Raw genomic sequence first — 70,888 nt, forward strand, 5'->3', positions numbered from 1 at the left:
TTCTGCTCCCTGCCTGGAGCCCAAGAGGATCTCAGACGTGACTCCTCTGATTCAGCAGTCTCAGGGCCTGGAACAGCCTGGAGGTGGGAGCTGCATTTGCACCCAGCACACTCTGGCTCCATCAGGGCCCAGGCTCTTCTACAACCCCATGACAGATGTCTTATCCCCCCTACAGGAAAAACTGGGGCCGGGGCAGGAGGAATCTGAGATGGCCTAGTAAAAACACCGTGAGCTGGAGCCCAGCCAAACCAAACATCCTGGAATTAAAAAAAATAAACATGGGAGAAAGAGAGAGGGAGGGAGTCGGGGAGGGAGGGAGGGAGGGAGGGAGGGAGGGAGGGAGGGAGAGGGTGATTGTCTGAACCTGTAATTCTGACTTGAGTGGTGGAGGGGACCTTAGTTCTCTGCTAGGGGTGCCAGGCTTACAGATCTCAAAGAGACCCCAGGCCAGGGAGACGGAGGCCAGCAGGGGCCACCTTCACAAGTTCCAGAAGGAACCTGCACCTAGCTCATGCCCATCCCTGAAATCTCAGCACCAACTGGAAAAGCAGTACCAGCAGGCTGTGGGACTCCAGGTGCCTAGCACCTTCCTGGTGTACCCAAGCAGGGCATCCCCACAGGCAGCTCTCCTGGATGCCTCTCTGCACAGAACACCTCCTAAGTGTTGTATGCAGAGGCTCCACAGCACAAAGGAGGACATTTGGACACATAAATACATATACTTTATATTCTTCTAAAAGTTGTTTTGGGGGCTAGAGGAATGTCTTACCGGTTAAGAGAACTTGTGGAAGACCTCATGGCAGCTCACAGCCCTCTGTAATTTCGGGGGGGTGGGTCTGACTCCCTTTTCTGGCCTCTGTAGGCACCAGGCACACACATGGCGCACACACGTACTTGCAGGCAAAACAACCCACATATACAAAAATAAAATAAATAAATCTAAAAATAACTTTTTCTTTTTTATTAAAATGAAAGTTATTTTGGGGGCTGGGGCATGGCTCAATTGCCGCCAAGCCCGAGGAACCTATCTGAATTCAATTCCTGGGGAATGAGAAAACCAGCTCCCCAAAGTTGTCCTCTGACCTCCACATGCATGCTGTAAAATGAGTGTTCCTATGAGCATGCCCATGCAAAAACTCACACTAAATAAATTAGTTAAATTTTAATGTGTTCCTTGGGCTGGAGAGATGGCTCGGTAGTTAAGAGCACTGGCTGTTCTTCCAAAGGACCTGGGTTCAATTCCCAGCACACATAGGGAGGCTCCCAACCCTCTGTAGCTCCAGTTCCTGGGGATCCAACGCTCTCTTCTGACCCCTACAGGCACCAGGCAAAAAAAAGGTGCACAGCTATGTGTGCATGTAAAACACCCAAACACACAAAGTAAAAATAAGCTTTAAAAAAGAATCCTTTGGCTTTCAAAGGAAACTGAATCCTTTCCAACCCTCCAAGAGCAGTGGGCTCTGAGGCTCCTGGATGGATGAGTCAGCTTAGCACAGAGGGAAACTGAGGCACCAGGAGGAAGCTGAGGCTCCTATGGATCAAGCCGTTTAGGGACACAGGAGCTGAAGTCCTCAAGGCTCAGTGTGTGACTGATATGGTGTGAGTCCTCAGAAAAGCCTGGAACAGCCTGGCAGGGCAAAGGGCCCCATGTTGGCCTGGGGCTGCCTACAGCTGGTATCTGTGGGGTCCCCAGATTCTACAGATCAGTCCCCAAGAAGCCAGACCCAGGGGTCCAGACATCTGCTGTTAACCCTTTGCAGTGTCCTGCCCCAGCTCTCCTCTTCTAAAGGGCCCTGAAACACCTCATGGGGCGTGTGTGTGTGTGTGTGTGTGTGTGTGTGTGTGTGTGTGTGTGGTCCCTTCCATCACACCTACTCCGGGGCTCCTGCAGGCGGGATGCTGGCCTTTCCCAGCACTTGCTCCCTTCTGAGGCAGGAGAGGCGGAGGTGTGCGGAGGTGTGCGTACTGGTACTCCACCTGGAGGCCTCACCTCTGCCACCCAGCTGTAGAACCGGGGAGTCTCAGGGTGCCCCTGGCAACTGTCTTTAATGTTGCTCTGAGGCTGGCTGACCCCTTCTGAGACACCTGTGGCAGGGAGGGGGTTAAAGAGTTCATTCCTGAACAACATGTGCGTGCATGCTTGAGTGCAGGGCAGGGGTCGGCATCAGACATCCCCGGTGGCTCCCCACCTTGTCTTTTGAGGCGGGGTCTCACTGAGTCTGGAGCTCCTGAATTCAGGCAGATTGGTTAACAGTGAGCTGTAGGGAGCCTCCCACCCCCATCTCCCTAGTGATGGTATTCCAGTGTGCACAATGGCGCAGCCTCCACGTGAGTGCTGGGAGTCTGAACTAGTTCCCTATGCTTTGGGGGCAGGCTCTTTCCCCAGCCCCTGCCTCAATTTCTCTCATTCCTTTCTGCTCACAGCTGTCAATACTGGCTTCCCATTGAAAGGCTGTGCCCCAAAGTGTCTCAACATAGGTAGTTGCTCATTCACTTTTTTCTCCCCCAATCGGGAGAAAGTGTCCCATCCCACGAGGCATAGGAACAGAAGCCGGGGGATTGGGATTGGGAAAATCCACCCTTGGAGTGGGCCATCCCTGAAGTGCCTTTTTTAACTTGAACTCTCCAGCATGTCTGTAGGCCTGGTGACCACATCTCCAGCAATAACATGGGCAGGGCTGGGTGCCACAGGGGGCCTCCCCGACCACCACTGTGGTTTCCTCTCTTGCCTTGGCCTGGCTATGCCGTCCTTTCTCGTGGATCATCATTTTGCATGCTGTCCCAGTTATCTGTGCCACAAACTCTCCCAGAACTTGGTAGCTTAAAACAGTAACATCCAGGAAACTACTGTTTGAACAGGACCCCGAGGTACGGCTCCCCCTGGTTGGGCAGTCGGCTGGGGCTTGACCAACAAGTGGCCTCAGGTTGGAGACCAGGAGGTTAAGTGTGAGTTTTCCCCCGGAATAAAGTAGAAACACAGGACATTGTGAAGGTGAGCCTTTTTGTTGCTCCTGGTTAGTTAGGGCATCGTAAAGACCCGCCCAGGCTCAGAGGTGAGGACAAGGCTCGGATTCTTCATCATGGTGGAGAGGAGAACATGGGCTCAACCTCTGAAGTTCACCTGTTTGCTTATAATTATTTGTCTCATGAGTGCAATGGCCTCATCACACCCCCAACTTCAGCACCCGTGCCTGGCAAACACTAGGTGCTTAATACGCGCTGTCCGAGAATAAAAATGGCCAAGTCAGCTGGGCGGTGGTGGCGCACGCCTTTAATCCCAGCACTCGGGAGGCAGAGCCAGACGGATCTCTGTGAGTTCGAGGCCAGCCTGGTCTACCAAGTGAGTTCCAGGAAAGGCGCAAAGCTACACAGAGAAACCCTGTCTCGAAAAAAAAAAAGAAAAAAAAAATGGCCAAGTGAATGGAAAAGAGGCAGAGGTAGAATTCAAGGCACCAAAGTCCAGGGAAGGGAGGGATTTTGACAGAGACTGGAAGAGGGGGCATGGCTGAGCAATCCGGTTAGGGCCTGGCAGAGGAGCAGCTGATGTTCAGCCAGCCAAGGGCCGAGAGCCCGGGCGGGGGGGCTTGTGAGGAGCCTGCACCGCCCACTTCAGAGTTTGTGGCCTGTGCCCGGGGCTCAAGGTCAAGGCCATTGAAGGCTTTGTCCAGCAGAGGCCCAGCCAGCGGCTAGAGCCATAGCCTGTCCTGCTGTGGTGGCAGTGGGGACAGGCTGCCTTCCCGAGCAGCAATTTCCTCAGGGTCATAGCAGCTGCAAGCGAGAATAATGAGAAAAAGGAATGTGGGTGACATTTTTCTAAAGAGGAAAAATGTGGAGTTTTGAGTCAAACTGAAAGACTTATTGAGTTCAGGGCAGGATGAGCACTCACTTTGGAGAACAAACTGCTGGATACCGAGGGCAGTGAGGTAGTCGCTCGGGCCTTATCGCATCTGTCTGTCTGTCAGCCAGTTCTCCTTGAGAACCTCTGCTCCTCCACAAGCAGAGACCCCCACATCCATCCTACATCGGAGTGGGATGGGGCTGCCCACCAGCAGGGCACCTCTGTCCTCGGGGAGGGAGGACAGACAAAATTCACAGCTCGGCCCACTCTGTTCACCCAGCACTTTCCGTTTTCTCTTGAGAAAGTCGGCTCGCTCCTCTGTGCATTCGCCACACGATCTTATTTCTGACCCCTTTCTCAAGCTCTCAGGGCTCAGGGAGTGCAAAGGGACCTTGGCGGTGACGCCATAAGCAGTGGCTGCCCCGGCCACTAGGTCTCGTGGTCCTCAGCCAGCTTCTCCTCTGTGGCTGGCTCACATGTAGGGTTTCACAGTCAGCAGGCAGCGGAGACCTCTGCCTTCAGACCCCTCTTCTGTTTCCTCTTCAGATCCGTACCCACCACCATCCTGATGGAAGTTTCTCTATTTCTGAGTCGTTAGAAAATCTTCTGCGTGAGAGGCCGAGGGAGGAGTCTCTGGTTCCCATCTCAAAGCGACCCCATGCCTCCCTGCCTCTCCTGTGCAGCTGGACCCCCCTTAAGCCTTCCTGCAGACCCCAAGCTCCTCTCCCAACCCTTCTCCATAGCCGTCTGTGGGGCCTCTGGAGTCTCTAATCAAATCTTGACCCTGCCTGCCTCTTCCCAAGCCCTGCCACCCACTCCCAACAGAGGCCACCATCCACTCTCCTCTTGTGGTCTCCGGGGCCTTCTGGACCCCTCTGTCACCCACACAGCCCACTACCCCCACACACTGAGGGGCAACTGGAGATTGTGTGATGGTTGACACAGGGTCCAGGCTCCACCCACCGCCAACCCCACCATCCTCTCCAAGCCTCCATCTAGCTCACTGCTGACTCTGTCCATCACCTAACCCTACCCACAGTTAGTCCCATCCATCCTCCATTTCCAATCACTGCCCATCTGGCCCGTGGCCAGACTGCTCTCACCCCACCCTCAAGACCCAACTTTACCTTCAATTTACAGACTGTCTGAACCCTCTCGCTCTTGATCCCTGCCTGCCCACTGCATTGAACTCTCTCCCTCTTGTCAACATCCCAGCATCACCACATATTTCTGCAGATCTGGAGGCTGAGTGTGTGTTCACTCCTCCTGGACAGGAAGCCAAGCCCTACACTGGGGTACTACAGTCCCAGCTGTCTGGGCCTGGGGTCATAGCATGGATTGCTATCTAGGAATGGAGGCATTTGAACTACGGGGATAATCTTCCTTGTGAAGTATAAAGTATTAAGGGTTGGAAATTAAATTACTTCAGGGCAGGGGTCGGGGCCCAAGACAGACTGTTGTTGGTATTTTACTTTCTTGAGGGGCCCTCCACCCAGTTCCCAAATAAATCACACACAGAGGCTTATTCTTACTTATGAATGCCCGGCCTTAGCTTGGCTTAGTTTTTAGCCAGCTTTACTTAACTTATTCTGTCTACCTTTTGCTTCTGGGCTTTTCCCGTTCTCTTACTTCCGTAAATCTTACTCTTATTCTGCGGCTTGCTGGTTGGGTAGCTGGGTGGCTGGCCCCTGGAGTTTTTTCTCCCTCTATACATCCTCTCTGCCTGCCAGCCCCACCTATCCTCTCTCCTGCCTTGCTGTTGGCCGTTGACTTCTTTATTAGACCACCAGGTGTTTTAGACAGGCACAGTAACACAGCTTCACAGAGTTAAACAAATGCAACATAAACAAAAGTAACACACCTTAAAATAATATTCCCCAACAACAGACAGCGAGTCTTGTCTGGTGCTTCAGCGGGCACAGTATCCTAAAGTCAGACAGGCTGAAAGGAAACAAGCTATATCACATCTAACCCTGTATCTGTGGGTGGGGAAGCAGTGGGTGGGGCTGGGACTGAGCTTTCTTGACTGGGGTATTCCTGGGCACCGAGGAAGGGAACGTCAGTGGCTGGCTTCTATGAGACCCTATTTCTCAGGGGAGATTGAAGGTTTCAAAGCCCCAAAGCACACAACTCAGTCCAAAGGCCCCGAGGGCTGGACGTCTCTGCTTGTGGACTTGTCTCAGTCATGTGGTCCAGGGATGCTGACGAGACCCAGTGTCCCACCCAGAGTTTCTGTTTCACAGGAAAGCCAAGCTCCCCAGCACATGCTCCTCAGAGAACATCCCTGGGAGGCCTTCCTGGAACTCACTCCCTGTACCATGACAGAGTGCTTCAGCCGTCAGCATAGCCACTTTGGCTTTTCGGGGCACACGCCTCATGGGGACCCCTCTCAGCGGGTGGGACTCCCGAGGACAGCTTGACCTCTAACAGGAAGTTCTGTAACCCGGGGCCCCCCTTAATGATGGTTTACTATCAAACACACACGGACAGATGCACAGACGTCATCAGGGCAGCGGGAGCACCCAGTCAGCCAGGACAGGCAGTATGCAGCACACGCTACAGAATGCTTCAGAGGGATCACTACTCACATGCTCTGTAAAGGGGCCACATCTGTGACAGGAAGCTGTCCTAAACCACGGTTACTGCTTTGGTAAACAGTCTTTCATACTTCTTAGGCTACAAGGAGGGATGTCAAGCGCTCAGCCTCAGACGGCACCACGCACATCCCAGCTTAAGTGACTGTAGCTGTTCAGTGCACAGTCTGGGCAATTACACAGCAATCTTGGCTTTGTGTTTTCTCCTGCTGCTCATTCTTCACAGCCTGCTTGTGCTATTTGAACATTGCCATTCTCACACACACATGAAAAAGAGTCAGTGTGTGTGTGTGTGTGTGTTAACGAGTACCTCATTTTCAAATGCTTTAAAACATTTTCAATTATCAGGTTGTTTTCAACTTCATTCCATGTAAAATAATACCTGGGAGAACAATCCTAGAAATTAAGCAAGAAGTGATTTGCTCCTCACATTTCTGGTAGGAACTGTACTGTCTAGGGATACTCACTGTACCCGTGTATGGTCCCCAGAGATGGAGGCAACAAGGACAAGTGTGGGACTTGCAGCCAACCCTTGGGTCTTTTCTCTTTCTCGGAAGTCTCAAAAGGAACCACCTGCCAATCAGGCTCAAGTCCCTGTTCACAGCATCTGAACTCCTCCTTGAGTCTACACCCTGACCTGGGAGCAAGCCATTTCTCTGTCGACAGTCTACTCTCTTCCTGTAAACTACCAGTATTGGATTATATCAGGAATGCTAAATAATTCACTTGGTGACTGATAGGTAATGTCTGCCTAGAGGGCTGTGGAGATTACCTATGTTGGCAGGAAGTTCTGTGATTGATTAATAATGTCTGCCATGGAAGTGGGAAGTGGGTTAGTGGTACTTAAGCTGTTTTAGGACCGGGCACTCTTAAGGATGACTGAAGCTTGGAAGTGGCAGGGCATTTCCCCTGATCCTTTTCTCCTCAGGGATGTCTAGATTTGGGAGGAAGCTTCACTGAATGTGCCAAGGCCTCCTACCCTGGTCTGTCTCATTTTGAACACATTAAGAGGCAGATGTCATCCGCTTTTCACTACATTGCCTTCAGCCTTCAGGGAGGGACTGGGGATTTCCTGTGACTTCAGCATTCTATTCAGTCTTTATCTTTCCAGGTTCACGCGTTTCTAATTGTTATGAGTACCATGGCGAAATTAATAGTTCTGTGGTTGGTTTATTACATTTAGTGAAATTATGTGCATGTGGTGTTTGCCAGGGGAGATGCAGCGGACTCCTTAATCATGTAAAGATGATAATTTAGTTGTTACACTTGTTGAAATGATGGGATTATTTTTTTTTTTTAAAGTTTGCAAACTGGAGGAGGATGTGAAACATTAATTCAGTTAGACAAGCAAGCCTAGAACTGACAGATCCTTTCAGCCAAACCTGGTGTTGGAGACACTGCAGGTCAGGGGAAAGAGCCTGTCCAGGAAGCGCAGACCATCTGTGAGCTGAGAGCAGGGTGGTGCAGTGAGCTGTGTGACTTCAGACAGGTTCCTTTCTGTCTCTGGTCTTCCCTTGTCAAACAGAAGCAGATGAGTGTTTCTCAGAGCATGTCCTGCTCTAGGCTTCAGAGTGTCATGAGGATGAAGCAGGAGGTGGGCAGGTGAGGGCTCGGGGAGGGTGGCAGTGTTAGTTTGGGGGAGTGTATCTGGATTCTCTTTTGGGGACCAGTTACCTTGAGCAGTCTCTCTTCATTCCTTGTGAGGTTACCCCCAATTCCAGAACACATCACCTGATGTGGGATTGGATAATGAAATCAGCAGATGGCTCTGGCTCTAGGGACTGGTTAGCTATAATCACATGACCCAGGTCTGGCCAATCAGAGCTGATTAACAGTTTCCTGGCATCTTGCCCAGAACTTTCTAGAATGAGGTCTTCCGTTTCCTCTGCGATGGCCAGGCAGGAGAGTGGACACTAAAGACGTGGGGTCATCTGGGCCCTGACTCGGGAAGAACCAGTCAGCAGAAGATGCAAAGTGGGCCACAGCGAATGCCCCTGGTGGCCTCCCAGGCTGAGGCCAGCTCTCACCGCAATTCCTGGTTTAGTTTCTCAGTGTGCAGCCACAAAATGTGCTGTGATCTAACGGTGTCCCTGTGTGGGGCTGGTGAGGTGCTCCGTGGGCGGAGTGCTTGTCAGGCACAGAGGACCCGTGTTAGATCCTCAGCACCCAAGTGCACAAGCAGAGTGAGGCAGTGTGAGCCTGTAACAACCCCAGCGCCTGCAACAACCCCAGCGCCTGCAACAACCCCAGCGCCCGTAACAACCCCAGTGCCTGCAACTACCCCAGTGCCTGCAACTACCCCAGTGCCTGCAACTACTCCAGCACCTGTAACAATAACCCCAGCACTGTAACAACCCCAGCACCTGTAACAACCTCACAGCGCCTGTAACAACCTCAGCGCCTGCAACAACCCCAGCACCTGTAACAACCCCAGCGCCTGTAACAATAACCCCAGCGCCTGTTACAATAACCCCAGCACCTGCAACAACCCCAGCACTGTAACAACCTCAGCACCGGGGAAGCAGAGCAAGGACTCTCCTGAGACTCCTGGCCAGTTCTCCTGGATCCCTAAGTTCCAGATTCAGGAAGAGACCTGTTTCCCCAAGATAAGATGGGGTGGGAGAGATGGCCCAACAGGTAAAGACACTTGCTTCCAAGCCTGATCACCAGAGGTTGATTACTACATGATGGGAGGAGAGAACTCACAGGCCCTCCTCTGACCTCCACACACAAGTACATCCAATCCATGCGTAGAGGAGGGCTGAAGGGATGGCTTGGCAGTCAGGAGCACAGGCTGTCCTTCCCAAGGACCTTCCCAGCACCCATAGCAGGCGACTCAAAACCACCCATAAATCCACTCCACAGCATTCAATGACCTCTCCTCTCACCTCCACGCAGATGCCCACACAGAGACACCAGTAAATAAAATAAATCTTACAAATGAATTAACTAAATATAAGGTAGAGAGTAACTGGGAAGACGCTGCTGCCAGCTGCTGGCCTCTCTGAACTTGCATACACTTACATCACACACGCACACTTACACACTTACATGCACACGCACACAATATAAGAAAAAAAAAAGTTCACATGCTGAACTTCTGTGAGGTGGCCCAAGGGAGGCCATCAGTGTGAGGCCCCTGATGTGGCAGTGGCGGGCTTTTGAAAAGAGGAAGAGAGACCCAAGCTGGCAGGCATGCTCTCTCTCCTCAGGACCCTCCACCATGTCAGCACACAGCTTAGGGTCCTCAGCGATGCCTCTGGATGTAGATTTCAACTCCGAATAAAATTACCCCTGTTATGAATAATTTATTCACACACAGCCTCTGTGAACACATCCAGGCTCCTAGCTCTCTCCACCTGGAGCTGACTTACACTTGCCTATTTTACAGAGTTCTACTCTAAAATTTTGTTTGAGCCCAGAATTACTGAGAAGCAGGAGGAGGTGGTTTCCAGGGACCCTTTTGGCTATGGCATTTCAGATGATGAAGGACATGTGCATGCCTGTGTGGTGCTGACATACTCAGAGGGGCCATTCCAAGTGGCCCTTGAAGGATTCATAGGAGTTTTACAGAGAGACAGAGCAAGCAGATGAAATTCTAGACAGAAGGAACAGTGTGCCGAGACGTGGGTGCTGTGAAAGGATGGGAGATGATATGGGCAAGCAGGGAGGCCTATGGGGAGCAGCCTCCAACATCATCACTAAGGGGTGGACTATAAAGGACATGGTTCTGGGCAATTGTGCTGAGTCCTTGATCAGGGGAGGAACAGGCCTCATGGAGGACTGTTTGCCTGAGTCAGATGGGTAGATGGACTCCATTCTGGGTGGCTACGCTGAAAATGCCTGGTTCTTTGCCAGGAAGAATAGACACTCATCATCTGGGGCCCCCAGCCCTCGGAACCTGCATTCCAGGGTTGGCTGTCCACCATTCCCAGCTCTGGAATCTGAGCTCCGAGTTGAGGAGGTGCCTGGGAAGAGGCTACAGGGTAGAAACTGAGAGAGGACAGGAAAGGACTTCCGCAGGCTAGCCGCATGTAATTGGATTTGATTTATAGCTGTCGCTCTAGTTCCCAGGGGAAACCAAGCCTTTCCCACCACACTGGGGACTTAGAATCAAAAAATAGGACAGACAGAGACTTCTCACAAGTTCTGAGCTGCCCTTTCTTGCTCCCTGAGTCCCTTGCACACTTGAGGCTGGTGTGAGTTCTTCCCTTCCTTGTGCATCCTGATTATAAGGATGGTGGGGGCAGTGGTCATGGCTGGAGAGCACAGCAGCGTGAACTGCACACCTACTGTGAGCAGGCATAGGTTGGCTGTTTCACAGGTGTGTCCACATCCAATTCCCCTGAAAAACCTGTGAGATAGAGACTTCAGTTGACAGGGAAGGAGGTCCACAGAGGTGGGGTCACCTGCCTAAGACCTCAGCTGGGAAGGTGGGGCAGCCTGCCTGCCAAGGCCAGGCTTTAGATGTGGGGAGGCTGGGCTGCAGGCTATAGCCCTCAAAGTTGCACAAAAAAGATGAAGAGGGAGGAGAGGATGAGACGGTGAAGGGAAGAGGAGGAGAGAGAAGCAGAATTCGCCTTCTTCCAGAGGGTTGGGAGCATGGACAAGCACCCCAAAATTGTCCTCTAGGGAGGATGAAGGCTGCAGAGGGATGAGGAATGTCAGGATGAAGGTGAGCAGTAGGTGATGGGTGACTACATGTGTCAGAGACTGGGGGCATGATGTTGCCTTCAAAGGTACACCTGCAACGACCTAACTGTCCCCTGCATGGCCCACCTCCTAAGGGTTCCACTGCCCACAACAGCACCCCAGCCTTCAATACATGGCCTTTGGGGACATTTAGATTTGGATTCGCCATGACCACAGAGTCCTGCTACAATTTGGAGGAATGTAGGGCTGGGTATGTGCTGGGTACCAGGCTGTGGGGTGGCTGAGTCCTCAGAACTGAAGTATTCCCTCCTGGAGGGAAGATGGATGCTCAAGACTCAGGAGGTTTGGGAGCTCACAGGGCTCACAGACAGCTGCCGAGGGTGGGAGACCCTTCACTAGCATATTTATTTTTGAATTTTCAGGAGCACACACTTGAGAGGCCTTTGAACTTTTAAAGAGATTTTAGCATTTTATAGAGACTTGGGGATTTGAAAAATACTTTGGAGATTTTTTTTTTAGAACTGTAGGACTTCTGATGTTATTTATGTTTTATTGCAATATTAATGTGAGATCTGGGGGATGAACGAGAAAGAAAAGGTTATAGTTTAACAGTGAAGTGCTTGTGTGTCAAGCTGACAGGGGGTCAGTTATGTTGGCTACTTTTATGCCAACTTGACACAAGCTGGAGTCATTTTGGAAGAGGGAGTCTCAACCGAGAAAATGTCTCCGTAAGATCGGCCTGTGGACAAGCCTGTGGGGCATTGGGTTGATGTGGGAGGGCTCAGCAACTTATGGGTGGTGTCACTTCTAGGCTTGTGTTCCTGGATTCTATAAGAAGCAAGTTGAGTGAGAAAGGGGGGCCAGTTTGTGGTTTCTGTCTAGGGCCCAAGGCCAGAGCCGCTCCAGGGGAACAAACGCCTACCTCTCCGGCAGTAAGTGTGTACATTGTGCCCATTCAGATTTACACTAGCAGCAGGGAGGCAGCAACTCCCTCACCGCAGGGCACAGCTTGTGTGACCTAACGTGCAAGCACCCATTGTAGGGCCCCCACATGGGTACACACTCAGGGTTAGCATCCTAGACACAGAGTGCTCACCAGTGCATGTCCACCTGCAGGCAGCTCTCACATAGACCCAGGCAAGCACGCAATGGCCCAAGACAGGCACATGTGTGCACATGCACATACACTCTTACACATACATGCACACATGTTGGTACAGACAGACACACACACACACACACACACACGAACACACACACACACACACACACACACACACCATGATGTACTGTTGCTCAGGCACAGTACCTGCTTCTGCCTCCAGGCCCCATGTGCAGCCATGCTCCCTAACACCTGGGGCTTCTTACAGTTTCCTGAATCCTTTTTTCACATGGTTTGGGTTTTCAGCAAGCCCATCCCACTGCCTGGAATGCCTTTCTCATGCATCTTTCCAGAAAACTCCTCATCAGTCTACAAAACCCAGTCTGGGCATGCCATCCTAAGAGGGCTTTCCAGTATCACCCTTCACTCCTCAGGCTCTTCAGCAGGCCCTGTTACTGCATCTGCAGGCTTGTTTATCTCTTGGTCAATCTCTGGCAGCTACTCACCTAGCTACATTCCATAGGTTAGCAAATGAACCTTGCAGGTTGTGCCTTGGGGGACAATGCCTTTCACGTGACTCAATAGGACCAATGAGGACTGCAATGGCTGACACCTGCTGCTTCCTATGGGTACTGCGCTGAGTGCAGCACCAACCCTCCACACTTAGGAACCCTCACTGGATAGAATAGATAAGGAGGTGTGGCACCAGAACACTCCTGGGGTGTGGCCATGGGGGGCTGTCCTCAATCCAGTTGAGTACAGAGACCAGGACTTATGGCAGAATTTGTCGGAAGTGAGTCCCACTCTCAGGCTGCAAGTTCCTCCTACCGGAGGCTCTGGACACCAGTGACAGATCAGAAATGCCCAGGCATTGCTGAGGGCCTGGGCACGAGCTCACTGGACCAGAGAGGACTGCGTTCTCAGGAGGGTTGAGGAAGGGTCTGATTCAGGGGGACCGTGGGGCTGGAAGGGGCTTTAGTGGCTTTGCTGAGCCTGTGATGGAACGTGATCTTTGTGAGGAATAAGGGCTCTGGCATCTTTGGAAGATGCTGAATCACTCAGGAGGGGTTGGGGGTGGGCACGGCAGGCCGATGGTCCGTCTGCGTCACTAGAAGGTGAATGTACCAAGAAGCGTGCTGAGCGGCCGTTCATAGGGGAACAGCAGCAGAAATAAAAATGCAGCGCCGGTGACTTCACCGAGGCTTTAAGGTCTGTGCAACCTGAGCAACAGCTCGTGGGAGACATGCAAGGTAGGACGGTGCAGGCGAGAAGAGAAGGCTGACATGGGCGGCTGTCCTGCCAGCATGTGCTGTGTGCATTTCTTCCCTGTAGGAAAGGGCACTGCTTGCCCCACCTCTGAAGACCTGACTGTGAACTGCTGGCAAATTTGGTGGGCTCACAGGTTCTTCCTCTCCCCTACAGGCTTGCCGCCTCTTCCCTGACTGGTCCTAGTTTTCATCTTATTTGAATACCCACCTTCAGTCACTCAGGGTCCACCTAGCACCCCATGCATTCAAACACTCCAAGACTACAGAACAGGACCAACAATAGGAGTGACTGGGGGAGGGAGAGAAGGAAGCCGCCCCAAGACTACAAGGGATTCACTCTCAGAGACCTCCTGAGCCTGAGGTGTTCCTGCCTTGGCCCCCAAGATTCACACTCAGCTGGGCCACGGAAGGGAATTTGTCCTTGAGGGTGCTTCCTGCTTCTAAGACTCTCTTCTTCTGAGACTGAAAGCTCATCCAGACCTGCTGCTGTGGAGCAGCAGCTTTGAGAGGCCACAGTGCACACGGTGATCTGTTTAAGATGACTAGTATCAAATGAAATGACAATAAAGTACTTTTCACTTGATTGCCCTCTCTGTTCTTGGAAGAGAGTGGGACAAGGACCCAGTTGGAAACAAGATCCACTGGAAGCTTCCCTCACACCACTGCTGCTGCATCTAGAACTAGATGGGAAGCTCTCCTGCCCAAGAGTCCCATCTTTGATTGTAGGGCATGGAGACGTCAGGTTGGACTGAGCTGCTGCACTTCCTCCCTGCTGGCTAGCTTTCATGGAGCCGGGAGACACCATGCAGGCTGCTGGGGGGATTGTCACAACAGTCCAGCTCAACCATGGTCTGTGTGAAACAATATTAACATGCCAGGCAAGATGAACCCACTGATGTGGTAGTGGTATAACCATTATGGTGCAACCAACAACTTTCCAATTCAGGTAACCCTTCCATTTCCATCCTTCATAGTTGCTGAGTAGGGTTTGATGGTGGCCACCATGTTGAGGGTTTGGGCTTCTCTGACCTTCCATCTTCAATGTTCATGTACTACTGTAGTGATTCCAGGGATTGTACTGCCCCTCGAGAGGCTGAGAGTAAGAAAAGATGAGCTTAGATGGAGGGGTAGAAACCTTGAAAGAAGATGGAGGTTCCATAGCATGTCCCCTTTCCTGGGAGATGTGCGAAGAACTTGACATTGTGTCAGGGTCAACCTGGTCTTTGGGGTGGTGTGGATGGTGATGGTGGTGTGGATGGTGATGGTGGTGACGGAGAGGCAGATGGTGGTGATGGTGCTGGTGGTGCTGATAACAGTGGTATTGATGATAATGGTGTGATGTGGCAGTGATAGTGATAGTAGTGATATGTTGGTGATGGTGATGGTGGTGATGATGGTGATGGTGATGGTGATATTGATAGTGGTGTTGGTGATGGTTGGTAATGATGGTGATGGTGGTATTGGTGATGGTAGTAGTGATGATGTGATAGGGATAGTGATAGTAGTGGTGTACGGATGATGGTGATGATGGTGATGGGTGATGGTGATAGTAGTGGTGTACGGATGATGGTGATGATGGTGATGGGTGATGGTGATAGTGATAGTAGTGGTGTACGGATGATGGTGATGGTGGTGATGGGTGATGGTGATAGTGATAGTAGTGGTGTACGGATGATGGTGATGGTGGTGATGGGTGATGGTGATAGTGATAGTAGTGGTGTACGGATGATGGTGATGGTGGTGATGATGGTGGTGGTGATGGTGATGAGGATGGTGGTGAGTTTTCTTCAGTGTTAGGAAAAAGGAACCTGAGGCTTTATGCCTGTTAGGCAAGTGGTCTACCACAGACACACACCCAGCCAATGATGACACCATTTGAGATTGAGGTAGCATCTCCAGTATGATTGTAGAACACCGAGTTTTGGTTAAACTGCTGTGTGACTTCAGGCCAGGATGCCAATAGACATGGCACCCATCTTACTGAGGTTCTAAACAATGAGCCTTGTTGAGGCAAGCTCTGTTCTCCAAGCTCTGGGGAATGTACAGCATACATCGCAGCCCAGCCCGCATCAGAAAATATCTTAGGAAACCTGGAGGGGCCTGGCCACTGCCTCCAGAGATGAGCCAGGCACATGGTGCTTCTGCCGACCTTGGTGATTTATGCCCCTGCCCCGAGGACTGTGATGTTTGTTCTTGCTCAGTAGGGAGGCCAGGGAGGGCATCATGAAGAAGGTGTTTAATGAAGTGAGTAAATGTGAGGTGCACAGCAGGATGGCCAGGGGCTGGGAGGTGGGCCAAGGGTGTGTCCCCAGCTGGGATGCCCGACTGCCCGGTGCCCTGTGGCTGTGGCTTCGGTTGCCCATGGGAGAAGCAGCTGAACCTGCAGGCATGAGCAGCCAAGTTCTCCTTCATGAACAGCGACCTGGGATGGTGAGGGGGAGGCGAGGCTGATCTGCCTGGGCCTCAAACCTCGCACTTTGACCTGTGTTATTCCACCAGAGCCTCCATTTCTTCCCCTGTAACCTGGAAGGTGGAAGGAATTTCAGGAGGGAGGCAGATCTGAAGGGTGGGAGCCTTGTCACAGACGGCCTGTTGCGGAGTGGAGAAGAATCCCCCATCGCCAGGGCAGCGAGTTGGCTTTTGAAGCTCTTGTGCCTGGTCCTAGGCCACAGGACCACCCGTCAGTCATCCTGGGTATCCCGTCAGTGGTCACTGGGCCACAGGGCACACAGCCCCACACTCCAGCATCGAGAGAGCGGCATGTGTGAAGGCCTGGAGGTGGGTGGGGCCCTGGACCGGGTTAGGAGATGATGACACCTTGTGGGTGGCAGGAAGGAGGATCTGGGTACAGGCGGAGGTGGGAAAACCAGAGGCAAGTGCAGAGCGGGTCCGCTTTATTTCTTAGTTCTGTCAGTTCTTGACCTGTGACAAATGTGAGCCTACACACACACACACACACACACACACACCACACAAATACCACAATACACACACATACCACACACACACACATATATATACATACACATACCACACACACACACACAGACACATATACACACACACACACCACACATACACATACACACACACATCACACACACCACACACACACCACACACAAACACCACACATACACAAACACAACACACACACACATACACACTCATACCACACACACACATATACATACACACACACACCACACACCACACACACACACATACACCACATACACACCACACACAACACACACACATATACACACACACACCACACACATACACACATACAACGCACACCACACACACACCACACACACACCACACACATACACACATACAACGCACACCACACACACACCACACACACAACACATACATACGCACACATACATACACACAACACATACACAACACACACACAACACACATACACACACAACACACACATACAACACATACACCGCACACACACCACCCACACAACACACATACACACATACACACACAGCACACACATACACACATATACACATACACACCACACACACACACACACACCACACACACACACACACACCACACACACATACACACAACACACACACACAACACACACTGCACCACCACACGCTGCTTCTGTGGTCTGTGCCCTCCTTCCTGGAGGACACAGCAGGACTTGGAGGGTCTGTCTTACCTCAGGGCTGTTGTGTCCAGTGTGGCTTCAGAGCAAGCGGGCGGGAGGGTAGTGTGCACTGATTTGATTGACATGTGCGTTCCCCTCAGTGTGTCTGCACACGGCCTGGCAAAGCAGGTGCTTCTCATGCATGGCGTCCTGTCCTGGCCCCGTGGGGGCATCTGCTCTTACCACGAGCATTTTGCAGGTAGGGAAGAAGGGGCGGACAGAGGTTCACTCACTCACCGGAGGCTCCAACGTAAGGAAATGAGAACATGACTGAACTGTAGCCACCGCTGTGACCTGTTGAGATCTACCACCCCAGCGAGAGGGAGATGGGCTCCTCCCTCCCGTATCTAGACCTCGGCCTAGACCTGCCTCATCAGCTGCCCCAGGGGCTCTTCCCCCAAGTTCAGAGTCTTCCTGCCTTGTAGGTCTCCGTGGGGTATGGGGAAGAGGAAGAAGGGTACGGAGGAGGGACCGGAGTTCTGGTTTTGCCATGCTGCTACCTGGGTCATCCTCAGCTGCAGCCTGGTTGTCTGTCTGCCCTGATCTCCAGGGTCTGCTTGGTCACCTTGCACGGCTGTGTGTCTGGCTTTGTGAAACCTGCTGCATTTTCTGCCTTGTCTTACTTTGGACCGGTCTTCAGCGACCTTGGACTGAGACACCAAGGAGACATGTGTGCTCACCTCAGCTATCCTCTCACCCAGTGGACATCTGTGCCAGGCAGGCCGGAGGCTGGGGACCAGGAAGGGGCAGTGAGAACACACAAATGACTTTCGGGAAACTTTTCTTTTTTTCCCAAAGCCAGCGCAAGTCAAGGAATTGAATGGTGGCAACTGGTTCTTTTCAGCCTGGGACCCAGGAGTCGAGGAAATACCATGCTCTGGAGAGAGCTTACTTTGCACCTAAAATGAAGAGTGGGCTCCCTGTCGCTGAAAGCGCGTTGGAAGCATGCAAACAGATTCTAGATCGCTCCTTACCGACTGTTCGGGCTCCTCCCAGAGCTAGGTGTTGGTGACTGGGCTGGGAGCTGGCCAGGGTCCCCTCCCTCAGCCTGCCCTGAGCTCAATGGCTCCGAGCCCATTTGTCTCAGGTGTCCTCACTCCCGGCCGACGTCACTCTGGTTTCTGGCTTCTCAAACCTGTTGGATTTGGCCAGGTACCCCAATCCCAGGGACAAGAGAGGACTCCTCCCGCCTCCCCTCCCTGAGGGGCCAACTGCTGTTTAGGAGGTTGTTGTCCAGGGTTGCCAGGGTGATGCTGGGCCACGCCCCATACCGAATCCACTCACTTCCCACCTTTAAGTCAGATGGGGCTTTTGTTTAGTTTTGTTTTAGCAGCTGCTCTGCCTCTCCCTCTGGGGCGGCTCCCCTGTGTGGGAAACTCATCAAGGTGTCTCCAACTTCCCTGGTCCTCTCTGGCTCCAACTGGCTGTGTAGGATTTATGAAAACCCTGGCTCACTCTGGGCTGAGTCTTAATCCTGCCTTGTGGCAGCACTCATCCAGGGCCAGTTTGTCTCAAGAGTCACCCTGTTGACGGTGCTGTCCTGTGCCTGCTAACTCCCACATCCCTGTAGCTGCTTCCAGACCTTGTTGTGCTTGACACAAGGGTCATAGAGCTGGGATCCTGGGGGAACTTCGCCTCTTTCTGGGACCCATGGGACCCAGAGTCCCCTCTCACTCCTCAGTGGGCCAGAGCGAATCACAAAGAGACCTGCTTAGGCAGGCGTGGTGCACATCCTACCAACCTATCACAAGCTTTAGGTGGATCGCATTCCTGTCCCGGGGCTTCAATTTCCCAACCAAAGTTGGCCTTAGGCCAGTCCTGTGATTCTAGACCATTCCTTGTTTCTTGGTGTCTTGTGATTCCTTGGAGTGACCTTACAGGTGGAACAGCGACCATAGGAACCAGACACCCAGCTGGGCAGCTGACAATCAGCCGGGAGGTGGAGGCAGAGCTGGAGGAAGGCAGAGAAGGGGATGAGCAGCAACCTCAGGAGTCCCTGTCCCTGCCCCATCCAGAGCAGCGGGGCCTTGTACAGAGGCACACGCTTGTGTTTCACAGGCTCCTCCTTCCCGAGGGAGCGAGGAGAGAACAGAGGAAGGGGTTGAGGCTCCAGGAGCTTGGGCGACAGTCAGACAGAGACAGGAGCAGCCTCTTTGTTTACACCAGGAGGATTCTGACTTCACAGCCAAGGGTATTTTGGGAGAAACTGTCTTCCCCACATCTGGACCGGGGTAGGGCCCAGCTGTTGCCTCAGTCTCTACATTCACACTGTCGTCACACGTGGGGGAGGTGCTGCCAAGTGCTGTGAGGCTGTCTGATTTCTTCCCTTCTGCTGTCCCGTGTCTCCAAGCCCAGGCAGCGGAGCCACAGCACTGAGGTCCAAGGACTTTCGATCAGACCCCAGGTCCCCCTGTGAGCGTCCTGTCTCCAGTGCCGGAGTCTCCTCTGTCTGTGGCAGGTAGAGAGGGTGCATAGAAGTCCCACACTCAGACATCAGCCAGTCAGTGAGGGTGGGAACCTTTCCCTCTCCACACACTGGCGTCTGCAAACAGGCAGAACTAGAAACCTGCCCAGGGCCCTTCCTGGACTTTATGCTGTGATTACTTCTGGGGTATTTTCCTGGTGTACATGCTTGCGGTTCAGACACATACCCATGGCAAGGTGGGCACAGACATACCCATAGCCACTGTCCTGCAAAGCATGGCTTCCCCAAGCAGTGGTGATAGCCATGCTATTGGACTTAACACTGGAGCTCCCTGGGGTCTCTCTGCATGCAGTTGCTTGTCTGAGGGCACCCCAAGCCTTGTTCGAATATGTTCTCCCCATGACAGTTGAGGGGCTAATCATGTGCATTTCCCCTGAGTAGGCATGGGCCTTCCTCAGCTTGCTCCTAATGTCAACCCTTGGGTCAGGAGAGGTCCAATGCCAATTTTAAAATGTAAAGTGGTACAAGCTCACTAATAAAATAAAAGACCCCAGCCTCAGAGGCAAGACCCCGACACCCAGCCTCAGCCTCAGAGGCAAGACCCCGACACCCAGCCTCAGTGGCAGGACCTCAACACCTAGCCTCAGAGTCAGGACCCCGATACCCAGCCTTAGCCTCAGAGGCAGGCCTGGACACCCAGCCTCAGAGGCAGGACCCCGACACCCAGCCTCAGAGGCAGGCTTTGACACCCAGTTTAGAAGTGACAGTGGTGTCTGAAAGGTGGAAACCACATTTGAGAATTTTCAGAACACGTTTTGTTGTACCGCTGTTGTGTGCCGTGTTTCCAGGCTTCTCAGACCTCAGGATTAAAAGTCCTTGCTGTAACTGAATGTGGCCCCCAAAGTTCACAGGTTGGTGTCCTAACATCCAGTTCATATGCTGATAGTGTCTGCAGTGGGGCCTTTGGGAGGTGGGGTGAGGTCCAGAGGATCCATGATGGTTAGGGGCATATAAGACCAGGAAGAGAGGCTTGAGGTTGTCACTTGCCCTGCCTCTCTTGGAATGGGACAGCCGCCGCTATGCTGGGACACAGCACAGAGCCTCCACAGACACAGGACCCAGTGTGATGTTTGGGACCTCCCAGCCTCCAGAACCATGAGTCAAGCAAACCTCTATTCTTTATAAATAAACCAGTCTTGGGTATTTTGTTGTAGCAACAGGCAACAGACTAGCACACTGCTGCTTGTAATTGGTCAACCTTGACGGTCAGCCTAATGGGGTGAGAAGTCTGGTCCAGACACTTGGCTAAGTGTCCTCAGTGAGGGTGTGTCCTGACGGGTCCAGTGAGGGAAGGAAGACCTGCCTGAGTGTGGGCGGCACCATCCATAGGCTACCGGCCTAAGCTGGAATAAAGAAACATACGAGAGAGCTTGCACAGCATGTCCTCCCTCCCTCCCTGTCTCCCTCCTCCCTCTTCCTCTCTCTTTCTTTCTCCAACCCCCTCTCTCTCCTTCCTCTTCTCCCCCCTCTCTCCCCCTCTTCCTCTCTCTTTCTCTGTCTCTCTCTCCCTCTCCCTCCCTCTCTCTTCCCCCCACTTCATAGCTGCATGCTTTGAACTGAAACCTGAGCCAAAAGAATCTTTAGGTTGTTCACATAAGAGACTTTGTCCCAGCGACAAAAGGACAAGAGTTGAGCCATCTTATGCCACCGTAGGGTCCAGAGATGTTTGACGGTTTGTCTGAAGCCTCAGAGGGCACACAACTCCTGCCAGGGGGTGGGGTGGGGTGGGGTGGGGTGGGGTGGGGTGGGGTGGGGGTGGGTGGGGGGTTGGGGGGAGGGGCCAAAGCAGAGCAGCTCTGAGAAGGCTGAGCAGTCTGGGAGCTTCACTCTGGGGCCTGGGGGTCGCCCCTGTCATCCCTGCCTCTCCAGCACGTTTGGCCCTCCCTGCCTGGTTGTGGACGGAGACCTGGATAAGTTCACGGACACTGTCCTGTGTGTCCCCAGAGGCAGCTCTTTAGTGGCGCTGTCTAATTCGTCTGTTAAAGTGGAGAGGGTTGAGGCTCAGAGAGATAAGGCCAAGAGGCTCTGGAGGACACCCAGGAAATACAGGACAGGGCTGGAGTCTGAACCTAAGTAGTGGACCTGCCAGGAGGGACCCAGCTCCCTGGGCCGTGGTGCAGAGGACACAGTCCCGTCGAGGGCCTTACCTCCCTCCCCCACCCAGCACCTACTGCCCATTCTTCTGGTTTCTGAGGCAGAGGTGCCTGCAGGGCCCTTGCCAAAATGCATCAGGTTTAACTCTAAGGGAAATGTCCTGGCCCCTCTGCAGCCCCGGCTGCACCTCCCCGGGCTGGGACAGGAGTTTGCGTTTGCTTCCTGCCTCCAGCAGCCAGCCATTCACTTCTCCTCGTCGACAGCCCTGTCTTCTCAACGCAAGGCGGCTAAAGGTCTTGGGAATTTTTGTAAAACTCTTAAGTCTGGCTGCAAGCCAGAGGGAAAAGGGCCCTGAATGGCTGATGCTGTCTGGGAGAAGACAGAATCCCACATTCCTGCAGCAGCCTGTCCCAGGACGGGTGGGTGTGCAGACAGGCCTCTACCAGGGTCTGTGAGGCACCAGAGATGCCGGGCGCGGGAAGACCGGCTGTTCAGCTTTGGCGGGCTGGTGTGCCCAGACTGTCTCAGCAGAGCCATAGCAAGAAACAGGTCAGAGAGTCGTGTGACCTGGCCCAGGGTCATGTGGTCAGGGAGCAGCTCCGTCACCGGTCACTGTTCATTCAGTTCTGCACAGATAGATGAAGACAGGCAGGCACCCATGCAGACAGGACACACCTGCACATACACCACACATGCATACACGCCCCTTCTCCAACAACACAACACACACATGCGTACACACACACACACACACACACACACACACACACACACACACACACACCATGCACACCTGCATGCACGAACACATACTTTTAGGACCCGAAGCTACGGCTCTCACCTGGCCATCTGGAGCAGGTCCAGGGTCCTGTCCATCAGACTCCGGGAGCCCCAGGTTCCTCCCTCCCTCCCTCCCTTCTTCCCTCCCTCCTCCCATCCCTCCCACCTCTTCCCAGATGTTGGCTACAGCTCTGGCCAACTAGCCAGATGTGCTCAGCACCACGGGCTTCTCAGGAACTGGAAGGCTGAGGGGGTTGGGGCAACCCTCAGATGTTTGTGTGACACCATCCAGTCCCAGGCAGAGAGGATGATCACCAGGGAGGTGACAGGGTCACCAAGGCTGTTCCTACAGCAGCCTGCGGGCGAGCAAGGACTTCACACACGGACTGGCAGCCGGAGGCTGGAGCCGCCGTGAGACCGGAGACTGGCTTCTGCCTCTTGGACCCCCGACAAGTGGTCCTTGGACAAGTTTCCTGGTCTGTGCAGCTGGCCGCAGGACCGGCTCAGCCTCACCAGGTGGTCACGGCACCATTGTGCTTAGAATCAGAGGAAGCCGAATGACCGCTCCTCGTGTGTCCGTGTCCACGGAGCACGGACCCCCGAGGTCACGGTGATCACCTAGGCTAGAGCTGGGGCGGCTCTGCTCTTAGCGGAGGAAGCAGCTCCGTCTACGGCAGCACAGACACACAGGGGAAAAGAGAGACATCTGTCATCTTGTTCGCTGCCCCGGACTGACATTTTCCTCTGCTTGGGGTATTTCTCAGGAGCTGTGGACTGGGGTGGGACTCCCCTGCAGAACTCTAGCTGATCCCGACTCTCATGTTCCCTATGTGATCCTTGCTCCTCTTTAGCCCCGGGTGAGACTGTCTCACCCCCTTAGGACTTCCAATGCTACAGGTCAAAGGGCACAGACACCGGGGCCTCAGGACTCCCACAACCAGGTGTAGCGTCCACCCGTCCTGTCCCCATAGTGTTAGGAACCCAGCCTCCCACACTCCCAGTCAGGCTCCTCACAATCGGGGTGACCTTGGGCTCAGTGCTTGACCTCTCTGATTCCATTTCCTCACTTGTGAAAGGGAGATGGCCCACGTCCTGAGGCTTCAACGAGGAGCCACATGGGATGATGCTCAGCAGGGCTGGTCCAGGCAGCACTGAGTCATTGAGCCCTTTCCCCAGAAGACAAGAGGAAGGGACACAGCTGAGACAGGCCTCCCTGCAAATGCCGAACCGTGCCCAGCTCCCCTGTGGACACTACGTGCCCGCTGGCCTATCCAGATTTTTCTGCAGGCAGAAATCCCTACAGTTTGTCCCATCAGACAAAGACCTATAAAAAGCCAAGCCACACTGTTATTTTAAGGGATGCCATCACTGTGTCTCTGTCTGGGGGTCTCTGTTGGAACAGAGTGGTTCCCACAGCCCGTGGCTTCCGAGGATAAGAAGGAGACAGAGAGCTACAAAGCTGTACAGGGGTGGGGGCTGCGTCTTCCATATCTGAGGGGTGGCCCCAACCGCAGCCCTGCCTCTCCCTCTCCACCATGTGAGGGGTGGCCCCACCTCAGCCCTGGCTCTCCCTCTCCACCATGTGAGGGGTGGCCCCACGGCAGCCCTCTCCTCTCTTGCTCCCAGGACCTCATGGGAGAATCTCTATGGATAAGGCATCCAGTGGGACCGTGTTTTCCCAAAGGCCATGCAGTAGGTGGCCGTTCCCCAGGTGCCCAGCTCTGAAGCCTCAGGCCGCCCCTTGAATCCACCTTCCAGGCACCCTCTCCTCTCACCAAGCTTCTCCTCCTCTTTCCTCTCCTGATGCCATCCTTCACCTCCTTCCGGCATCCCCCTCTCTGTCCCTTTCTCCCGAAGTCTTCTTGCCTCACCTGTGTGTCCCGTGACCGCCACTTTGATCCTCGCGGTCTCCGTCAAGGCCCCTTAGAGGAAGCCCGATCTCTCGCAGTGTCCTTAAGCTGCTATAACCCGTCTAGGCAGAGCACCCTCAACCCTGGAGGAAGGGCACTGCCCCATGCAGAGTCCAGGGCCGTGCAGGGGTGTGGGCACCGTGATGCTGAGGCTTCTAACAGAGGCTTCCCCTGTGCAGTTACCCACATGCTCACACACGCACACACTTTAAACAGTTGTGTGTATACGTATGTATCTGTGTATGAGTTCATGCATGCGCCTGTGTGCTGGGCCATGTGTGTGGAGGTCAGTGGACAACCTCAGCTGTCCGTCCTCACTTTCCACCTTATTTGAGTAGGGGTCTCTTGTGTGTTGTGTGTGTTCCAAGCAAGCTGGTCAGAGAACTTCCAGGGACCCTCCTGTCTCTGTCCCCACCCCCCCAGCAAGAGCCATGGGCTGGCAAACCCTTGCTCTACTGCGTTGGGCCCTGTGTGGGTTCTGGGGACCCAACCTGGCTTTTTCATGAAAAGCTCTGCGACCACTGAGCTACCCCTCCAGCCCCATCCAATTGACAAACAGCAGCCTGTGACTTGGAAGGTGTCAATCACACAGAGGCTCTGGGCAATGGAACCCAGGGCCTTATGAGTGGCAGGCAGTGCCCTGCCACCAGGCTAGCCCAGCACAGTGCGTTCTCACACAGGCAGTCCAGGCTAGCCCAGCACAGTGTGTTCTCCTCACACAGGCCAGCCTCCTCACACTCTGTCCGTCTGAGAAGAGCATCATTTTAGTCTCTAACTTCTCCCTCTTCGGCCTCCCTGTTGCCTGGAGAGAGCCTAGTCTGAGCCTGCCAGTGGCCTGGGCCACACACAGCTGTGGCCTAAGAACCAGACCAGGAGGAGGCCATTCTGCCACCCGTGCCTCAGTTTCCTGATCTGACAGTGGAGCTCCCATCCACTCCTTGTGGGTCAGCTGCCGAGTAACCCCACAGGCTCAGGCGCGAAGGTGCCTCCAACATCAGGCCGCAAAGTTCCTGTGGACCCGGGCTGTGTGGTGCGAGCCGCAGGCTAGGCCCGAGCCCCCCAGCCCTGGAGACCCCGGAGCCAGGCTGCATCTCGGGGAAATGAGGCCCAGTGGCCCCTGACCCCAGCCTGCAAGAGGCTAACCCCCTCCCTGGCCCCTCGGCTGCGAGGCTGCCCGCCCGACCATTCATGGGTTTGTATTATAAGATGACTGCCGTCGTCATGGCAACATGAAAGGAGCCGATCTCATTACTGAGGCCCGGACACATTATTTTCTCCAAGGAATTTCTTCTTTTCATTATTTCCCTCCAAAGGTCAGCTGTCCTCTCAGGCGGGGCGGGGGCGGCGGGGGTGTCCACGAAAGGTGAGCCGATTCGGGGCCCAATTCCCCGGGTGGAATTTACAAGCATTTTGCCTTCTCTCGTGCTCTAACACCAGCTTAGAGAATTTCTTCAAGCCAGCCTTTCCCTTTAACCCCTGCATCTCCGGCAGACAGCAGCCCAGCTGTCCCTGCTAGGTTCCCGAGTTCCCTCCAGGGTTCTGGGCTTTTCTCCTGTACGTGGTTCCTTGCTGCCTTCCAGGAAGTCCGGGATGCGACTTACCCTGGAGGAGGGCGGACACACAGACATTTGGGTCTTCCCCACTGGGGAAAACATAGTGTTACCATTAGGCGGTAACACTAATGACAGGGGGGGAAAAAATCCATATCCATGCCTGGAATGCAGGGTGTGCAGGAATTCAGAGCCTGACAGAACTGCCTAAGTTGCTTTCAGGCTGTGTGCCCTTGGGCAAGTAGCTCCCTGTCTCTGAGCTCCCACTGCTCATCTGTTCAAGCAGCTTTGTGTTGGTGTGTGCCCAGGGGATGAATGGGAGCCATGAGCAGAGTCTGGCTGGCACCCAGGAGCAGTAAACACCAGGGAGTGATTATCGTATTTCGGTGTGTTTCTCTCCAGGCCTCTCTGTGTGTCAGTTGTCTGTAACTGGAAACAAACAGCCCCGAGACTTGCAACTTATTACCATGAAGCAGCAGCCGCAGCCAGGGATTAGCTTGAGCAGTTTCTGTGGATGGAGGCCTCTCTCTGTGTCCCGGGAAGGTTGACCTCAGACCCCCACGGAGAGGAAGGCAGAGGCTGCCACAGTTCTGATATCTGACCTCACCAGTCAGGTGCACCTTGTGTCTGCCTCACTCTGTGTCCAACAGGCAGAGGTCAGGTCCCTCATCAGGGGCTCCAGGAAGCTACAGTGGCACCTGAGGAGGGCTCCTGGATAAGGCTCCAAGGCATCAAGTTACATGGACCTCATTTTGTAAGACAGGATCAGAGTGGGCTCCCATTCTACAGAGGTGGAAACTGAGGCTCTGGGTGGAACTTTGACCCTCCCCACCGGCTTCCCACAAGACTCCAGATTCTTCCTTCTGCTCCAGCTTCTCACGGACTCAGTCGTTCAGCTCACCAGATTCTCCACTCTGGGATACTGGAGAACTGCCTGGAAGAAGAGGCGTGGGATGTCTGCCCCTGTGTGGTGCGCAGATGGAACCAGGGAGCTCCCAGCCTCTCAATGGGAAGGCCAGCACGTTCAGCAAAGATGAAGATGTGTAGCTGTGAAGCTGATGACCTTGTGCTGACAGCTGGATGATTGTCTCTGTCACATGGCAACAGGTGGAATCGAGAGGCAGAAACCAAGTCAGTCAAAAAGATTTCTCTCTCTCTCTCTCTCTTTAAAAAAAAAGAATGCTCATCCATCTCCCACGAATGATGCTTGGACTGAGTTTATGGGTTTCTGTCCATGACTCCTCAGCAGCCCATGAAGAACAGGGTCACCATGACTCAGCAGAGCTGTAAGGATGGGGTCAGCCCAAGTTCTTTGGAACTGTGCAGGGGGAGAGAGAGAGAGAGAGAGAGAGAGAGAGAGAGAGAGAGAGAGAGAGAGAGAGAGAGGGGAGAGAGATCTTTTGGGCCTAGGAGGAAGGGCTGGGCTGGGCTAGGCTGACCCACGCCCCAAGGACCGTGGGCAAGCTTGTGCTGAGGGCTGAGGTGTGGGCAGCTTGTTGGTGGCTTGCTCTCTGGCTCGGTCGGACTCCTGGGTCCTGAGTAACCAAAAAAGACAATGTTTTGGGTTCAGAGTTTGCTAGAATAGCAGGTGAGAATGCAGAAAGATGTTCTGAAGGCCCTTAAACATTCCGTCTCAGAGAGTTGGAGCCTGGGGATCGGCATTTATTTTATTATTTTTAAAAAAGATTTATTTATTTTTACTTTATGTATATGGGCATTTTGCCCATACATTTGTCTACATACTGCACCAATGCCTGGTGCCCCTGAAGGCCAGTAGAGGGCATGAGATCTCCTAGGATCGGGGTGAGACTGTTGTGAGCCACCAGGTAGGTGCTGAAAACCAGACCCTGGTCCTTTGGAAGAACAGCTAGTGTTTTTAACCATTGAACCATGTCTCTAGCTCTTGCTATCTTCATTTTAAATGTCCACCTTCCCATCACAGAGGTATTGCTACAAGGGCTACTCCTGGTAAAATACCCCTCATGGAAGAGCCCATCCTGTGGATACTGTTCCCTCAGCCCAGTTGACTCCTAGTCACATTCAGGTTCAACAGGGATTCATCTCTGGGAAGTCATCCCAAACTCACTCCGTCATAGAGCAGACAATAATCGTCACGACCCTGTACTTCCTACCTCATGCTACCAGACTCCATTTCTCATAACCACACAAAGAAAGTTGTATGTTCAAGTCCTCTGCCTAAAGGTGGTTTCTGATTGCAGTAGTTATTCATCCATCCATCCATCCATCCACACATCCATCCACCCATCCATCCATCCATCCATCCATCCATCCATCCATCCATCCACCCATCCATCCATCCACCCATCCATCCACCCATTCACTTACCCATCCATCAACCCACCCACCCATCTATTCATCCACCCATCCACCCACCCACCCACCCACCCACCCATCTATCTACCCATCTATTCACCCACCCACCCATCCACCCATCTATCTACCCATCCAGGTCTATACTGTGTTCCTGGAACTTAACCTTTCCCCTACGGCACCCACAATATTGAGGGAAAGATGGATCAAACAAGCCAAGAAACAGATGTATGCACAGGTAAAAATTTTATCTTCCTCCTAGGAAATCCGAAGAACTGGGAGGTGACTATTTTGCACCAGAGGGATGAGCAGGGAAGGTTTTTGGTTTGAAGATTTTTGGTTTGAAATCCAAAGATGAGAGGAAGCTGGTTATATGAAAGGTGAGGAAGGGAGAACAGCATGTGTAAGGGTCCTGGGGCAGCCAGATCCAAGAGCGTTCTGAATGCGGGAAGAAGGCCAGTGAGGCTGGTGAGAGGCAGAGCACTGTGCTTTGGGTAGTTTGGCCAGCAATTGAAGATCTTAGAAAACATTGTTTTGGGGTCAGCTCACCCATTTCCTGGGAACCTTCTGGTAAACACAACCATTATTACTGTTGGCTTGGGCCTTCCATGGTGACGACTCCAGGAAGCCTTGCATGCATCTCTAGCCTCAGCCCCTGTTCTTCCCCTTCCTGTGAACGTCTGATCAACCGCAAGACAGCGACCTACTCACAGAACCGTACCCAGTGCCGGCTTTTCTGGGTGGTGGCCCTTCAGAGGGGGAGGCTCTGCTTGTACCCATGGCCTCACCTCGTGAACTACATGTGTGCAGCATGGTGGGCAAAGGGAAGTGCCCGGGTTCAAATCCTGGGTCTGCCTTTGGCAGTTTGAAAGGCTCCTTAACTCTGTGTCTTAGTTTCTCGTGAGGAGAAGTCTCTGGTCAGGTGGACTGCTGTGACACCCTGGTAAACCCTGACAGGTTTCTCACCCCGGTGCCAATGCCCAGTGAGGTCCTCCTTGGTTCTGACAGTGTCTGCCTGATAAGAGCTGCCACAGCCCGGCTCTTTCCCCGCCAGCCTGGCCCGCCCATGCCGTCCTGTGGGACCTGCTTCCTTCTGCCTCCTCCAGCAGTTCGGGGTGGGGCCCCTTTGATCCTCACAGTTTCTCAGCTCTTCTGATGGTGGACACCTAGGCCTAGCTCCTCCCACATTGGAGATCACGGGGATTGGGAGACACACAGTGATTTGTATGAAAGGAGCTGGGCAGCTTCAGGCTGAGAACCTGGCTGGAACTGCAGGAAACTTGTTCCCCTGGGAAGGGATGAGCTGTATCGATCTGGTCTGTCTGTCCATCCATCCATCCATGAGGCGATTATGCCCCAGGCACTGGGGACTCACCAGTGAACCCCCTGCTGCCTCTGACCTGTAAGCATCTTTCTAGGATGAGGACAGGCCCTGCTCTGTGAGCTACTGACAGGTGTGGGAAACCCATGGCTCATTGAGTTCCTAACCACCCAAGGCCATTCTTGTCACCTGTCTTCCAGGTCCTGACCTGTGAGGATTGGAGATGGGAGGCCATGTGCTCAAGGATGCTGGCGGAGTTTGTCTCCAGCCTCATCTCGGAGACAGAGGTGGCTGTTCCTGAGTTCCTTTGGGGAGGACCATTTCCCGATTCCTGACCTGCCTCTTCTATAGAGCAGGTCCCCACATTCTCCCCACCTGAGTGGTCCTACTGTGCTTCCCACCTGGCAGGAAGGAGCAGCCAAGAGGAGCCCAGCAGAACCAAGCCCATGGCTCCTGCTCCTCAGGCTGGCTAGCCTGCCTGCAGGAAGCCTGACTGGGCCCCCTTCCCAGGACTTCACCTTCTTCTCTCTGTCCCCAAAGTACCCAATATGCTTGGGCCTTCTTCAGGATCCCACTCTTTCTCCATCTTCCTCCTCTTCCTCCCTCCTGCTCCCATTTCTCCTCCTCTGTCTCCTTCTCCTGTCTCCTGTCAGACTCTGCTTAAGTGCCTGCTGATTAGACTGAGTGGACCAGAGCAGACTGTCTGGGTTTGGAAGCTTGACCTCCAGCTGTGCCACACATAGCTTTGGGAAGTTCCTCCAGTTCCCCAGGCTTTCGTTTTTTCCATCATCTCAGATGAAGGTTGTTCTGGGGGATGAAATGAAATAGGCTTTGGTCATTGCTTCTCTCATAACTGTGAGCCAGGTAAACCCCGGAGACTTGGGAATGGAAGCAGAAGAAAACTGCCACCCCCTTGAGCTCCAGCAGGCAGGACCCTTTCCGAGTCACTACCAGCCAAGCTGGCAGGAAAGTCTGGAAGGTGTGTTCTAGATGGCAGGGAGGTCCTATGAGGGATGTCTGCAAGTCCAAGCTCTGCCCCTGGACCTCGGGTGCGAAGTGTGGCTTCTCAGAGCTTCCCCTGCTGTGCCCAGCCCCCTGTGGAGCCCACCATCAGCTGGATCCAGAAGGACTCATCTTCAGAGGGAGCATGAGGCTCTGTTCTCATGAAGGCCCCAGACAAACACAGGCTTTGGTGCTAGGACCCCCAACCTCTGCCAAGCACGGTGAGCACGAGAATTCACTTCGTTCTGATTTTGCCTCTTGCCAGCTGAAGGACTGGATTTTATACCAGGTCAATTTCAGACCATTTGATATTGATATATGAAGATCCCAGGGGATTACTGAATGCATTTCTCATCCTGCCGAGATACTATCATGGAAAGAAAGTGGGATTGACTGTTAAGGACAAATTGAGAAAGACATGGCCATTTAAGATAACTCCTTATCTGTGTACAAGCAAATGGTGTCGGGGAAATAGACCACCAGTTGACAGTCGGAGATTCTCCTCTGGGCTCTTCACCCACTTTCCCTACTGCTGTTCACACTTAGGGATTATCCCGTTATCCTGAGAGCGGTACCCTGGGGCCCCTGCTGGAGGACACTAGAGAAGGGTTTTCTGTGGCATTCCTCTGGAAGGGTTGGGTGGAGGGGCTGGGGAATTTGGGATGGAATGGCTTTGAGTACGACAAGTCTCTCCAGCAGAGCATCTGGTGCTTGGAGAATGGTTCTCTCAGGTGATCCTGTGACCTGATGGGTGGAGGGCTGAACTTTTCACACGGTGAATGGTTTTCCCCTTCTCATCAGTCACGGATGCTGGAAGCTGGCTACTGCCATGGCAGGCTCACTCCTATGCCGTCACTTTCCTGAGTCCTGTAGTTGTGGACACTCTCTAGAACCCCAAGTGTTCCCCCTGCTGGTGGGTACAGTGGCTGGAGGAGCAGATTTTCTGCTCCAGGTCCTGCTTCCACAATCTGGCTTTCTCCAGTCTTGGGGGCTGATGGTGCAGAAGGGCTGCTTGCTTTTATTTTTTGTCCTGGATCCTACAGATCCTGTGAGGGGTTCCATTGCAGGGCAATGTGTGCTGTGGGTTCTTCAAGGGGGCAGGGGTTGATGTGGGGTCTTCCACAGCTCTCCATGAACATGCTCCTACCTGCTTACTGTACTTCCCAGCAGAGGGGATTTCACAGGGAAAGGGATTCTGGAGACCAAGAGGAGCCACGAGATCTGGGGACTCAAAGCCAAAGTTCTGGAGGCCCCTGACAGCAGATTCATTACTAGTTCACTGTCTCAGTTTATTCCCCCCATTGCTGTGATAAAATACCCTGATGAGAAGCCCTTTAAGGGAGGAAGAGTTTATCTCCGCTCACATGTGAGTGTGCAGCCTCTCGTGGTGAGAAAGGCTGAGAAGCTACTGTTCACATCTCAGCGGGTGAGGAAGCAGATAGAGGGGCGTTCGGCTCACCCTCTTCTCTTTCAGTGTGGAGCCTCTACCAACGGGATGTCACGACCCACTCAGGGTAGGTGTCTTCCCTTGCTGTTCTCTGGAAACATTCTTACAGATATACTGGGGGTTTGCTTTCCTCATGCTCTAAAAATTGTTAATTCAATTAATTTAATAATGGAATTGAGCAGTACACCTATTATACATTCATCCACCAAGTTTTCCATCCATCCAATCATCCATCCATCCAATCATCCATCCATCCATCCATCCATCCATCCATCCATCCATCCATCCATGCATCCATCCATGCAGGCACCCATGCATCCATGCATCCACCCATTCATGCATCTATGTAACTAAACACCCAATTATGTGTTCATTCATCCTAACCATCAGCTCATGCATCCATCCAACCAAGCCTCTATCCACACACTCACCATCCACCTATTTATGCATCTATGCATGTACATGCCGATCCAAACATCTACCTGTCCATCCATGCACCTATCCAGTGCATGCATTGTCTATCTGCCCATCTATATATGCATCTACACATTTACCCAACCATCCATGTATCCATGTATCCATTCATGCATGCATCCATCCACCCACCCATGTAGGCATCCAATGTCAATTAAGCCATGCCTGGTAAGAGTCACCCTTAGCCATGTTAAGCGGAATGAGAAAGGGTCCCAGGATTTTCCCCAAGGCTACCATATCTAGAATTTGGCCCTTGCTGTGATTGCCTCCCTCCAGGCTACATTCTTCTTGGGTACTTCTGGGACACCTTGAGCCCAGGTTGAAGGTGTCACGATCATGGCTCAACAAATTATCAGATGGGCCCGTGAGTGGAGAACAAGACCCACCATGCCAGCACCCCCAGTCCCAGGCATCCTGTGCACTGGAGGCCCTGCTTAAGAGGACACTTTGATAAGGTTATGACACAGGAAAAGCCCAGGGCAAGCTCTGGATAGAGAGTGTGATCCTTCTTATTTCAAAGTGGGGAAACTGAGGCTTGGGGCAGTAAGGGAAGCCATGTCGGCAGGATTCCAAAGCAAGGATAGGGCAGAGCCAAAACCAGACCATCTGACTCCAGAGCCTTCTGGGATGAGGATGCGCTCTGCATGTCTGCCACCAAGTGTTCACGCTTCTGGGAAAATAATCATCCTAGATGTGGGGATGTGAGGCTCTGATGTTCTGGGAAATCAAAGCTGGTGATGAGCAGTGTATACTGCAGACCCACGGACCCTCACCCACAGGTCACGAAATCACAGGGGTGGCATGTCTTAAAAGTAGAAGTAGTGGGCGACCAAGAGGTCCCGGAGCCCTGTCTGCAGGCACCAATTTACATGCCAGGGACGGTCCTGTATGTGGTCACTCGTAAACGAGCTCCCATCTGAATCCCGGGGGGACACACAGCACCTAGAAAGGACATGGAGTTCTCATGCAGGCCCGACTGAGTTTGTAGTGATGGTCCCTGGAAGGTACTAGAGACTAACCCTGGTGGGTGAGAGCCAGCACTGTCAGGGCACAAGACATCTGCGTTGGCACAGGGTGCCTGTGTTCCCTTGTATACCCACTTGCCCGCCCAAGCCCCTGCAGCCTCGGATCGGCCCTGCTCAGGTCATTTTCCACTTTAGCAAAGGCAGATGGACAGAAGTGGTCTCTCTAACCTTCCGGAGTTTGAGCCTTTTTGACTCAGTGTAATTCTCTGGAATCTCCAGGTTGGTCGTGTTCATCAGTAGCTGTCCCTTATCCTGGCTGAGTAGTATTCCCTGGCATGCCTGTGCCTCCATTTGTCTCTCTGCTTACCTGCTGAAAGGCATGTGGGTTGGCTCCAGGTTTGGGCTTCTGTGAATAAAACTGCTATAAACACTTTGTACAGGTTTTTATGGGAACATAAGTCTTTGTTTCTTTGGGATGAATGCCCAGGCATGAAATGGCTGAGCTGGTTAGCAGCTTTCCTGCCTGATGTTTCTGCTGGCAACTTACAAATGGCCCATTCCACCTAGTCCTCACTCTCTAGTCCTCACTCTCTAGTCCTCACTCTCTAGTCCTCACTCTCTAGTCCTCACTCTCTAGTCCTCACTCTCTAGTCCTCACTCTCTAGTCCTCACTCTCTCTAGTCCTCACTCTCTAGTCCTCACTCTCTAGTCCTCACTCTCTAGTCCTCACTCTCTCTAGTCCTCACTCTCTAGTCCTCACTCTCTCTAGTCCTCACTCTCTCTAGTCCTCACTCTCTAGTCCTCACTCCCCCTAGTCCTCACTCTCTAGTCCTCACTCTCTAGTCCTCACTCTCTAGTCCTCACTCTCTAGTCCTCACTCTCTCTAGTCCTCACTCTCTAGTCCTCACTCTCTAGTCCTCACTCTCTCTAGTCCTCACTGTCTAGTCCTCACTCTCTCTAGTCCTCACTCTCTAGTCCTCACTCTCTAGTCCTCACTTTCTAGTCCTCACTCTCTCTAGTCCTCACTCTCTAGTCCTCACTCTCTAGTCCTCACTCTCTCTAGTCCTCACTCTCTCTAGTCCTCACTCTCTAGTCCTCACTCTCTAGTCCTCACTCTCTCTAGTCCTCACTCCCTAGTCCTCACTCTCTAGTCCTCACTCTCTCTAGTCCTCACTCTCTAGTCCTCACTCTCTCTAGTCCTCACTCTCTAGTCCTCACTCTCTAGTCGTCACTCTCTAGTCGTCACTCTCTAGTCCTCACTCTCTCTAGTCCTCACTCTCTCTAGTCGTCACTCTCTCTAGTCCTCACTCTCTCTAGTCCTCACTCTCTCTAGTCCTCACTGTCTAGTCCTCACTTTCTCTAGTCCTAACTCTCTAGTCCTCACTCTCTCTAGTCCTCACTCCCTAGTCCTCACTCTCTAGTCCTCACTCTCTAGTCCTCACTCTCTCTAGTCCTCACTCTCTAGTCCTCACTCTCTCTAGTCCTCACTCTCTAGTCCTCACTCTCTCTAGTCCTCACTCTCTCTAGTCCTCACTCTCTCTAGTCCTCACTCTCTAGTCCTCACTCTCTAGTCCTCACTCTCTAGTCCTCACTCCCCCTAGTCCTCACTCTCTAGTCCTCACTCTCTAGTCCTCACTCTCTAGTCCTCACTCTCTAGTCCTCACTCTCTCTAGTCCTCACTCTCTAGTCCTCACTCTCTAGTCCTCTCTCTCTAGTCCTCACTCCCTAGTCCTCACTCTCTAGTCCTCACTCTCTCTAGTCCTCACTCTCTAGTCCTCACTCTCTCTAGTCCTCACTCTCTAGTCCTCACTCTCTAGTCCTCACTCTCTAGTCCTCACTGTCTCTAGTCCTCACTCTCTAGTCCTCACTCTCTAGTCCTCACTCTCTCTAGTCCTCACTCTCTAGTCCTCACTCCCCCTAGTCCTCACTCTCTAGTCCTCACTCTCTAGTCCTCACTCTCTAGTCCTCACTCTCTCTAGTCCTCACTCTCTAGTCCTCACTCTCTAGTCCTCACTCTCTCTAGTCCTCACTCTCTAGTCCTCACTCTCTAGTCCTCACTCTCTAGTCCTCACTCTCTCTAGTTCTCACTCTCTCTAGTCCTCACTCTCTAGTCCTCACTCTCTAGTCCTCACTCCCCCTAGTCCTCACTCTCTAGTCCTCACTCTCTCTAGTCCTCTCTCTCTAGTCCTCACTCTCTCTAGTCCTCACCCTCTCTAGTCCTCACTCTCTAGTCCTCACTCTCTAGTCCTCACTCTCTAGTCCTCACTCTCTAGTCCTCACTCTCTCTAGTCCTCACTCTCTAGTCCTCTCTCTCTAGTCCTCACTCTCTAGTCCTCACTCTCTCTAGTCCTCTCTCTCTAGTCCTCTCTCTCTAGTCCTCACTCTCTAGTCCTCACTCTCTAGTCCTCACTCTCTAGTCCTCACTCTCTAGTTCTCACTCTCTAGTCCTCACTCTCTAGTCCTCACTCTCTAGTCCTCACTGGTGTGTGGTGGGATCCTGACTCTGCTCCAGCTGCCCTGCCATGTGAATGGTGGCAGTTTCCCTGCCTTCCATCCATGTTCCTCTCCACAATGAGCTCCTGCTTTGTAGCTGAGAATGATGTTTTGAATGAGTAGGAGGCCCTAGTGGCCCATTTCACAGGTGAGAGAAACTGAGCACTTTTGGAGAGTGGAAGCTGACTTGCTCGTAGCAGCAAGACCCCGCCCCCAGGTTTCCCTGTCGGGGGGGCATCCCTCACCCCCATGTTTCCCCAGAGTACTCTTGAGTAGGAGCAGCAGGAAATGTTAGAAGGATAGAAGAGAGAGAAAGAGATAGAAGATACAGGATAGCCTCTGTATCCAGCCTCGAGAGGGCCTGGATCCTAATCCATCGGGCCCTGACTGACTCAGCCAAAGGGTTTAAAGGAACGCCAAGGGATGGAGCAAAGTGGACTTCCCCCGCCCCGGCACAGCCCAGTGCAGACCATCTCAGACACCTGGTACTTGGGCCTGTGGTCCAATCATCCTCTTTATGCAGACCTGCTGGGTAAAGCCGCTAGGAACCTGAAAACGGGCTCCAATGTTTCTCCCAGTTCGACTCCTGGCTTCTTGTCCTTCTGAGGGTTTCTTTCTTTCAAGTCTCGTTGACTTACTTGAAGGCATGGAAGTGTTCTTCTGATATTTTGTCTCACACATGTCTTCTTCCAAAGGCTTGTCTTGTTGGGCTGTGTTCTTGGCAATGTGGAGAGCTGGCTTCATGTTCTCAAGGGACAAGTTCTCACAGCAGAATTCTGGGTGACCATTGGGCCACTGTGTATGCCTAGTCCCTCTTTGTCTATCCAGAGCCCTCATAGCTCCCTGAGTAGGAGGGTATGGCCAGGCTAGAGGGGATATGTGTCGTACCAACTGGTCCTTGACTAAGAGGCCAGAGTGGACTCCCAACTCTGTGCCCCCCTTTCTCCTCCTGGTCCCTCTCTGCCACTGCCCAGTCTTCCAATGACACATCCTTTCCCAGCATCCACTTGTGCGGTGGCTCCCTTTATCTTTTATTTTCTGTTAGACCAGGAACAGACAAACGCAGTGTCTGTGAATGAAGGGTGTCACAGGCTGATGCACATACACGTGTGTGTGCCCACAGGAGTGTGTACACATTAGAGAAAACACGTAGACACATACACAAAGACATGTATATACACACACAGAGTGAGCATACAGCAGAGAGAACACACACACACACACATGTGCACACAAACACATGCACACTCAAAGAAGTGAGCACCCAGGAGAGAGAACACACACACGTCCACACAGATGTACACACACACACACACACACACACACACACACACACACACACACACACTTGGGTGTGAGTATGCAGCAGAGAGAACACAAGCCTTTCGAGAGTATGGTAATAAATGCTATTAAAAAACAAAAAACAAAAACAAGAAAGGATAAAGAAAGGAAAAAGAAAAACCCCCACCCACAACCTCTGGAAAATGCAGCTGTGGAGACACGGGCCAGCATCACTTGCTGAGCGTGAGGCCGGTCCCTTTGTGGAGCGAATCCTCCTGTTGACAGTTACCTTTCAATCCTCCGTTTGTGGCCCGGCTGATTTTAATTCAGTGTTCTATTCACCCTGTGTATTAATGAGCAGGGGTGGGGAGGGCTGAGGCAGCGTCTAATGGGCTGAGCGACAGGCTGTCTGCAGCGGCCCCTTATCTGCGGCTCCCAGCGCTCTCTCCCATCCTGGCTCAGCCCAGCCGGGCTGTGGACACCTCCGTGGATGTGCTGAGTTTTAAATTATGTATACAGGAGAAAGGTTTGACAGCCTCCTCCTTCTCAGGGAGGAAGGGGCAGGCCGTCTCTCATGTGTCCTGTGATCCACGTGCCTGGTTTTGTTTACTCAGCATCTACTGTGTGTCAGGAAGCTGTGCTGGGTGCTGGGTGCTGGGTGCTGGGCGCTGGGTGCTGGTATAGATATTAACCTTTCAACCCTAAAGTAGGTCCTGGTTGTTCAGGGGTCAGGGAGGCAAGCCTAGACCGACTGACTCTTGGGAAACTGTGGCTCCCAAATCATTTCGCTACGTTCGCTCAAAGCAGAACTCAGTCTATCTCCTCTCCCCTCCAACCGTCTCTATGGTTAGCCACCAGTTCTGCACTGGCCACCCCACCCAGGCTGGTCTCTCTTAGCCTCTGGCACTCAGCTCCCCCTTTACCCAGCGCTAACGAAGTCAGGCCGTCCTTCCCTTTGGCACACCCAGAGGCCACTAGTCCCTACCATCATGGCAGCCGCTTGCCCCCCCCCCCCTTTCTGACAGGGTACTCCCAGTGAGCCCCAACTGTCACCAGGCTTTTTCCCTGATTCACAGAGCAGAGGGACACCTTGTTTCTTGGGTGCCTCCCTGCTCTCCCTGCTGCCCTCAACTGACTAATGGCGTCCATCCCAGGACCCTCACAGTCTGTTCAGGCCTCACTTGTCTCTCTCATCCTGTGGTCTCCAGTCCCACAACTGAGTCCACTGTTTCTTGAAGATGCTGGTCACGCCCCCTGGTCCCTCCAAGGCAGTCACCCTCCTCTCAGTACTCCATTTTAACAATGTCTCCTAGAGACCGTCCTCTAGCCTCTCCCTGCATGCACCACCTCTCACGCTGCACCCCATTCTGGCCTCCTGCGATCGCAGGCTCCTCAGAATAGCAATTGCATCTCCCCAACGCACTGGGTTCTCAGTTGCATGAGTGAATCCTACTGGCCAGGCCTGTTGTAGTCTGTCAAGGCATGTTGTGGGTCATGCCTGGGGCTGGGTCCACTGATCTCCAGCAAAGCCCCAGGGCCATGACACTGGTGTCCCTTAAAACCAGGATGGGTTGGGGAGGTAGGTTGCTGTGCTCCTGACCCCTCATTCGGTCATTCAGTTGGGCAGCTTGAAAAATCTATTTTCTAAACTCAGTTTTGCGGTCAGTCAACGCTCACCCTGCATAGCGCAGACCGTGGAAGCCGGTCCCTCTCTGCCATCACTGACCTCCGACCTTTCTGAGTCCCTGTCAGGGACACACTCCATCCTATTTTGTCTGGATCCTATTGGGTCAAAATAGCAGCTGCCTGCAGCCTTTTGCAAACATCATACCTTACCCGCTCTGGCTGCATCCTCCCGTGACTCTGGGATCGTCTCTATTGCGTGTAAAGCACTTGTCCTTTTACATGTTCGCCCAGTATTCCACTGTGTGGCTCAGCATCATCCATCCATCGGGCCCTGTTTCCCCACCACCACCCCACTGCTGAATACTTAGATTATTGCCGGTCTTTTGATTTAAAACCCATCACTGACTAATGCCTTGTGCATCTACGGACAGACAGCTTCAATTTCTTCTTTAGGAACATCTATTTATCCCGTGGGTGGTGGGTTTTGTTTCATTGTCCCTCACAGATGACACCAGTGTTTGAGTCGTCCAGCTAATCATTCAGCATGTTTTAGGTCTGTTAGCCTTCTTGGGCTCCCACACTGGCCCAGGGACCTCTTCTGGGTCCCCACCTACCTCCCAGCCTGTGGCAGTCTACACTGTCATCATTATTGTCGCATGGGGTCGGTCTCAAGTCACCCATACCTGACTCCAAATGTCCTTGGGTCAGCAGCCTGTGCTTCCTCTGATCTGGCTGGCATCCCTTCTGCTGCCCTAGGGAGGCCCCCTCTCTGCACCTGATCCTAGGCTCCTTCTCAGTGAAGAGGCCCAGGCCTCTGCCAGCTGTTCCCAGGGGCTCAGGGTAGAGCCCCTTCTCCCTGGCTCCAGAGTCTCTGTCCTCCCCCTTGAACAAATAATAATTGTTAGAAAAGGCCTGTGGATAAATTATAATCCTGACCCTCATTTGAGTGCACAAAACTTTAGCTTGCTGCCAAGGAAAAGTCAGAATTTGCATTTAAATAGAAAATGTTAGAGGCTACCCAGGGAGGCCCAGGCCCCACAGGCCAGCGGCAGGGGACCCTCACAGCCCAGGGTGAGCCTGGTACTTCAGGGGTTCCTGACTACCTGGAAACCACAGACAAGGCCAGTGGTGTGGCCAGGCGACCTCACACGTGCCCTTCATTCTAAAGCAGTGAACTGGAGCCTCCTTCCCCACCCACAGAGAACTTACAGCCACCCAGACTCAGGGCGAGCGAGCGAGCAGGGACCCACACCTGCGTGATGCAGGATGCTCCGAGTGTTGCTTACACTTACACAGACAGATGGCTCCAAGTGTGGCCACCTGCCTTCCTTGGTCTCAGCAAGCCTCAGTTTCCTTCTTTGTAAGTGTCGGAGACACTCACAAACTTCCTCACATCGGTGTCGCCGTATCGCAAACACAATTCACGGTGGCTAAGGAATGGAATCCTTGTCAGTTTACGCCAAGGCGGTGACGCAGTTCTGCTGCACCCCAGCATCTTTGATATACGCTGGGATGCTCCTGTGGTAGGGTGTACAGTGCAAGGTTGAATGGATCCCAGGGTATCCAGACCTCAGCTCAGCAGAGTACTTGGTGTGGGCTGAAAGCCTGGCTGGCTTGTGGCCTGTTTGAGTCTCCTGGGCACAGGATAGACATGGAACCTTCTATCAGCTCACTCATTGTACCTTGAGATCAGGTTTAGCACTCGGTCATCTTTCTCAGACAAGACTGACTTGGGGGACAGGTGCCAGGGGCTCTGGACAGGACAGGAGCATGGTCCGGCAGGCTGCCTTTCTCCTTAGCTGATATACCGGGTGTCTTCATGTTATGTGCTTGTCTGCTGGAGGCAGAAGGCGAGAGGGACTTCCAGGACCTCCATACTTGAGGACTCTGCATGTGGGAGGGAGAAGCTGCATCCCACAAGGGGTCAAGGGGTCACGGTCTAGCCGGACCATCGATGATGCCAGGGAAGCAGGAGCTGTGGAAGTCTTGGGTATCTTTCTGGAGGAAGTGCTTCTGAGCCCCTCAGGGCAAGTATAAAGCAGGTCAAAGACAGATCCTGGCCCAATGCCTCAAGGTCTAGGGATGAGGCCTAAACTCTGGGGCAATATGGAGTAGAGAGGGGACAAGAAGGGGAGGTGGGGACATCAGGGGTGGGGACATATAGACAGGTCTCCCATGGGCAAGCAGCTGTGGGCTGTGCGGATTCCACCTCACAGCGGAATCCCTCTGAAGACTCCTCATACACTGCCGGCCTTGCCATGCCTCTCTGGTTTCAGCACATCTGTCAAGGTCACTGTCATCACCAGAATTTCCCAACACCAGACACCCAGCAACTCAGCCTTCACCAAGAGGCCAGGACTAATGGTCTCCTTCCCTCCTTCTCCCTCTCCTCTCTCGCCTGCCCTCTCCCTTCTCCTTCTCCTCTCTTCTCTCTCTCCCTTCCCCCTCCTCCTCTTCTCTCCCCTCCTCTCCCCCTCTCCCTTCTTATCTTTCTCTCTCTCCCCCTTCTCCCTGCTAGCCCCCAATCCCCCTCCTCTGCCTGTGTCTCAGACCCGAGCTGTGCATGCAAGCTAACATCTCAGTGTATCACGCATTCCTCGAGCCATAGGTCAAAAGCCAGCAACTGAACCAGACAGACATCCTGTGCCCTCTTTATAGCACAGGAGACCAGTGCTCAGAGGGGTTAAGAAACAGCCTTGGATCACACAACCAGAAAGCCCTGCAGTGGTCACCAGCACGAACCCGTGCAGGGTAGAGTGTATTTACGAAGAAGGAAGTATTTGCAGTCTTTAGTGTGGTTGAAATTGAACCCAGAGGACCACGCAGGTCATTAAGAGTAGCTGTCAGTGGGGGAGGCTGCCTCTGAGCCTCCAGGATGGTGGGCAGGGCTGGGTGGGCTCCCTCCCTGGGACTAAAAGCTTTAGGCTAAGAAAACAAGTAAACACCACCTACAACAAAGAAAAAAAAAACCCCAACAACCCAGCACTGTTCCTGGATTCCTTTTACTGAAAATAAATATCGAGCAAAATCGATAACTGATAACTGCCTGCAGTGAGCAGCTCAGCCCTGCCTCAGAGCCCCCGGGAAGACAGCATGCCCAGCCACCAGTACCCAGGGGCTGCAGATCCACTCAGGGGAGCTGATGATGGACAGGCCAGGGAACCCACACATGCTGCAGGCCAGGATGGGCCCTTGGCCACATGAGCTGCTACCTGTGACCCCATCCATGTCAACGGTGACTGGGTGGGGGTGGGGTCCTGTAGGCAGCGCCTGGATCCCCATCATCTCCTCCCAGTACCCAGATCTCTCCTGGCCCAGAGACCTTACTCTCAGCCAGACGGACCAGCCAACTAGTGCCTGCTCTCCACAAACAAATTCAGGGAGCCAGACTCGGATGTGAAGGCATGCTGGGAGAGGTAGCTCGTGCTCAGAAGGGATTCTCTTGGGAATTGATATTTGAATTGATCTCTGAGGGGACATTGAACAGGCAGAAATGCAGAGGGCAGAGCTCTGTGCTGAGGGAACATGGTGAGGTATGAAAGTCCAAGGAACAAGCTGCAGGTGGTGGTGGTGGTGGTGGTGGTGTGTGTGTGTGTGTGTGTGTGTGTGTGTGTGTGTGTGTGTGTGTTGGTGGTGGTGTGTGTGTGTGTATGTGTGTGTGTGTGTGTGTGTGTGTTGGTGGTGTGTGTGTGTGTGTGTGTGTGTGTGTGTGTGTTGGTGGTGTGTGTGTGTGTGTATGTGTGTGTGTGTATGTGTGTGTGTATGTGTGTGTATGTGTGTATGTGTGTGTGTATGTGTGTGTGTGTGTGTGTGTGTGTGTGTGTGTGTGTGTGTGTGTGTTGGTGGTGGTGTCTGGTACCATTTTTGGTTTCCAGTGGAGGGAGGAGCAGGGAGGCCTTTGCTTCCTGTCCTGTAGTGGACAAGGCAGCCTTGTTCCCACACTACTGTGAATGGGTAATCGTTCTCTGAGATGTAACAGATACAGAAACTGAAGCCCACACTGGCCCGTGGGGTGTGTCTGAGGTCATATTGGGATATATGGTGAGCCTCCCGAACAGGACTGATGAGTGCCAACCCCAGTGACCAGGCTGCTCAATGACTTTGGGGGCTGTCACCTGACCAGGATCTTCTAGAAGTCAACTCATCTGCCCTGTAGGGCCCTCACACGGACCCTCATCCTTCATCCAGCTGGACTTCAAAAGACAGATCCAGAGAAAGAGCCAGAAGGATCCTCATATTAGTGTCCACGCTGCAAATGGGGGCATGGGGCAGGCTCTCTCCTACACATCTGGCCTTGAATTCTGGGGACTGTCCCTTTTGTCATTGGTCATTCATGTGAGGCAATCGGAGCTGTGTGTAGGGCTGGTGACCTTGATAACTGTACGCTCCCAGAAGCCATGTTGAGGACGGACGGTGGCAGGCATCTGGGGCTGGGCCAGGACTGATTTGTTCAATCGCCAGCACCTGCTAGCTTTTATTGCCACTGTAAACGTGGCCCCAGATGATGGAAACTGTAAGGCTGAGGCTTTTTAACATTGGCTGCTGCGCGTGCAGGGGTTGGGATCAGGCACGGGGATGCTTGGGTTTCAGCAGATAGGGGGGCTTAGAGTTTGGACCAAGCCTCGGTGGGGAATCCTGCTTCAGGAGGTCTCTGTGTTCCTGTGAAGCCAGCTGACCTCAGAGCCTCGCCCTGCAATGGCATCACCATGGTCCTTGGGAGCTGCAAGACTTGAACAGCTTCCTCCAGGGATGCAGCCGGAAGCTGGATAGGGTCGGTCCCCAGCTCCGTGGCCTCTGCAGCCCCTACACCTTCTAGCTGCGGGGGGGCGGGTGGTGGTGGTGGGGGTTTGCTGGAGCCCTGTGGTTGCCATGGTGATTATCTAACCGCTCCATCACAGCCATCCGCCAGCCACTGCATGTGGCTCCGGGAAGGAAGACAGAAGTTTTGGTCTCATCACCAGTTTTCTGCGTGACGGCAAATGTGTGCTCCCTCTTGCCGTGCCTCAGTTTCTGAATCTATAAAGTGGGCCTCTAGGTGCTCTTTTGATCCTCAGGACAAAGGTTGGTACGCGGGACCGACTGGATTCCTCCCACGGTGTCCCTGCCCAGGGAGTCACAAAAGCTGTGGGTGAATCTGGGACTTTGAGCTGTGTTCTTACAGTTGGTCAAGCAGACAGAGGGACCAGGGAAATCTGCCCCAGCAATGCAGGGGAGAATCAGTGAAATGGCTGGGAAGGTCGGAGGTAAAGGCAGGGCTGCCGTGGGAAGGGACAGCTGCCATTCCACAGCTCTCCTGGCTTTCAACATGCACCTCACCTGGGGACGGCGTTGGTGCTTTGTTGGGACTGTTTGTCTGGCCCCCATTCTCAGCAGAAGGAGCTTGCATTGAAATTCCCGTCACAGCCCTTAGAAAGGTGGATGGGGGCGGGGCTGCACTCCCCTCCAAGAGAAAAGGCCACATGAGCCCTAGAGCGCCGGGGAGGAGGCGAGTGTCCATTTGTTTCTAGGTTCATTCATTTATTTTTCAGTCTGTCCCTCCACCTCCTAGCTTCTGCGTGTGCCGAGCAAGCCGTACGTCTTTCCTATCTTTCATCACTCTGGCTTTTCCTGGGTGCTTGGCGGCATCCTAACCTAAGTTTCTGCCCCTGGGAATGAGAATGGCAAGTGTATAGGCCAGATCAGGATAAACCCCTTAGTTTAACCCTTCTTCTCGAGCAAGGTCCCTGCTCAAGTCTCAGGCCTGGCGGAGGGCCGGCCCTGATCCTTCCCTTCCAACTGCCTTCTTCTGAACTTCTTCTGAACCTCTGACTTGTGGGCTGGGTTGGCTCCCCGACCCTGGCAAATGCCCCTGAGCTGAATTGGCCAAGTGGGGACCCAGAGGCAAAGTCTCCCGTCCCTCCCGAACTTCCTCAGAGTGGGCCATCATCTCTGGGGTCCCCCAGAAAGCACCATTGGTAAAATCCCTCAAGGACAGGACCCCCTTTTGCTCAGCCCTGGGTGAGTATCCTTTTCTCGGCCACGGCTTCCCCTTCACATCATGGGCTGTCAAATGGCCACCCACCGCCTCTGAGACTCTATGACTGTTTCAGTAGAGAAAACTAACGTCCCTCTAACGCAGGGGCCCCCTTTGGGGGAGTTTTGATTGCATGTTTGGCACCAACCAGTGCTCACCCCAAACCCTGCTTTGAAAACTCTATCCCCTCCACAGAGCCCTGGGTCCTTAAGGACACATTCACCCCGCGGAGGGCATCTCTAGTCTTTCCTTAACCTACTGGAACAGGTCGCCGGAAGACACCCCAGTTGCCTCTTTCGGGAGTCACCACGGCTGACAAAGCACCTCCATCTCTTCTGCCCCACATCCATTTCCTTGGTCTAGAGGCCTTCACAGGCAGGATCATTTCTCCTTCGCTTCAGACACCACAGCTGGCTGGGGTGGGGGACCATGGGTCACGGCCGGGTTGAGATGTCACGCCAGAGGGTGAAGCCTGGTGGAACACAGCTTGTCTGAAGGGCAGAGACTGCACTCGCCTGAGCAGAGTGAGGCCCTGGGCTTTGCAGGGGCCTCCACATTGGCTGGGAGCAAGCCGGGGAAGGCAGGGTTCACAGGCAGGGCGGTCTTGACAACGGTAACCCCAAGGCCAAAGGCAGAGGAAAGAAAAGAACATTCCATGGTGTATATTTAGGAGGCTGGGAGACGGGAAAGGAAATCAAGTTAGAGCCTGAGAGTTCGCAGCCTGAGCAGGTCTCCAGGCCCCGGGAGAGGTTGTGGAATCCAGATGTGGTTGGGAAGGCAGAGGGGGGAGGGGAGGCGGGGAGGGGGCAGGCCTGTTCACAATTAGCCTTGATTTTGTGTGATGACATTCAAATTGTGGGCAAGCATGAAAGCGGAGTTGTGAGGACGCGGCTGTCCGACGGCCCCGGGACTAATCCAACGTGAAGGACTCGGGCGCGGGCCTGGCACCACATGGAAGCGTTTTGGGAAGGTTTGATGTCCCGCCAGCTGAAGGGGGATCCGAGGCTCTGGCTGAGTGGGCCTCCTCCTCCCCCACCCCGCCCCCTCAGGACGGGCTGACTCTGGCTAGAGGGGTTAAACCCCGAACACACCAGAAGGTTCTGGCCCTGTGGATGCCCTGGCCAGCCCAGACCTGAAGACAGCCTGGTGGCTGTGTGGGGTTCAGGGAGCCAGGCCTGGAGCGCCGCGGGGCAGCTGTAGCGGCTGATGTGGTGTGGGATGGTGCGTCTGCGAGCTATTTTCAATATTTCTAATATTACAAAGATGAGGTGGCCCACATGCCGGGCCTTTGGCAGGCAACGGCTTTTGTAATAGAGCCCATCCGATGGGCCTTGGCTGCAAATTTCGGGATTTTTATAGGAAACTGGGGGCCAGGAGGCCATTTGGGGCCTCGGGTCACCTCGCAAGGGTTCCATCCAGCTCATGGGAAGCCACGTTGAGAAATGAATGCAGTGTGAATTGTCACTCTGCCCTCTCCACAAACCATCGTCGGTCACTGGACTGGAGGGGAGGTTGGTAACTCAGGCCCACGGGCCGCTGTCCCCACAGCAGTGGCCCAGGCCACTTCCTGGGAGCCTGGGTTTCCTCCACAGTAAGTGAGGAGACTCTCTGGCCTCCTGAGAGAGAGGACTGGATTCTCCAATGTGTGTTAAAGGCCGGGGACAGCAGGGGCCGTCACTGGAGATGGACTCCTTGACACAGTACCGTGACCCACCGGCCTCGCTGTTATCCACACAGCTGTTTGTCTCACCCACGAGAGTTCTGTGTGCATCGAGAGGTGTGTGCGGCTGGAGATGAGGGTGAGGATGCCTTCCCATCCGTGTGGGCCACCTGCCGTGGGCTGATGGCCAGGCCCCGTCCCTCAGTCCCGTGACCCTGGAGGTCCCGCCCAGGGGAGACAGGGAGGGAGGGACGGGGTATGGGAGTTGATGGAATTTCAGGGTGTAGAGGTTAAGGAACAGCGATGGACGCCCCAAGCATGCTACCTAGTGAGGTACAGCCCGAGCTCTGCCCTTTCCCACCAGGAGGAATTCTAGATCCTGAATGTGAACAGCTGGAGTCACATGATTGTGTGTGTTTGTGTATGTGCATGTGGTATATGTATGTGTAGCCTGGCTTGTATATGTGCATGTGTATGTGTGTGCATGTGTATAAATGTGTGTATGTGTGAATGTGTGTGGTGTGTGTATACATGTAGATGTGTATGATGTGTGTATATGTGACTATGTGTATAGGCTGGTATATGTGTGTGTGTATATACATGGGTATATGTGTGAAAGTATGTGGTGTGTGTGTGTGTGTACATGTGAATACATATAGAGTCTGGTGTGTGTATATGTGAGTGTGTACATGTGTGCATGTGTATACATGTATATATATGTGAAAGCGTGTAGCTAGAGTTTTCCTGCCTGGCCCATGGTCAGGACAAACTCTCTCACCTGCCAGTCCCACAGACGCTCAGACCCGACCAAGTAAACACAGAGACTTATATTGCTTACAAACTGTATGGCCGTGGCAGGCTTCTTGCTAACTGTTCTTACAGCTTAAATTAATCCATTTCCATTAATCTATACCTTGCCACATGGCTCGTGGCTTACCGGCATCTTCACATGCTGTTTGTCATCGTGGCGGCTGGCAGTGTCTCTGACTCAGCCTTCCACTTTCCAGCTTTATTCTCCTCCTTGTCCCGCCTACACTTCCTGCCTAGCCAATGGCCAATCAGTGTTTTATTTATTGACCAATCAGCAACACATTTGCCATACAGAACATCCCACAGCAAATGTGTGTATAGTCTGGCATGTGTATACGCACTTGTGTGTGTGCATGTGTATATGCACGTGTGTGTGTGCATATGTATAGGTGTATTGTATGGCCTATGTATGTGCACATGTGTGTACATGTGTATATGTGTAGATGTGTGTGCATGTGTATAAATGTGTGTACATGTGAATATGTGCATTGTCTGGCCTGTATATGTGCTCATGTGTGTATGTGTAGGCATGTGTATGTGTGTGAATGTGTTTAGAGCTGGAAGCAGGAGGGTGAAAAAAACCGAGGTTTGCTCTGGATGGGGACGACAGGTGACAGAGATGACCGTGGTCTGGTTTGCCTTACCAGGTGTTGGGGCTTTAAACAAACAGGCCTGAGGGGGGCAGTAAGAGGGCTGGGGCTGAAGGAGAGCCGTGCGTTGCTGTGGATGAGGGTTGCGATTGTTGTTGGACATCCCAGAGGAGAGAGAAGCCAGCAAGGTGTGCACTGGAGGTCACCGAGGCCGAGGCGGCCCGGCTGTGCCTTGTGTGGGGGTGAGACCCACCCACCTCTCCTCTGGCTGTTTCTGTCTCATGTCTAACCATCTTTGGGTGATTCAATTCTTTTTCACACACCAGTGCTGGAGACGGCGTGCACACACTGCTGGAGACGGTGTGCACACACCAGTGCTGGAGACGGTGTGCACACACTGCTGGAGATGGTGTGCGCACACTGCCTGCCACCTACATGGAGCTCCACACGCCTCAGAGTCGCACGATGGAGGAACTGGTAGGTCCCTCCAAAGACCATGACACCCGGCAAAGAGGTCACCATAGGCTTTGCCGGGAGTCCCCACGGAAATGCAGCCTGGAGATCTGTTCTGCTGGGAGTCCCTGGGCGCAGCGCCCTCAGCAGCTGCCCCCGGCTGAACCACCGACTGCTGATGGTGAAGCCAGCAGCATTCCCTGTACCTTTCTGCCTCCAAAGACCAAACTACTTCAGAAAAAAGTTATCTTTCCCCAAAAGATATTTTACAAAAAGAAAATAAGATGCACGAGGCAGGTGTCGGGGTACGGCATCGGGAGAGAAGCGGCACACAGGAAGCCTGGCGTCTGCCGCAACAGCCTCGGAGCAGCCGGGGAGCCTGCTCCGGGTCTGGCTAGCTCTTCCTTCCTCATTCCCCAGTTGTGACTCAACCCAGAGAGACACTGAACTTTCCACCCTCCTCACTGTTCTCTTATCTAGTTCATGGTTTGTTTAGGCATCGGCTTTCTGTGTAGACCAGGCTGGCCTCGAATTCCACTCTACGTGCCTCGGTCCTCTGACCTCAGCCCCGAGGTGCTGGGATCCCTGGTTAAACAAGAGTTGTACTGTAATTAATTGAACACTTCGGGGAGTGTAGGGCTCCAAGGGGCTGGGCATGGTCACACAGGGCACCTTCCCCAGCTCTCCCAGACTCACAGGGCGTGGAGAAGGGATCAAAACCAGGACACTGACACGGGTGTAATTCTGTCCCCGCAGGGGCAGGGCTGCCTCCCCTTAGCACCGGTGCAGACTGGACAAGCCATCGGCAGAGGCAGGAAGAAGGCCTGTTCTGTCACCATGAAAACTGCCCCTGGTGTCCCCTCTGGATAGTGTGACCAGCTTGTTTTTAACGCTACACTGTTTTATCCTTTGAAGACCACCCCCCAATTGATTTTCGTGGTCTGCTATCATGGGCACTCCACTGCTTTTGGCTCAGAGCCGTGAGCACACTGCCGTGTGTGTCTATACATGTTTCTTGGGTGCAGTGGCCAGGTTCTTCTCCCGGGAATTTTCAAGAGTGAAATGGCTGGCAGGTTGGGGCAGGGGCATCTCTTCCACCGATACCACATTGCCAACCTGTTTTCCAGGTGGCTGGGATCACTCACACCCTCTCCAGCTATCTGCAGATCAGTGACCATGGCACTATATTAAGGACTTGATAATATCCCCCCTGTGATACAGCCAAATAAAAGCAGAGCCAAGGTGACCTGCCCAGGTACACACAGTTCCAGCTGTGCATGGTAGCCCTCGTGATCATTTCAAAGGCTATACTGGCTAAGCATTTGATTTGCTCTACAATGGGCAGGGTGCCTGTGTATGTGTGAGCCCAGTTTGATCCATTAATCTAGGAAGCTGGAACTCTCTCCCACACCTGTGATCATTTGGATCTGGAGTATCCCTTCAAAGGCCAGTGTAGTAAGGGCTTGGTCCTCAGGGCAGAGCTGTTGCAAGGTGGGACCTGGTGGGGATCTACAGAGAACTGGGGTGTGGCTTGAAGGGCCTAGGACCCTTTCCTTGCTCACTTTTGCTTCTATAAGGTAGCAGGCTTGCTCTGCTATACACTCTTGCCATGATGTGCTACCATGGCCCAATCCACAATCCAGAGGGCATAACCTGGAACCTCCAAACTGTGGGCCAGGCAGATCTTTTCACAAGTTGTCCACTCTTGGCATTTGTTATAGTAACGACAGCTAAACACAATCCACATTTGCCCAAGCAACTCACCCAAGGCCACATGTCTGGCATTTGAACTCAGGTGACCCCTGGTGTCCCTCTCCCACTGTCCTGGAACACACTTGGGTCTCTGACTCAGGACCATAGGAGCAATGTACAGCATGAAAGCTGTTTTTCTGGGTAGGGGGCAGACGGCAGCCCTCCCTGGACCCAGGCTGGGAACCTCCTGGGTACCTTGAGCTTGGAGCCACGCCTTGCCTGGCATGCAGCTCAGGGATAGGCTGAGTTCACAGAAGCCTCAGTACTGTTGTGCTATTGGCTTGGATGTTCCGGGTGAGCTCCACAGTCTTGTCTAAGTGCAGTCCTGAGTGAAGCCTAGATACATTAACCAAGCCTAGATACATTGACCTTATACGTCTCTGTCATCACTGTGTGGCGCCTTCCCAATTCGCTCTCTGAATTCCTGGTTGCAGCACAGCACACAGGAAATGAATAAAAACAGAGTTCTTGCACCTCGTGGGCTCATCAGAGCAGCTGTGTCCTGCTGTCTCCCCAGATGGTGGCGCCGTCAGGAGGTGGGGCCCCGGCTGCAGGAAGTAACTAGGGATAGGCTTTCAGGTCAGACCCTCTCCTGGGTCCTGTTGAGCTGTATCGTCCTGGTCCTCCATGACGTGAGCAGCCTCCACCACCCATCAACCGCCTGGGAATCTGGGGCTCTGGGCTCTGTCTCAGAATGCTTTCTGTTACTATAAGAGAATACCTGAGGCTGGGTGACCATATAAAGAAAAGGCGTTGGTTTAACTTTAAGGTCTGGAGAGCCAAGAGCATGGCAGGGGCAAATGCCAGACTGTGGTGATGGCCTCGGGGCAAATAGGCCACAGGAATGGAGAGCAGGGAGGGCCCAGCCACCCTCATAACAGTCCCCTCTCCTGAGGACTCTTCCATTTCCTTAATCCACGCATGAGGGCGGGGCTCCAGGACCAAGCCCTACCTCTTACAGATGCCACCACCCTTACTCACTGAGGACTAAGGTTCACACTCAGGCTGTGTCCAAGCGGCTGCCTCCACTTGACCAGGAGGCTCTGGCATCTGTCCCTAGCCCGCTGTGGTCTGCTGTGTGACCCAAGACTGCTTCCCCACGAGGACACCCCTCACCGTACCCCACTTGCTGGACAAGGGGTCATAGTCATTCCTGAGGCTGGAACCAGTATAGATGGAAACGTGGTGGGGACCACGTGTGTGCGCCTTCCTAAGAGGCTGGTTATTGTCTTGGCTTTCATAAAGGTCCAGAGTCCGGGTCCTACTTGGACCCGTGTTAACATGATGGTGAAAGACACAGAAAGGATTGCCCTTGGAGTGCAACCCATCATGCAGCTCCTCCCCTGACATGAGCACAGGACGTCACCTTTTTGAGCCTCGGTTTCCACGTCTGTGAAATGGGCAGCATTTCACGTGTGAAACTCGTGAGCAGCAGGCCCATGCGGTGCCTGGCTCATGGGAACCCTGCAATGCTCTGCCTTGAGGCAACAGTCCCTGCTCATGTCATCCCTCCTCCCATCACCTCCATCCTCAACTCTACTGTTCCCACTCTTTAGGCAGCAGAGGAATCAGGGTGTGTGTCTTCTCTAGTTCATGCTGCCCCCATGAGGTCAGCCACAGGGCTGACTCTGTCAGACACTGTTTTCTGTCCTGTGAGTTTTCCACAGCTGGTACCTCTGTCCTCCTGATGATGACATCTGAGGAGTTCCTAGTTGGGGCTCTTATGAAGACTGGCCCTGTGATGTCCTCCTGGGGTCCTGGGGACCGAACATGCTGGGTGTTGGGTGTTGGCTGGGAGACAGTTCGAGGGTTCCTGGGGGCAGAGGTGTGGCTAGCTTTGGCAGGAACTGTGGAGAGGGCTTCCAGAGCGATGTGCCCACTTTCCATTCTGTGGCTAAGGTTGCTTGTCTGTGTGTGGCCATTGTTTTGCTTTGTTTTTTTTTAGACAGGGTCTCGCTCTGTAGACCAGGCTGGCCTTGAACACACAGAGCTCCACCTGCCTCTGCCTCCCGAGGAGTGTGCTACCAACCAAGCCTGCCAAGGTTACTTTTAAAGCTGAGATGGGAGTCCTGGGCTATGGATTGCCCCTGCCAAGGGCATGCTGCAGGGGCATCAGTGTGTGTGTGTGTTCTGTGCGTGGTGGCTTCAGGGTGACATCATGCTGTGTCTCTGTGTGCACAGGGTCATCACCACACTCCACAGCACAGTCTCTAGCTGCTCCAGAAAGTTTTAGTTTGGGGGATTAGTCTCAATACACAGCCCAGGCTGACTTAGAACTCAAAATCCTCCCACTGCAGCCTCCCACGGGCTGGAGCAGCAGGAGTGCGCCACCATGCCCAGCCAGTCCCAACACTTTATTGCTCTGAAAATAAAGTCACGCTTTAAGCTGTGCTCGAGCCTGTCCTCCCCAGCCCTGGACACCTCCAACCTCTGCCTCTGTCTCTCTGTCTCACTGTCTCTCTGTCTCACTGTCTCTCTGTGTCTCTGTGTCTCTGTCTCACTGTCTCACTGTCTCTCTGTCACATTGTCTCTCTGTCTCACTGTCTCTCTGTATCTCTGTCTCTCTGTGTCTCTCCATCTGTCTCTGTCTTTCTGTCCCACTATCTCTGTCTCTCTGTCTCTGTCTGCCTGTCTCTTTGTCTCTCTGTCTCCCTGTCTCACTGTATATCTCTCTGTCTCACTGTCTCTGTGTCTCTTTCTTTGTCTCTCTGTCTCTGTCTTTCTGTCTCTTCATATCTCTGGATTTGCCTGGTGTAGATATTTCATATATTGGAATCAAATACCATCATGCTTTTATTTATTACTTCTTTTTTTTTTTTTTTTTTTTTTTTTTTTTTTTTTTTTTATACATTTACTTTATTGATTTTGGTAGCATCAGAGCTGTGCTGTGGTGTATGGATACTAGGACAGGCATGTGAAGGTCCGAGAACTCTCATTACAGATGGTTGTGAGCCATCATGTGGTTGCTGGGAACTGAACTCAGGACCTCTGGAAGAGCAGCAACAGCCAGTGCTCTTAACCTCTGAGCCATCTCTCCAGCCCTATTTATTACTTCTTAAGACAGGGTCTCATGTAGCCCAGGCTGGCCTCAAACTTACTATGTAGCAGAGGCTGACCTTGAACTCCGGATCCTCCTGCCTCCCACAAACTAAGACTGTAGGTGCGTGCTGCCGTTTTTTTATCTAGCACTGTGTTTTCAAGCTTTAGTCTCTTTGCTGTGTGAACTGCTTCACCTCTTTTGATGGTTGAATAGTATTCCATTGTATGGACATACCACATTTCTTCTATTTACTCAGCAGCCAATGCTCAGCATTTTTAAAAATTAGCATAAACATCCAAAAATTTGTATATTGTCAGAAAAGCTCCGATGACGAAGAGGGTTTTGTGTCTAAAACAGTTTTTCCTCCCACCATCCTCTCCAGATGTCAGTGACAGACCTGCTGTGGCGCCCAGATCACAGAGTGGCGAAACAGGTCCCTGAGATGTCTCGCCTGACCCTGGCAGGCCCCGATGACCTCTGGAGTCCCAGGGGTCAGGAGATGGAAGTGACTTCTTGGAAGTCACTGAGAGGCAGGAGCAGAGTTCCAAGATGGCCGGGGGACCTACGTCCATGTGTGGCTTCACTCCCTTCTACAACACGGTCATTCTTCCAGCTGCCGGTCTGGAGGAACCTGGTGGTGGCCGGGCGTCTCCTGGGGTCTCCTCCTGCTCCCCCCTTCCCCACAGGAAGGGCTGGTGGGGTCCCTGGCCCCCAGCTTGGTCCTTAACTACCACTCCGCTCTTCCTTGGCCCTCAGGCTGCCTCTCCTTGGTCCTTGACTTCTCCAATCACCGTGTCTCCTTTTCTCAGGGCCCTGTTCCCCTTCCCAGAACTTTCTGAGATGCCTTCAAATGTGGTGTGGCTGAGGCGGGGGTCTGGTAGGCCAGGGAGCCAGGCCAGGCCAGGCCACATTCTTCAGGGGTTGGGTCTCTCTGCCTAAGGAAAACAAGCCAAAATCCAGAGCAGGTGGCCGGCTGGTCCTGTCACCTGGGGGACACGTGACCAGCTGCTCTTAGGAAGGCAGCTGCAGCAGGATGGCTTTGGGGTCACCTTGTGACCCCTGGGATGGCCCCAGACTTCCACTGAGGACCAGTAAAGGGGCAGGGCTGCTCAGGGATGCAGAGCTGTGTAGATGCCCAGGGCCTGTGTCCCGAGGACCTCAGGACAGCTGTGATACAGGGTGCCCACCCTCCTTTTCTCCTCTGTCTGGTAGGGTCTGTAGCCTGCTCTGCCCAGGGCTCGTAGCTGTGACAATATCTTTTGGGGTCTGTCCCGTTCTTTCTTGGGAACTCAGTTTTTCCAGTTGCAGAACAGGACAGCATGGCTGGCCACAACATGGAATGACTGGGGTCATCCTTGCAGCCCACCCCAGGTGTCTCCTTCTGAACGTCTCGAAATTGCACCCCAGGCCTCAGAGCAGGGCCCTGACCAGCAGTGGCAGCCCTGGCAACTTGGAGGTACAATTCCTGGATCCACCCAGACCTTCAGAGTCAGGACTCTAAAGTAGGCCAGCGGGCACGCCCTTCCCCCAGGATTCCACAGCTGAGAGGCATTGACCCTGGCAGGCCCCGATGACCTCTGGAGTCCCAGGGAGCAGGAGCTGGAGGGTCTTCATGGTTCTTTTGCTCCCTGCTAACTGGCTCGGACCCCCAAGCAAGCGGCTTCCCTGAGCTGGGCCTCAGCTTTGGTATCTGTAAAATGGGCAGGTGAGGTCCTCTTTCAGACACTGCTGAGGAAATGATAGGAGTTCTCTGGGCAGGCCTGCGCTTCAGTAGGGACCGGGAAGTTGCCACCACCACCCGAGTCCCTGCTGAAGGCTGTAGAAAGAAGTTCCTCTGCGTCCTGATAATGGGTCATGATTTATTTTTGGTGACTGGTGAATGAAGAGGGTAATGGAGACAGCGCACGGGCTTTTCAGGGCTCTTTGTAGCGCAATCCGTGGGCATGTTCTTCTTTAGCTTCTCTGACCACTGGTTTCTTCATCGGTGAAATGGAGCGCGTGGGTCCTCTTTCAGAGCTGTTAGCCGAATAACGCAGGAAAAAAGAGAGTCGGGGGGGAGGTGGGGCAGGAAGACTTTCCCATGGTCTTGACAGCCTTCTTCTCCAAGGCAGGGAGTCAAAGAGCATGAGACAGACACACACACACACACACACACACACACACACACACACACACACACACACACACACACACACACTGCTCTCAAAAGATACCATCAGAGGGTGATGCTGGGGGACTGATGGGGCTGACAGGGGCTTCTGAGTAGCATCCCCACCCCAGGCCTCCTCTGAGGCACTCTGCTGCCCTGCGGGCGCCAGGCAGCTGCAACTTAACCTACGAGGAGGGTCCGGGCTGCCTATCTGACCCCACACTGCCAGACCTGCTGGGCTCCATCTATAGCAGACACCCGGTGTGCCCATCAGAGCCGGGGAAACTCAGACGCCCCCTGTGTGCATTTCATGAGCATCTCCGCGCCCAGGTTTGCTCCAGGCTCTGTCGGCAGCAGCTGTGGGGCCGGGAAAAGAGCACCCCCTGCAGGTGGGGCTCCTGGGGGTGGGGAGCAGGCCTCCCACAGTGGTGACTCCACAACCACAAGCCACAGGCACAGATGGAAACACAGCAGAGAGGGGGAGGTCCAGACACTTGAAGGCCCGAGAGGGAGGGAGGCAGGAGATGGAGGGGAGAAGGGGGAGGGCCGTTCTTCTCCCCATGTGTTTTGAGTTCAGGGCTGGCTGGGCGCAGTGCTGGCTGTTTGCTTTAGAGGGGCCTCCGGTTAACTCCTTGCGTGATGCCTGGAGAGAGAGAGAGAGAGAGAGAGAGAGAGAGAGAGGTACTTGGTGCTAGGCATGATGACCAGCCTGGGGAAGCCACCAGGGTGTTGTTGGACTGAAGTGGCCTCTTTTTGTGCTGGCTTGGTGGCCTCACCCTCGGGCTGAGACCTGCTCAGATAAGCCCTGCCCACTCTCTCCAGCTCACACAGGCACAGACCTTCCCTGAACACACCTGATGCTCAGCTGGTCTACAGGGTGCTCATCTCACAGGAGGGGCAACTGAGTCTCAGAAGCTCAGAGAAGGTGGCACTTGCCTGCGATCACAGGACGATGGTGGTGAAGCTGGAAAGCAAACCCTGTGGCTGGCCTTACCGCCGCCCCTCCTCCAGCCTCCTCTTGGGGACCCGCCGCTACCACTACTTCCTTTGTGGCCTTTGGCCAGTGCTCACCCTGTGTGGGGATGATTGAGCTAAAATAAATGAAAAGTGTAGTGTGGAAGGGACACCCCACCCATGGACCCCAGGGAGAGGAAGACACTGAAGTCATCCTGGATGCCCCCTGATGGTTCCTTCAAGCCCCATTCCCCCTCAGTTAAGGTGTTTGGAGACTAGAGAAGCTGACCAGAGGAGGGAGTCACCAAGGCCATGGCTCACCACAGCCACAGCTTATCATGCCCATAGCTCACCTCCTCAGCTCACCGTGCCCAGGACTCACCAAGGCCATGGCTCACTGTGCCTACAGTTCACTGTGCCCAGAGCTCACCAAGGCCACAGCTCACCACGCCCACAGCTCACTGTGATATCCCAGTTTCACAGATGCGGAGAGAGGCAGCAGAGGCACCACCATTTGGCCAGGCTGAGGTGGTACCCCTTCAACATCACCACCACCCCGGATTCTTCTGCAGGTGTGGTGATATTGTGTTGCCCAAAATATTGTGCACCCTAATAAACTTATCTGGGGTCAGAGAACAGACAGCCACTAGATATAGAGGCCAGAAAATGGTGGCACACACGCCTTTAATCCTATCACTTGGGAGGCAGAGATCCATCCAGATCTCTGTGAGTTTAAAGCTACACTGGAAACAGCCAGGCATGGTGACTCACGCCTTTAATCCCAGGAAGTGAGCCTTTAATCCCAGGAAGTGAGGGCAGAAAGCAGAAAGGTATATAAGGCGTGAAAACCAGGAACTAGGCTGGTTAAGCTTCAGACTTTCGAGAAGCAGTTCAGCTGAGACTCATTCTGGATGAGGACTCAGAGGCTTCCAGTCTGAGGAAACAGGATCAGCTGAGGAATTGGCAAGGTGAGGTGGCTGTGGCTTGTTCTGCTTCTATGATCTTCCAGCATTCACCCCAATAACTGGCACCAGTTTGATTTTATTAATAAGAACTTTTAAGACTTGTGCTACACGCAGGTTTCTGGGTAACTGTGCACAGGGTGAGTGTGGACCCAAGGTTTGCAGGCAGAAGGGACATGAGGGAGGGATCTCTACCACAGCTCCTTCCATTCTCTGTGGTAGAGATCTTCCTGTCTGGGCCTTGTTCCTGAAGGAGCAGATGTCTGTGGGGTGGGACACGGGGGTGGAAGTGGTCAAAGGGAGAAGCGGGACCTTTGCTCATTCATTTGATAAAACAGAAGGCCCGCTGTGTACTGGTGTCTGAGACACAAGGGACCTGGCCCATGGGGACACTGCCACATGTACTGATGTTTCTCACTCCCCTCATCTCCTGGTTACTGTGTGACTCTGAACAGCTTGCTTTCCATTTCTGGGCTTCGTTGATGCTACAAGGAAAGTATGGGCTCTCAGAGATTCTTTCATCTCCATAGATATCTGGATGTTGCCTCCCCTGGGAAGTAGGACTGTATTCTATTAGAGGGAGGGCAGACCTAGACCATGCAGAGGCCAGTGTTGGCTATCTTCCTCTTGTTTTCTGCCTAATTTTTTGAGACAGGATCTCTCACTGAACTTGGAGCTCAACAGTCAGGTGGATTAACCAGCCATCCACCCCAGAGACCTGCCTGGTTTGACCTCCCCACACTGGGATGATGGGTGCACACCATCATTTTGGGCTTTTCGTGTCTGTGCTGGGGTCCGAATTTAGTTTCTCGTGTTTGTGCAGCAAATGCTTTGGTCACGGAGCCGTCTTTCTGGCCCTGAGAACTGGGCTCTTGTCTAAGCCTCGGGCAGGTGTGTTGGTGGCACAAGGGCTGTAGTCTGCCAGGTGTGCTCCTTGGTGCCTGCTCAGTGCCATTGCACGATGTCTCAATTTCTTCCCCTGAGCATTTCTTCTCCACACACCTGGGGACCCAGACATGTCACCTGCACCACAGGGAGCCCCTGAAAGGGTGCAGACGTGTAAGGGATGAAGTGGAGGAGATGAGTCAGGTGGTGACTTGGAAGGAGGTCCCCCATGGAAGTCCAGGAGAGAGGACGTTGGCTCTTGGTTACTTTTGCTGTGGCTGTGACTAATGAAAGCACAGACAAAATAATTAAGGAAGTAAGGATTTATTTGGCTCCTAGTTCTTGGTTACAGTCCATACGGGGTACATCACAGCATCAGGAGCATGGGGGAGGTGTCCCGTCACATCCACGGTCACGAAGCAGAGAGAGATGAATGCTGGTTGGTTCTCGGCTCACTTTCTCCTTTTTATTCTGGCTGGGGAATGGTGTTGCCCACAGTGGGCAAATCCCCCCACGTCAATTACCTAATAAGTTAATTCCCACAGGCATGCCCAGAGGCCCAGGTGGCTCTAGATCTCAAGTCCACCATTGAGATTAACCATCATGACCCCACCTCTTGTCAACTTTATACCCTCACACATCACTTCATGTATAATTACATGATTTCCCCCTTCCCTTTCCTTCCCATAGCCCCTCCCAAGTCCCTCCTTGCTTCCTACCAAATTCATGGCCTCTTTTTCTTTGTTATTGCTACATATACATGTGAAATATATGCAATATACATATATAGTATATATAAATGCATAAATATATCTTGTTTGTTTTGTTTCGTGTTACTTGTATGCATATGATCTCAGTACTGACCACTTGGGACTGGATAACCATTGAGGGGCTCATCCCTGGGAAGATCTTTTCTCTGATCTCAGTATTCCCGAGTTGCCTACAGTTTGAGTCGGGGTGGGAGCCAGATTCTATGACCCCTTGACCTTGTATCTTCCTACAAAACCAGCACCAAGTGGTGGCACTTCTGAGCTCTGCTGCAGACACAGCCTCTTACTGGCCCTGGGGAAGCGCTTTCCCAGTGTGGTGGTTTGAGCAAGAATGTCCCCCACAGGCTCCCATATTTGAACTTTGGCAATGCTGTCTGGGGGGTTATAGAGCGTTTGTGAGGTATTGCCTTGCTGGAAGAAGTATGTGACGTGGTGAGGGGCAAGCTTCGAGTGTTTACTACTTCCTGCTCACTCTCTCTGCTTAGTTCTTGGGTTTGAAGATGTGAGCTCTCAGCTTGTTCCTGTGGCTTGCTGCCATGAAGGACTCCAGCCCCCTGGAACTGCAAGCCAAAATGAACTCCTTCTGTGAGGTGTGTGTGTGTGTGTGTGTGTGTGTGTGTGTGTGTGTGTGTATGTGAATGTGTGAGTGAGATGTGAGTGTGTATGTGATGTGTGTGAGATGTGTGTGATGTATGAGTGAGTAAGATATGTGTATGAGTGTGTGAATGTGTGAGTGAGATATGTGTGTGATATGTGTGTGAGTGAGATGTGTGTGTGTGTGTGTGTGTGTGTGTGTGTGTGTATGTGTGTGTGTAGTGACGTGTATGCCACAGTGCACATGGACGTCAGAGGACAACTTTGTGGAATTAATTCTATCCCTCCACCTTCGTGTGGGTCCCAGGGATTTGCACTCAGGTCCCAGGCTTTTGTGACTGGCGTCTTTGCTCACTGAGCAATCCTACCTGCCCCATTCAGAGGGTTTGCTAATCCATGGCGGCTCATTCCTCCACGTACCAGTTCCGCAGGCCTAAGGAGGTCAGCCCACCACAGTGGCGGCGGCCGCACTCCCAGTACCCTTCCCTGTCTCTGACTCTCCCCACCGCGGTGGTAACTACACAGCCAAAAGCAGCCCAAGGTTCACTTTGGCGCACAGTGCATGCATTCACGCATCCCTGAGACTGAAAGCAACAGGAGCTTGAGACATCTGGTCACATGACACTTGAGACATCTGGTCACATGACACTTGTGACTTCTGGTCACATGACACTTGTTGTCAGGATGAAGAGAGAAGGGTGCTGCCCAGCTCACTTCTGTTCATTCAGGCCAGGCCGGTAACCCAGGGAATGGTGCCGTCCGCAGTGAGCCTGGGTCTTCTCGACTAAGTGTACTCAAGATCATCCCTCAGGGCAGGCCCAGTCTCCAAGGTAAATCTAGATCTCATCAAGTTGGCAGTTGGGACTGACCATCACAGTGACTTAGAACAGGGTGATTGTTGGGGGGGGGGGGAGTGGGGTACAGGATACAAGGTGAGATCTAGAAGGTGAAATCAGCAGGGATGTGAGGGTGTATCAGTTACCACAGTCTTAGTAAAGCCATGTAACAAACATCCCTGTACGTGCTGGTCACAGGGAGTCACATGGCTGAGCCATGTGGAAGGACACTGTAAGGTGACATGGGCCCCTCCTTCCCTGAGCTCTGAGAGGAGAGCAGGGGCAGGGTGACATGTCCACACACATCCAGGTGGCCTGCTGTACCCTCTCTCACGGACACCTTCTCAGCTCTCAGAGTTCTGTGCTGACCTCTCTCCGCCATCCACGCTGACCCCATACAGGCTTGTGACATTTTCACAGCACACAGGGAAAGTGTCAGAGAGGTAGAGGAACCTGCCTGAAGCCACATAACTAAACCAGGAAAGCCGAAACTAGATCTGTGACTGGCCACACGCTTGTTGGATTGTTCTTCATTTTTCCTCCCTGAAATCATCCTGTGGCCATTTTAAATGATTCCAAAGGTGTCTGGGGAAAGCCATCTGAGACTGATTTCCGAGTCTCCTCCTTCTCTCCTGCTCTCACAGACGTGGCCAGGCAGAGATGTTCCCATCTCCAAAAGTCACTCGATGGCTGTGCTGTTTGGGGAGAACAGGCGGCAGCCATCAGTGGAGGAACTGGTCCTCTGTTAGTGTGGGGCACTGGACCCGCGCTGGCCCTCATTTACGCTAGGTGGTGTGGGGGAGGGCCTCCAGCGTTTTGGACTTGGCATTTCCTGTCTGTAAGAGGAGAAGCCCACGGTGGTTCCAGCTTGCTTAGGTCAATGGTGTCAGGTGTCCCTTTCTGGAGGAGGTGTCTGCCCTCCTTGGGCTGTGAGCTGAGCATCAAGGAGCAGTTCAGCCGCCCTTCACCCTCTGGGGTTAGGGGGTCACTTAAATGCTTCTGTTGCCTTGCGCCCCCCCCCCCCGACACTGAGGCTGGAAGCCCCTCCCAGAGACCCTGACTTACTTTGCCACGGGAGTGGATAGAACGCGTGGCTTGCCCCTCCCCCCCCCCGTGTCGTGGAGCTTGCGTGGGTCTGAGTGGGCTACTGGGAGGGGCAGCATCTCCCCATCTTTGCTGTTTTGTCTAACAAGCTCACCCGCTCACAGAACTCAGTGCCGGCGAATGCAGGGCAGCGGGAGCACCAGGCCCAGCCCACCCATTTCAGTGCTGAGAGGTATCTCTTCCACGGGCGCGGCTGGTCTTTCTGGACCTTTCCCGTGCTCACATGCACAGCACTGTGAGGCTTCTTCGCACACAGGATCACACCTTCCCAGAATCCACTCACCCCTCCGTGTCCCGTGTCTCACTGTCATCCAGCGGCAGGTGACTTCCCCGCCAGGGCGGTACAGGCAAGAGCAGGAATGCCCTGGTAGCCACTGTCTTTCTTCCCGTGGGAACCACACGCTGCCCCAGCACAGATCTGGCAGCTAAGTCCCTGCATGGGCACGAGTTGCTGCCCTGGAGCTAGCAAACTCATGTCCAACTTGCCTGGGACAAGTTAAATGTTTCTGCAGGATGCCCTGGATATGTGGTTGCTGGCGCGGTTGCTCACCCTTCCAAGCTGAGGGCTTGTGGCTTTGTTCACGAGTGTCTATTTTTCTGGCCTGACCTACAGACCCAGCTCACTCCGCCCACAGGGTTCCATGGGATGATGGGTCGATCTGGGCTGCTGTAGCCTGCACCCTGGACATGATTCTTAGAGTGGGTCTGGCTTTCACTGTTGTGGACAAGTGTGTGTAGGTGTCCATCTCCCTGCACCCCATTCCCAGCCAGGCACCATGGCCCACAGGCAGGTGGGATTTCTAGACAACGCCCCGTGAGTGAGGCCAGTGCAGCACCCCAGACACTCACTTTTCAGGGAGCCCATTGTTCGGCCCCCTGCTGATGACAGGCCTGGTGTGGTCGAGCTGTTTGCTTTTACCACTTGACAGATGCACCACAGGATCTTACGAGGGTTTGCTTCGTCGTCGTGGATTCTCATAGGGCTAGAATTTCCAGATAACCCCAGTTCGTCTAGCTGTTTGCAAGAGAAAAAGATGTGAGACAGAGACATGCTGGAGCGAGATGACTGGACAAGGCTGAGACACAGGGACAAGGGAGGACGGTGGACATGCATACAAAGAGGATTCTGAAAGCCTCAGAGGAAGGAGAGGAGGAGGGAGAGGAGGAGAGAGAGGAGAGGAGGGCAGGGGAGGGGTGGGGAGGAGGGAGAGGGAGTGTGGGCACATGCATCTACCCGTATGATGCCCTGTGGATCTCTTCAGTCAGGGTCAGGTCCTTCCTTTTCTCATCCAGCGGGTGCAGCCAGGGATGGGCGGGCTTGGACCGCTCGGCTTAGCTCCCTGGCCAGACAGCCTGGCTGGTCTTCTTGAAAGGCCTTTCGTGACTCCTCCCGTATCTTGGGGCTCTTGGCTCCGAACCTACCCCTTCTAGCCAAGGAAGAGATGAGTGTGGTGTGCGGCCCAGGCTCTGGGCCCCAAGGACAGACGTCAGGAAATAGCTGGGCTATGATGCATCTCCCCTCCAATCTCATTTCCATAATGCTTGAGAGGGAAAAAAAAATATGGGGCTGCTGAGGGGGCTGGGGTGTGTAGACTTGTTTGTTTTCTCAAGAATCAATCCTGTTCCCAAAGATGCTGTCCCTGAGCCAATTGGACCCCCATGTTCTAATGGGTATGTATGTACTGCATGTCAACGTGGCCTGTACGGCGGTGGGCGTGCACCTGTGGGCCATGTGCTCAGTAAGTCCATCAACAAACAGAATCCTGGGTGCTCATGACTTATTTCTGTGGCTCATGTTCCCTTTTACACTCTCCCAAGGAAGAGGGAGTTGGCTCAGATGCCTCTTTATCCAGGAAGCCCTCCGGGGAAGAACAGTCTTGCCTTCCCAACATTGTGTGGACACACTGTTTAATTCTGGTTAGCCCCAGGCTGACTTGGCCCTTGTGAAGGCCCTTCTGCCCTCCCTGGTGCAGGTATCAAGGGGTTTGAACATTCTTATCTGCCCTTGACCAAAGACACTGCCCCCCACCGGGACACTCTAGGCTGGAGTGAGGGGGGGCTGTCTAATTTTAAGCCCAGTGAGCCACTGATTTTTTTGGTCTGTGAACTTTCCCTATGACACTTGCCGGCCTCTGGCGATGCCCTCCTGTGATTACAAGCACCGGCCAGCGCAGATCTAATTTTCGATAGTTGCTGTCCTAGGGACTCCCCCAGGAATCCAGGCTGTTGTCTGTGGGGTCGGGTGAGACAGGTGTCTTGGGGAGCACCGGGGTGCTCCTGGGAGGACTCTTACTCAACCCCACTCAATATTCGTTTCTCTAAGTGCTTTTATTTTGTCGGGTCTGGTGTGAAGCCAAGGACTTTGGATCATCGGATTGACCTATCAACCACAAGCATCCAGTACTCAGTCTGTGCTGGGCGCTGAGGGTCCAGGGAGGGAGCTATGCCACAGAGGACCAGTGCTCTGTTGCCCCCCACCCCCGAGGAGAGATGGGGTGGCCCTGGCTCAGTCTGCTCAGAGTTCTGCACAGTGCCCACATCACACACCGCTGGGTCTTCTGGGTTTCCTGTGGCATCTGAAGAAGGGCTTTAGGAAGGGTGCTGGGTCTGGAAGAGGGGAAGGCGCTTCTCCATGCTGAAGGGAAGATGATGGGCAGGGTGGGCAGCAACAGCATGCAGCCCCCTTCCCGTGCCACCCTGTCCTGTCCTGCTGGCCCCGTCCCAGTGGTGAGCACCAAATACTCGTCTGAGGGAATCAGCCCTGGGGAAGGGGAGGCAGGCAGTGTGGGGAACGCAGACTCTCTTGAAGCCACCACAGCAGGGCTGGACCCTGGGCTGCCTGGCTCTGACTCCGCTCCTGCTTGGCACCTGCGGGACACCCCTGCTTCAGCTGCCTCCAAGGAGACTGTCCCCTTTCACAGCTCTCTCCCCGCCCTGCCATGGGGCTTCCTGCTCAGAACCCCTCATCAAGAGTGGACTTCTTGAGGAGGAGAGCAGAGAAGCACACCGAGCTAACAGACTGTAACCCTGGAATGCCAGAGTAACCAAGAGGTCAGATGTCACCATTGGTCCACCTAGGAGTGTCACCACAGTGGAACACAGTCAGATAAAGATGCAGACAATGTCAGGGGAGAACCCAGAGTATGCACACAGCCGACTCTAGCCTGGTGTGTCTGGATATGTTCCAGGGATCCGTGACTCGGTTTTCCTGAGTGTCACTGGAGCCAGAGTATTAAGGAATGTTTTCTTATGGTTGCTGAGCCTCTTCCCCTGCAGGGCCCATCAGATCCCACTGTCCCCAGATGAAGTGTGGACAGCCAGGAAGGGGCATGTGTGGAACTGTGCCATGACCAGGCAGAGGCTGGGTCCGTGGTGTGGCTTCTCCCATGAGGCTCTCAGTTGGAGCCAGGAGCTCTGTCTACGAGGGAGTTCTAGACTAGGTTAATTGAGGTGAGATGACCCGCCCTGGATGTGGGTGTCAGTATCCCATCGCCAGGGATCCTGAGCTGCATTTGGTTGAAAATGAGCTGAGAAGCAGTGCCCATCTCTCTCTCTGCTTCCTGCCTGTGGACACAGCATGCTGCTGGTCTCACGTTCCTGTGCTGTGGTATCCCGGGTAGACCGAGCCGTGGCACTGTGAGCCAGAGCAGACCTTTCTTCCCAAAGCTGCATTTGTCATAGAAAGGAGAAAGCTGAGTAACAGTTACTGTGAGAGTACCACCCAAGGGAGGGGAGAGTGAGTTCCGCCCACCTCCAGAGGCTCAGGCTGTCATGGTGGAGGGCACGGAGAACACTGCAGCTCACACCTAGAGGTCAGGAGGCAGAGAGAGAGAGAGAGAGAGAGAGAGAGAGAGAGAGAGAGAGAGCAGATTTGTATACAACAACCCTCAGAGGCCTGTGTATGCATCCTCCAGAGAGAGGCCCTGCCTGCCTCCTGAAGCCTCCCCACCTCCAAAATTAGATTTGTCAGCTAGGAGCTGAACCACTAGCACAGGAGAACCCACCAACCCTAACCCAGGATGTCCAACAGGAGCAAGCTGCACAGAGGGAGGGGAGAGACAGACAGACAGACAGACAGCGAGCTGCTGCTCAAGGGCAGGTCCATCCTGTAACCTTCAATACATAAGTAACCTGTTTGTGGTCTCGGGTGTTAGGTTTGGGGTGGGTGGGGAGGTTGTGGCAGGGTTCTTCGTCCAGGCTGGCCTGGCACACGTAATCCTCCTGCCTCAGCCTCACAAGTTGTAGGGTGACGTCATGAAGGCCCCCTCACAACGGACTGAGTTCCAGGTTTCTTGTGGGTATCATTTACTGACGCTTCGCATTCTATGGTACAGTTCCGTACATGTTGAGAGGATGTCTATGGTACAGCTCTGTATGTGTTAAGAGGATGTCTTATCCCACGTCATGTCCGCACCACAGCCAGAACACCACCCGCTCCCCCTTGTCCGTCCTGTCTTTTCTTCTTGAGTTTTTGGTCAAGGACAGTTTGAGCTGAGTTCTTTGTAAGGGGCCTCTCTGGAGTCCCCTCCCCGCCATGCCCCAGCCATCTCCCCTCCCTTTTCCCTCACCTCCTCCCCCCTCTCTTCCTGAAGAAATCAGCTTGGGGGGTTCCATGTGCTCAGGTACCCTGTCACCACCAGCCCTCCGTCAGGTGTCCACTTCCGGCAGGGCCTGGGGGACGTGGTCGCCATAGCAACAGCGGTGGTTGCTACCAGTAGAGGTTTCACCTATTCAGGCCCCTCCTGAGAGACTTTCCCACACCTGAGAAGGGGAGTGGGAGTGTGGAGGACACACACAGGTCCTAAGCTCTGCACTGGATAGAAGGTCAGTGCCTCGCATCCACTTAGTCATGTGGACAGCCAGGGTCTGTCCTTTGTCTGTTCACTGAACCAATGATTATTAAAGGGAGAGGTTTCCTGGGAGCTGGGGACAGGAGCCACCGTGGTCAGATGCTGCCTCCATGGAAGGACAGCTGTCAGGGGAGGGGCTCCTGCGTTCTGATCCTGCTCTACCATGTGTCGGGATGGTCCCTTCTGGGGACTTCTCTTTTTAGTAGGCACTTTCTGTGTGCCTGAATGTGCAATGGATGGGGTGTTATCACTGCAGAGGACCTGTAGGGCCATAGTGCCCAGGCCTCTGGTTGTGTAGTTAAGGAAACTGAGTCACAGAAGCAAGCTCTGTCCCTGAAGTTTGCTCAGTGGCTGTCTTGTGACCTGTGCCTACCATGTGGTGAATCACAAAGTTCTCTCTGGTCCCCTCTGACCACTGTCCCTTGCCCTGTGGGCAGGGCAGAAAAGGCACTGCCTAGCCAATGTTTTCTCCCTCACACCAACTGCTCATGACCTGAGGGTGGAGAACCCCTCCATTCTCCAAGAAGAACCCTGTTATTCTCCAGCTTTGGCCAAAGAGAGGAGCAGGCCAGACCTGGGTCTCTGGCACCCCATATCCCCCAATCTGAAATACTTCAAGGCAAGATCCAAGCACCCATTAGTTCCAGAGAGGAGCCTGTTCCCTGCCTCCAGGAACTTCCTGTTTCCTGCCTAGGCACTCCACTTCCTCCTGTCTTCTTTCGGCTCAGAATGAGGCTAGAGAGGACCAGAGAGGACTTGCCCGGGAGCCTGGGCGTCACAGCACAGGCCTGGCTTAGAGCAAGACAAGTGCCACAGCAGGTCCTGGAATTCTCTGGCACCTCTACGTTCTCCCTGTAGATGGCCACACCCCAGTGCAGAGATGCCCTGCCAGGGCCACCCACGTCCAGCATTTCCCCGGTCCAGGTGCAGTCCCCAGGGGAGGAGGCCTGCATTCATTTCAATAGAAGAGACGGAGATGTAGAGAGAGATGGCACAGCCTGGGAGCACGAGAAACGGGTGGTCATGCTGCTGTGGATATCGCTCTGTATAAATAAAATGCTGATTGGCCAGTAGCTAGGCAGGAAGTATAGGCAGGACAAGCAGAGAAGAGAATTCTGGGAAACAGGAAGGCTGGGGGAGAGAGACACTGCCAGCCGCTGCCATGACAAACAGCATGTGAAGATGCCGGTAAACCACGAGCCACGTGGCAAGGTATAGATTAATAGAAATGGGCTGAATACAAGAGTAAGAGCTAGACAATGATAGGCCTGAGCTAATGGCCAAGCAGTTTAAATAATATAAACGTCTGTATGTTTATTTTATAAGTGGGCTAAGGGACTGCCAGGGCTTGGCGGGACCTGGAGAGAAAATGCTCAAGATACATTGCTGCCTTCTCCAATACCTGGCTCCTTTCTTTAGGACCTCAAAGGATCAGCAGCAAAGAGTGGCCAGTGCTGTGTCCTCCAACTCAGGCACCCACTGGAACACCGCCCACCTTCCCTGCTCCAGGGGCACCACTCTGTGATTGCTGGGCCACTCTCAGCCATGAGTCACCACCCATTTGGTCTGGGATGGGCCAAGAACTTAAGTTTGTTACAAGTTTCCCAAGAGGGACACCAAGGCTACTGGCCCAGGAACCACATTCTGAGGCCTTCGGGGCTGGTGGCTTCAGCAAACATTGCAGGTTTTTTCCAGGTCCTGAAGCTTTCTTTCCCTCCCTACCCCACCACCCACAAGGTCCTTTGCTAGTGGCTGTTAGAGGGGTGGTACAAACTCCATGTCCCCAGGCTTCCCGGAAAATCCCCAGAAGAGTTGAATAGAGAGCTCTGAAGCAGAGGCCACTCTTCATCATCCAAGCTGAGCCTGGGGTGGAGGTGACAGGTTCCCTCTGAGCTCCTGTCCCTGCTCTCCACCACACTGGGAGGCTTGTGGTATGTCTGCTGGGTAGCCCTGATCTGTCCCATTCAGGGGCACCCACCCTGTCCTTGATATGAAGGCAGCTTGAGTCCACAGTCCCAGGCCTTTACAATTAAGTGTTCCAATGAAAGGCAGCTGTGGAATTCTGGCATTGGGGGCTGGGGTGTCACTAGCTGAAGACTGGCTGGGAGCTGGAGCTATAGGCATGTTTATCACGGCCATGATGGCTGCAGCCTGTGGAGGACAAGAGTGACTGTGGAAAGATGGGCATTCAGAGGGCTAGAACAGCCTGGGAGTACACCTTCCACCCCTACATGACCTAGACCAGGAAGCCAAGAGCAGGGCAGGTGGGGTCACCCAGAAACTGTTGTGTCCTGCCTCAATCCCTTATCAGGCACCCCAAACCTTCTGTCCTCTTTCCATTTCTTACGCCCAGTTCTTCAGCCGGCTTCCAGATGATCCCGGGCCCTAAATAGAGTTCATCTACTTTTCCCCATCTGGGTTTGCCATGCAAGTCCAAGCTGTCCCCTCTCTCCATTCATGCTCTGTGTCCCCAGAATTACCAGCCCCAGAAGTGGTCACATGACCTTGCTCTCACTGGTGTCTCTGCCATGAAGAGAAGGGTAAGCCAAGTCTAGCCTCAGTTCCTGGGGGTACAAGGCCCAGGGGGGAGAAACTGTTCTTGATATGATGGCGTGGAGTGCCTACTCCCTCTTAGACACCCAAGGAGCAGTCAGCTGCTGCCAAATGACAAGCATGACTTGAGTCCTTCCAACAGTCTCACTTTCAAACCTTTCTCTGCATTAATGATTGCTGAGGGCCTAGCCGCATAGGCATCCAGATCCACGCTGACTCCATGCTGAACCCTTGTCTCTGGGTGTGTTGGTAACAGCCACCAAGGACAGACCCAGGTCCTCGTGGCTCCCATTGAGGCTGACAAGTCATGCCATGTGGTGAGAAGGTTGGGGCCAAGGAGCAGAGTGATCCAGACAGAGGGAGCCTCAGGCTTGGGCTCCTCCGTAGGGAAGGGTCACTCTCCTGTGCTCATGGCTCCTATGCACTGGACCACAGTCCCGGGATTGTCCCTGTATGAGCAGATGAAACAACAAGGATCCTGACTCAGGGCTTAAAGGACCTCGAGGGGTCGAGGGGACCTTTGAAATGGTGAGGGACTTACAGAGGTCACAGCCACAGGAGGGCCTGTGTCTCAAGACAGCTCCTGGGGAACTCTGATGCCCTCCTGGGCTCCACAAAGCTAATCAGGCCTTTTTTCCACAGACCTTTTCAGAGCCTTTAATATGCTAATGCCCTCTGGGCTTCCCACTAGGGGTTAGGAAAGCCCAGATGCCCAGCAGTGTGGACCAAGGGAGCCTTTTATCTGGGGCTCTTTTGTGGAACTCCGGCAGGACAGACTGGCCTGAAGTAGGGTCCCAACTAAACCAGGCAGCGCGTTAGCTAGTCAATATTCTCATTTCCAGCTTGTGTTGTAGAAACAGAGTGGGCACTGACTAGATCTGCCTTCTTGCAGACCATAAGCCAACCGGGCTGAGTGTCCAGGAGCACTCTGGCTGCTGCTAGTCCTTCGCCAGGGCCACCAACGCTCCGTCCTGCCTGGCCCTCAGCTCCTTGCACACAGAGTTGGAGGTTGGAGGTGGCCTGTGGGGAGCCTAGGGGACAGCTGCAGGGATGAATCCGTGGGCCTGGAGAGAGGAGATGGCTCCGATGACAGCGTCACCCCGGGCAGGACAAAAGACTAAGGGAGAAAAGGGACAGCCTGGGTTTCTTTTAAGAAATCTTTATGCAGAGACGGTGGAGAGGGGAGGTACTGGGGGGGGGGGGGCGTTGGCTCCTCCTGGAGGCCCACACCTTGGCTCCTCTCCCTCAGGAATTCACAGTGAACACCCTTCTTGCCTGGGAAATCAAAGCTGGGCACAGGAGTGTGGCTGCTGGAAGCCTTGGGGGCAGTTAAGCCGGGGATGAGAGGCCTGGTCGCATGCCAGGCAAAGTGGGTCCCTTGGTCCCCACCCAGTGCCAGGCAGAGCTCACTACCTCTGGAGGGTTCAGACCTCCATGGTCTCCTTTGCCGGCTGCCTTTCCTATCTTCTCATCATCAGCCAGTGTCCTTCTGCTCACACCCTTCCGGTGTGGCAAGCACCACAGGCCTGCTTTCCCCAGGCAAGCTCCCACCTGCCCTTGAGAGGCCCCTAGGGTAGGAAGGTACAGTCCCCGGGTCCCCACACACTTTATGTTTCATCCACACTGCAGCCCCTGGCTGCCTGGCCACCTCTGCCCAGTCCTCTCAGCTGCCCAACTATCCGTGCTCCGGGCCTGGCACCGAGAGCAGGCCAGGGCCGGCTGCACAGGCTCTGTGAATGGCCGCCCTGTCTGGGCCACACTCCGCTCCTCACCTGGGCTGTGCCGTCATGTCCTGTGTGGGGCTTAGGTAATGGGGTGGTGGAATGGAGACCCCAGCAAGGCTGGCCCAGTCCAGCTGCAGGCTGAGCCGATTTTTCCAAGGATGGCCAAGGGCCAGTCCTGCCGTGTCTGGCGCTCTTGCCAATGAAAACAGGGGTGCTGGTGGGGGACCCGGGTCAGAGCGCCACACAGAGGGTCTCTTCACTTGCCTGCCTGGGGCCTTTAACTCTCAC

At 53.6% G+C, this 70,888-nt stretch overlaps 2 long non-coding RNA genes across 3 annotated transcripts in view; both read left to right on the forward strand.

The window, feature by feature from the left end:
* Positions 1 to 293, forward strand: part of LOC128120641 (uncharacterized) — a 967-nt gene extending 674 nt beyond the window's left edge. The window contains exons 2-3 of the long non-coding RNA XR_008221918.1: positions 1 to 83; positions 176 to 293. The exon at positions 1 to 83 is cut by the window's left edge and continues 192 nt beyond it. This is a non-coding gene — a long non-coding RNA (uncharacterized LOC128120641). The remainder of the gene's footprint in view (positions 84 to 175) is intronic.
* A 25,328-nt stretch (positions 294 to 25,621) lies between these two features.
* LOC128120722 (uncharacterized) lies at positions 25,622 to 34,052 on the forward strand. 2 transcript variants are annotated; one of them, XR_008221938.1, is made up of 4 exons: positions 25,622 to 25,724; positions 26,364 to 27,092; positions 28,432 to 28,530; positions 29,814 to 34,050. It is a non-coding gene; the product is annotated as an uncharacterized LOC128120722 (long non-coding RNA). The 2 variants fall into 2 exon arrangements; XR_008221937.1 differs by having other exon boundaries at positions 28,432 to 34,052.
* The last annotated feature ends 36,836 nt before the right edge of the window (positions 34,053 to 70,888 follow it).

The sequence above is a fragment of the Peromyscus californicus genome, unplaced genomic scaffold (assembly GCF_007827085.1).
Source record: "Peromyscus californicus insignis strain IS unplaced genomic scaffold, ASM782708v3 Scaffold_2__1_contigs__length_46816999, whole genome shotgun sequence".
NCBI classification, from domain to species: Eukaryota; Metazoa; Chordata; class Mammalia; order Rodentia; family Cricetidae; genus Peromyscus; species Peromyscus californicus.